Source organism: Rousettus aegyptiacus, unplaced genomic scaffold (assembly GCF_014176215.1).
Source record: "Rousettus aegyptiacus isolate mRouAeg1 unplaced genomic scaffold, mRouAeg1.p scaffold_m13_p_11, whole genome shotgun sequence".
Lineage (NCBI taxonomy): Eukaryota > Metazoa > Chordata > Mammalia > Chiroptera > Pteropodidae > Rousettus > Rousettus aegyptiacus.
Window position 1 is genome coordinate 3340351 of NW_023416286.1, and position 71355 is coordinate 3411705.

A 71355-nucleotide genomic window follows, 5' to 3' on the forward strand; every position below is an offset into this window, starting at 1 on the left:
AAGGAGTCCGTGAGTTCCTAGGGGCCGCCGAATCTGAGTACTGGGGTTCTCTGAAATTGCCAAGCCACCAACTACGGAAAGATCCCCTGGTTTAGGGCTCCAGACAAACAGCAGCTTTCAGAGATATGAAGGGACTCTTAACCAGTGTCCCATGATTAGGACCACCGGACGTAACACAGGACTTGAACCTCTTTGGGGGAGGGTCCCCACACAAACGGGCAGGCCAACACAATGCCCAATTGCAGATTTGTCCGAACGGCTGGATCTGGCAGCATGAGGACGGCTGCTGTGCCTCCGAGCCTTAGCGGCCATGGTAATCCTAATCCGGGAAGCGAACGGGCTTACGCTGAGACAGCGCCAGAAGAACTCGTCACCAGGGGCCGCTTTACGGAAGTCCACGTGTCTGCCTCGAAACTTCAAGTTCACTGACTCTTGCCACGGGAGGGCCTCCCACCTGCGATCGTGAGGAGGCCGTGGGCGCCGTTCACTCCAGCAGGCCAGACCAGACAGATGTTCCCCTCTAAGACCCACAGCAAGTGGAGTTCACAGATGGGGACAGCTTCACGAAGGACAGCGCAAAGCCGGCTACGCAGTACAACTGCCGAAGGGGTTGTCAGAGCTGAGGCTGGTCACAGGGCTGGTCGGCACAGCGGGCTGAGTGACGGGTGCTCATCCAGCCACCACGGCACGCTGGAAGGAAACGGGCCGATGTCTACACCAACTCAAGGTATGTCTTTTGTCACCTTGCATACACTTGGGGCCTTTCACCAAAAGGGGATTACGAATGGAGAGAGAAGAGCAGCTCCCCACGGCCTGAAGGCTGCAAAGTTTAGGGGAAGCTGAATGCAAGAACCGGACCCACAGAACCACAGCTAGCTTTCTCAGGAAATCTGAGAGCCCGCCCCAATAAAGGCAGAAAAGGGAAAAGCTCCATGCAACCCCAGGACGCAGGGACCAAGACCACACTCAGCAGGAAGTAGATAAGGGAGAAGAGACCTTCTGTCCCTCAACATCCATATAATAAAAAGGGGTTCATGGCACTTAGAAAAGAGTTAGATGGGAAAATTAGCTAAGGGGGTTTCCAGATCTACCTGCAAAGATACTAAGGTTGTCCGACCTTGGAAGGAGCCCGTGTAATTCCCTAGTGGTAAGAAAGTTAGAAAGAACCCCTAGATTAAGAGTTAACTTTGAAAATGTCCCAACACCTTCAGACCTCAGGGAGAATTCCCCGTCACATCATCAGGGAAACTTTAGAAAAAGCCCCAATCCTCTTTGGAAATTAGGTCCACCCCTTTCACCCAAGAGGTATGGGTTAGAGGTTGGAAGAAAAAGCCGCTCCAGTCGAGCCAGACAGGTCCCCATACTGTGACAGCAGCGACTCCCACTAACATTTGCAAGTAAACAAATGAGCATAGGGGAGAAATAGCGAGACAAATTCTTAGTAAAACTTAGTTTGTTTTTCCATCAACTTTTTCTTAATAAAACCCGCCACAGGCATGCTCTAAAAATAATTTTTAAGAATCCTATGCTATAAAAGATTGAAACCAAGAAAGAGTACTATAAATTTTAATCCAGTGTATTACCCTAAATTAAAGCAACCTGGAGTCAGGAACTGAAAATACTATGTAAACTATCTGCCAAAATGTGTTTTATAATTTGGTCTAGCTAAAGTGTTCATTGGCCCAACATAATAGGTGTTATTAGAATATAAGATTGCTGAATTATATAAAGAATTTGGCTCAATACAATACAGATTCTATGAGGCAACTGTTATTGAAATATGTACTGCTGTATTCAGTTTGAATACATTAATTTGCAAAACCAACCAAAACATTACTAATGCAATTAGATTCTCAGTTTTGCCTGGTTTGTCAGTGTAGCTAAGCTTCAGGACCAGCCACCCAGACTGTCCGGATATTCATCAACCCCCAGCTTCTGCGGAAATCCCTCCATGAACGGTGAAAACGGAGTTCACCAACCCTCGTAAGTAGAAAGACAACATGCCCTGTGCCAGTCACCAACCAAGGCCGGCTGGTCTACCCACGGCCGAAGCCTGAAAAATGTCATTGTGGGGCCCCTCCTAATTGGACACTGGGCGGGAGGGAAATTAGAGTAAAAGACTGTGAGCCTTGTATTCATGTCACCAAAGGAGGTAAGAGGATTTTCACTACCTTAATCTTTTACTACAGAAGGGGACCTGTACCTATGACCAGACTCAGTATTCAGTACGTGACCCAGGAAATAACCAACCTTATGTGTGTTATAACCCAACTGACCCTTTCCCTGAAACAGGTAGCTTTATCCAACTGCACTACACATATGTGCAATCCATTGCTTATCTAAAGGCACCTGAGCCAACAAATATAAGGCCTCTAGAATTCTGGTTGTAACTCGCTATCTTCATTAATAGAAATAGATTAAAATGAGAAGGAGGCATGTATTTGAAATACTAATGATAATTAGAATTGGTGACAAATGTAAAAACCAACTATTTAGATTTTAAAGGTATCTTCTAGGCAAACTGAATTCGCTCTCCAAAAAGAGCTCTACATAGGCTAGATATAAACTATTGGAAATGATTCTCTGTCCAGAATAGTAGTTCACAGAATCCTTTAGCTTCGTGATGTCACTGATGATCAATGTTTCAGATTAGCAAAAACAGAATTCAAGCGAGAATCTGAGAAGCCCACTCCATTAATTTGAGAAGCTATAAAGCGATTTCTTAGGAGGAAGTTTCTATGTCACAAAATATCAAACTCTTTTCAGGATATTTAAATCTAAGAATGAAAATACAGCATATTCTATCTTAGGAAAAACAGCATTTCCTAAGCAGAACTAACTACGACAATAATTAGAATCAGGGAAAAATTCACTTAATCAGCAGGATAGAGAGATGGACCCGGGTTAGTACAGACTAGAGTAAAAGGAAATCCCAGTCAGATACGAATTCTTATCCAGGGCAAATATACGGGCAATTCTTAATTCGTCTACTCGATAAAATTAATAACTTCTAGAGTTTTAACTAAATTGCAGTGCAGCGGGAGAAGGCTAACGGCGCAACTGTTCATGTGGGCATCCACCCCAGCAAGGGAGCTTCTTAGACTAACGCTGGACATAGACCGCAAAAAGGTCCTAGAACATAAAGCCAATTCTCGCCAAGTAGGAAAAGAAAGGGGCAAATATAAAGAAGAAACAACCAAGAAGATACAGGAATAAAGTACTGAATAGACTGTAAGTTGAAATGCAAATTTTCAGATGATCTTTTAAAATGAATTTGGAAACATCTTCAATCAGGTAAATACTTGTCAGAATTGGCGTTTGCATATAATTTGCCTGAGCAAACTTTGAAACATGAGGCGAAATAAGACTCATGGATTTCTCCTTCAGAAAAAATCATTAAGTGTGGGAGTGCAGGAGGAGAAAGTGGGAAAAGAATATATTAAGGCAGTCTTAGAGGTCATTACTAACGCAACTGGGGGAGCCCTGACCTTCCTTGCACATCAGCAGACTCAGATGAGAAATGTCACCTACCAAAACACAGTGACACTACAGTATCTACCAGCAACAGAAGGAGGCGTGTACAGAAAATTCAGTCTCGCCGACTGCTGTATACAGATAGATGACCAGCCGGGGCTGTTGAGAACCCTGTCGAACGAATGAGCAAACTAGCACAGGTGCCCACGCTGGTGTGGCACGGACAGGACCCCGATGACCTCTCTGAAGGTTAATTTTCTACCTTCAGAGGCGATGCGCGAGCGTGGAGGTAACAAAGGTATATTCCCCAGAGCCGCGCTGGACGAAGCAGGATTTCCCACTTGCTGGACGTGGCGGGTGACACCCGAATAGGGACTGGAGTCTGGGAAAATGAGTGAAGAAGGGAAAAGGCAAAGTGAGGAAACTCCCATGGGGAAAAAGCAAACACAACAGAGGAGGAGGAGAAAATACGGATTACAGCCTGGCGGGGTCCAAGAAAACACGTGTGTTCGATAAGCTTAAGGAACAGGCTGTCGTCATCAGGAGTAAAATATAAGACAGCAAGGGCCAAAGGGATGTTCCTTTATGCACAAATGTGTAAGGCCACAGAAAAAAGGAATACTGCAGTCAAGACCTTTACGTAATAGAATTATCAGTATCTAGTCCAGGGAAATCAAGAAGGGAATCCAAAAAGTGATGTCCTAAAAAGAATTTAAATGGGCTTCAGAAGGAGGGAAGGAAGAGGAAATTTGGGGAGTTTCATTAAAAATTAAATCAGCTTTCTGTTCTGCTGCTATAAATGTGCTTGCTTTCTGCAAAAGTGCTTGCTGCGTGCAAGAGCTCCCTTGCACTCTGCTCGATCCACGAATATAACTGTTTGTGCCCCGGGCAGCACCCGTCTCTTGTAGCACTTTGTACCCTGGCAGCTCCCACTTCCCGTAACAATCTGTAACACCTTGTACCCACCATAACCCACTGCAACTCCTGCCCTTCTGCCAGTGTTACTACTTGCAATCACAGCAACTCCCTCCACTTGTAATAATCTAAGTTTGAATCAACCAATCAGCTTGTGTAGAAACTCTGAATATGAGGAATGTTGCCACTGAGCACACCACCCAGATCCTCAGAGCACTAGCTCCTCTGGAACCATGCCTAATAGAGTTGAGTTCTCCTCCTCTCCGAGTTACTGCTTGGTTTTTCACTGGACTGGTTTTGGGATTTTTCCACAACAAAGTGATTAGACACAGGCCATCTACTCTTCCGGCCTCTTCCTGTTGACTTATTTCTACCAGACTGAACGAGTCTGGCAGATTTCTACCCTGATCTTACTATGTGTGCGTGTTCTCAACCTAGACAGAGAATAATTCAAAATTGTCAAATGAACGTCGTTCATTAAGGATAATAGTATTTTGTTAAACAAGCTATCTGGAAAACTATAAAATTTTGTTTTGTTTGTTTTGCATTAGCCACAGGAGTGGACTTGTTTAGAATATAAAAGTACTATTTAGAATGTGAAAATCAAATTCAGCAAAAATCAAACAATGTTGGAGCTGAAAAAAACGAAGGGTTTATGTGTTTGACCATATTAAAAGAAAAGTGAAAACAAACTTAAAAGTCTGGAATGAAGACATGCGTCTTTATGCAGTCATAATGTTCTTCCTCCGCTCCCTTTCAATAAGAAATGTGAGAACTCCAGGCAAAAAATTCTAAAGGCCAGAGAAACAACCTGGCAAACTGAGGCTGCTTTCTCCTCCAAGCTCAGTAAATGACGTAGCAGCTGGCAGAAGGGGGAGGGTGGGGGCGGCAGGCGCTCCAACCAGGACACAGTCTGACGGTGACAGCCGGGTTCCAGAGGCTTACCTCACATGTGCACGGTTTCACGCAAAACTACTCTTGCTAATGACAAATCATGAATCTGACACAAACTCGGCTTTGACGTTTAAAGTCGACATGTGCAAGGTCCCTCGTGTTCAGAGCAAAGACTAGAAAAACACAGAGACAACAATGCAGTGAGAGCCGTCCTCTGATCCTTCGTGAGCGAGCTCCCGCCAGCATCGTGACCGGGCCTTGCGCCCTGACCCCGGTGTGGGTGCGCGGCGGCAGTGCACCCGTAGTTGGCCGGGCACGTGGCCGGGCGACAGGCCCGCTGGGCTCTCTGTCAGCTTCTCTTATTTTTCGACTACATTTATACTCTGCTTTTAGATGGCTTTCTCATAAGTGAAAATCCAATGAAAAGTTCCAAACCTGTTTTTTTTTTTTTTAACTGCAGGAATTTCTTCACATTTTATAAACGAAAATATCAGAAATGAAAGAGCCGACAAATTCAAGCAGACCCGAACTCAACCATCCACTTCTCATACTTCTCCAGGTCCGCGGCGGAGACAGACTTGGCGATTTTCTTCAGGGCCAGCTCGAAGTCGCCGCTGGTCACCGGCATCTGCAGCTCCTCCCTGGACAGCGCGCGGATCTCCTCGGGGCTCAGGCCGCTGATGCGTCGTCGCATGGCCATCAAGGCCGCGTCCCTGGAAGGCACCAGAGCGGGTGAATGCCCACCCTGCACATGGCCTCGACACGTCCAGTGTAACGAGGCCGCGGACAAATCTGAAAGGTCACATGACAGGTGTTTACGATGCTGCCTGGAGCATTCTACATAGCCTGGGGGCTCGGGAGAGGCGGAGGACGCACAGGGCTCGGACATGACCGGTACCAGAACTGGACCCCGGAGGTGCAGGCGGGCTCAGAGGGCACTGAACTGTCCCCGCTGGCTCCTCAAAGGCAGCTAGGTTCAAGAAACTGAAGCAGAACTGTGAAGTGTGAATTGTACACGTGGCGGTGAACACACGGGTAAATGTTAAGGTAATTCACAACTCGGCCCGGTTCACCACGGTCACTTATGTCAATTTAGGTATACTTAGGAAAGTAGGAACTAAAAGAAAAAAAACCACTGAACAGTGTGAATTATCTAAAAATTAGGATACCATTAAATCAAAATGAAAATTTTAATATACATGTATCTTTTACAGCTTAAACTGGTCAATTCTGTTCATTTGCATATAGTAAAATAATCCAGCCTAAACTACAGTTATTATTTGATGTTGATGCGGCTGGGCCCTAATTTAGGGCCAAATTAACCTCAAGTTGCCACAGTCATTACTTGCAAGCTACGCACAACGATTTCTTGGAGAAGGTGACCATCTTGCTAGGTAACTATTCATCTAAGTGACCAGGGAAGTTATGTACGAAAAAGCAAGACAAATGGGAAGTCACGTCACAGAAACGGGCAGCCACGGCCACGCCAGGGGCTGACGGCCTCGCCGCCCCTCGGGCCCGTCCCGCTCAACGCGGCCGACGCCTCGGGCCGCGGACCCCACGAACCTGCACACGTTGGTTATGTCGGCGCCGGAGTAGCCCTCGATCTTCGCCGCGATGTGCGCCAGCTGAATGTCAGGGTCCAGCTCGACCTCGCGGAGGCTGATCCGTAGGAGCTCGGCCCTGCCTTCTGCTGTTGGGAGATGTCGTGCTGTCGTTAGATGTTTTCCTTTACACATCGGCCGATGAGAAATCACATGTGAGCATTCAGGAGAAGAGACTACTGCACACAAGAGTCTAAACTGTGAGTCTCTGGCGTCACCAAGTCACTGTGTGACTCAGGGAGCCGTTTAACCCCCCACGTGCCCTGGCTGCGGCAACTGAAAGTGGGAACGAACTCGGAGATCCCTTTGGAGATGGCGAAGATACCTGCTATGAGGACAAAGGGTCTGAGATCCTTAGTATTCAAGCCCCAGAAATGCTTTTAGTGAAAAAAGAAAAAAAAACAAACAACCCCCCCCCCCGCCCAAAAAAAAAACGGCCTCGGTTTTACACAGCCGGACTGCACGGAGTGTAACTCCCATGAGCCACTCTGCCCACCTCTCACAGGATAGCGGGAAAGAATCCCACAACTCGCTCAGTAGTTTTCTTTAACACCCAGTTTCCTTTCTGTAAATCATCGATTGGCACCAAATGCTCATTAACGTGTATTTCACTTGGAAAGCCAGCCACAGACGTGGGTGGCTCAGTGGGACTACAGCTTAGGCCAACCAAGAATTTTCAAAAAAAAAACACTGAGATAATCTATAATGAGTCCGGCTACGGCCTTCTACTACTTGCTGATATGCAAAAGAAAATTTGATTTCCTTCAACTTTCATTTTGAAATTTTTAAAATCTACAGGTAAAAAAATAAAATCAGTGAGCACTCGTTTACCTTTCGTGTGGATTCGCTGGCGGCCAACATTCTGCCACGCCCACGGCCTTCGGCTCTCCTCTCCCCCGCCTTTTACCTGAAAGCCAGCTGCGGGCCGCACTACGCTCCCCCCTGAATTCTTCAGCACGCACCTCCCGAGAACACGGGCACAATCCAGATTCAACGTCCCCATCTGTCCCGGGCCTTCATCTCTCTCTTAAGACCCATCACACGGCTGCACTTAGTCAGCATAACTCCTGTTCTTCTTTAATCTAAAACAGTTCCCAGTGGGTTTTTTTTTTTTTCTGTCTCTTAGACACTGACAATTCCCCTCAAATGCTCCTAGAGGTTCAGTGCATTCCAATGAAGATCCCGACAGGTCTGTCTGGAACCGGACAGGCAGATGCTAAAATGTTTATGGAAACAGAACCAAGAACTGCCGAGGCGCGGGCAGGACATCAGCAGGGTGGGCGGACCTGCGCCGTCAGGTTTTGAGACGGAGCAGGAAGATGCACGTCAGTGTGACACTCTGGCAGGGACAGACAAGCGCGTCAGTAACCCAGAGCGGCGCACTCGGATTTGCCGCGCGGTGGCCCGGGGGGCGGGGGAGGCGTGTCTTCTCAATAAGTGATGCCAGAGGGGCTGACCAGCCCCGGGGCCAAAGCGAGCGGGGTCCTGCCTCGTGCCATACACGAAAACCAGAGCCAGATACAGCGCCAACTGACACATGAGCTGCAAATATACATTTTAAGAAAATAAAACAGGAAAATATCTTAATGACCCCAGAGAAGTAGTCTTTATATAGTCAAAATATCAACTACAAAGAAGAAGACTGACGAGCTGACCACAGTAAAGCTAGGAATTCCTATTTTTCATATTTATCGAAAAATAGTATAAATATAGTGAAAACACACATGCAACAGTTCGAGAAGATGTTTGCGACAGATTCAAGGAACAAGATTTACATCCAGAACATTCACGAGACTCCTATGAAGCAATAAAGAAAAATCACGACCTTATAGAAAAACGGGCAAAAGACGTGAACAAATACATCGCACCATCCCTATGGCCAATAAAGGAAAGGACGTCCTAATAATGAAGGAGATGCAAATCCAACCACAGAAATTTATACCGAGACCCGGGCGTGAGCTGCAAAGTCTGCCGCGACCAGGTGCTGGGGACGTGGGACAGCAGGGGCAGCCGCGCGGCGCTGGCGGGAGGGACGAGGGGCCGGCCGGACGTGCGACCTGGGGTCCCAGCACCGCGCCAGGACCGGTGCCCCTCACGAAGGGCGATGGGAGCCTGCGGCGCGGCCCCACGCTGCGCCCCCAGCCCGGCCTCCAGCGCCCGGAACGCGGCTGTGTCTGGGGACGGCGCCCTGAGCAGGTGGCGAAGGGACCGTGCGGCTGTACGAGTGGCCCCCGTCCAACATGCCTGGCCTCAGACACAGACTCGCACAGGAGGAGCCCGCGCGAGGGCGCGGGGAGCAGGCGGCCGTGCGGCCACGGACAGGCTGCTAACAAGAAGGGCCTGCCAGCACCGCGGCCCGCACTGCGGCCCCGGGGGCCGAGGGGGCCAGGCGCCTGTCGTGTGAGGCCCCGGCCTGCGGCCCGGGCCACGGCGGCACCGCCGCAGAGGCAGGACCGACCAGCACGGGCCTCGGGAGCGCGCCGGGCAGAGGGGCCGGGCGCGGACGCGCACACGCCGGTGCGATGCCGCGCACGCGGGCGCCTCGGGCATCGCCACCAGGTGGCAAGATCGCGAGGAGGACGCGGCTTCGCGGGCTGCGCGGTGGAAAGCGGGCGCGGAAAGGCGGCCTGAGGGGACGGCTGGCGGCACGGGGAAGCGCCCCATGCCACAGGCAGGTGCTGGTACAACAGGAGCCGCCATCTGCCACCGCGCATCAGATTCCACGCTCGAGACCTGTGCGCTTCATGGCGTGTAAATTTTATCTCAATACAGAAAGAAAAGTTACTTGTAAAAATTTCAACGTTCGTCAACACGATGAAATTATCTTTCCAAGCAGCATATTTTTAAAAAGATCTCGGGAGAACTTCGTTTTAATCACTTCGGGTGTAAAAGCGAGAACTCAGCTGCCTGCCAGGGTGATCGACATGCACTCCGCTCTGAACTAAGGCTCCACTGAGCGCTGGCCGCCGGGCCACCACGAGTCGCTCTGTGACGCACCGACCTCCCAACGGAGTAAGGACTTAGAGGGACTTGAAAATGTAACAGAAAGCAAAAGAAAGGGCGAAACACAGCGGGAGGAGCGCGCCGTACCTGTTGGGAGAGGGATGTAAATCCTTTTCTCTAGTCGCCTGCGCAGGGCTTCGTCGATGTCCCACGGGAAGTTGGTGGCGGCCAGCACCATGACCATTTTGGAAGGGTCGTCGCTCTCTAACGCGCCTCCAACTCCTGCGCACAGCAAGGGGGAGAGAGCGTTTTCGCACAGGCCCAGGTTCTTCCGTCCACGCGACAGTGCTAAGCGTCGGCCACGGCCAGGAGGTGGCTCCGCAGGAACTGCCGCCGAGCCCGACCGTCGGCAGGTGACTATGGAACGAGGCGGAGTTCACATGCTCTACTCTATCACTGGACTCTAACCCCGTAAGAAAAACCAGGTTTTTCTGTAAGGAAAATGAGTGTATACTTCCTCTGAAAGGAGAAGGCATAGAGATTACGTTCTTTAGTTTTCTCTAATTTCTTTAAATCATGAAGATCCTCAAAATTTTTTTAGCTGTAAGTCTATTTGATCTCAAGAGAGAACAGAAAGGGGTTCACATTTACTTATTATACTGGCGTGCAATCATAATTTTGAAAAGCAGGTTATACGGTAATAGTCTTTTCCTTCGAACTTCTAAGTGGCTCAAAAAAGAAACAAGAAATTTAAAAACAAACCTAATAATCAGTTACTACTGAAAATACCATTTCTTTGTATACCCATCCAAATACACGTACATAGAGTCTCCTTTTTCAGAATTACAATTTGAGAAGAGAAAACTTAAGGTTACACAGGAACTCTGGAAAATATGCACTGAGGAAAAAAATATCAAAAACTCACAAACTGTACCAGAGTTTCTAGCCTGACAGTGAAGTAGTGGCTTTAAAGCGACCCAGTTCGATAAGGTATTTGCTTAATAGATTATTACTAAACTCCTATTTGCATCATTATCGCCATGAATCAAGCTGTCCAACTAGGAATCAGCAGTCAAAATGCGAAACTCCGTGAAATCCGGCTGATCCGAATCCAGTGATGTTTTCCAAACACGTGATGTGTTTTCCTCTCCATCCCTCCGCGCGAACACGACACGGCCGCCCCTGCCCCTCTCTCTCCGGAAGTTAAAATGGCACATCCTTAGGGGGCGGGCGGGGGGGCCGCAGTAACCCTCTCACGCCTCTCCCTGTGCTGGGCGCTGGACGCGACACCCGCGGTGGGGGGCGGCCACGGCTGTTTTAAAACGACACACTCGGGGCATTATTTAACGCCGTGTTTTCTCGAGTTTGCTTAAACGGCCTCCTCGTGCACCACACAACCACCGGAGTAACGTGTCTCCCAACACGGCTCTGGGCCCGCCGCGCTCTCCCGCCGGGGCTCGCCCAAGCCGCCTCCCGGAGTGACGTCCACGCGTGGGTCCGAGCGGCCTCGGCCAGCCCCGCCGCAGCCCCCGCCGTCCGGGTGGCATCTCCCCTGCTGCGCGCCGGTGCGTGCCCCGGGTCCAGGTCTGGCCCGGAAGCCACGCCGCACCGTCGCCACTTGAGTGCCGGCTGCCCGCCTGGGCGCGCGGCCCGCACACTCTCCGGCCTCGGGACCCCGGCACCGACTCTTAAAAGTCACCGCATTCTGAAGAGTTGGTGCGTGTGCAAGCTCCACAACACTTACCGCCAGAAATTAAAACGGAGAATTTTTTAAAATATCAACTCATTTTAAAGTGATAATAAAAGCCATTATGTTAATACATTAAATACAAATCATAAAAAAAAAAAAAAAAAAAAGGATTTTTTTACGTTTTTGCAAACCTCCTGAACGTCTAACTCAATGGAGAATCGCTGGATTCTCCGTCTGCTTCTGCTCCCCGTTTATTACATCCCACACGACCTCCGGCCTCTGAAAAGCCACTTGTAAGAGAACGGGACTGGATGCAAAGGCAAATAATGTCTGGATATCACTACGAAAACAGGTCAGCCCTGCAGGCCTTCCCTAAGGGTCTGTAGGCAAAACAACAACAAACAAGCAAAAAAGCGAAGGGTCTCAACGCCCCCTGGGACCGCCTCTGGAACCTCCGCTCCCAACAGAAATCCCTCGAAGGCCACGGCAGCCCTCTTCCCTGTGACCTCTGAACCTGACTCTTAACACACAGACGCACGAGCAAATTAAAAATGGATGAACAAAGACGCTCTGACGGCCTTCGAGGCCGTTCACGGAGAACGTTCTAGGCACGAAACTCCAGAAAAGGCCCGGAGGACACATAACAGGTCTGAGGCGGCGATCGGACGGCGATTACCATCCATCTGGATGAGCAGCTCGGACTTGACTCTGCGGCTGGCCTCGTGCTCGTCAGAGGTGCCCCGGCGGCTGCAGATGGAGTCGATCTCGTCGATGAAGATCGTGGTGGGGGCGTAGAACCTAGCCTTCGCGGAAACGTCGGAAAGAAACCATTCAGTGATCTGAATTTTCAGAAATGCCATTTCTCGAACCACGGTAAAGAAGAGCAGATGTTTCTCGGTGCTTTAATGTCACATTTGGTCACTGACTGAGGTTAAATCAATCATCCACATCCAAAAAGGAAAGTTCCAGAAACACAAGATAGGTTATAAGATTGGCAACGGACACATGGGGTTCACGGCACTATTCTTCTACTTTTGTGCTGGAAAATGTCCGTGATACAAGACATCTTTTTAAAGTTAAATCACCAAGCTCCGTCCTCGAATACGCACTCATCAGTAACCGCTGCCGCCCCTCTAGGAAAAGGGGCACACTGCAGGGGCAGATCGCCTTCTAACGGCTCTTTCAGAGACGTATTAAAAGGGACTTCCGCTCGCCCTGCCCACTGGGCCCGGGGACACCTCAAAGCCTCCCCGCCCTCCGGACAGGGTGCCAGGGGGCCCCGCTTCACCTCAGCAAGGAAGGGAGCCGAGGGCACATCACGCCCACACCCCCCCCCCACGCCGATCAGTGTCACAATTAAACCCCGGCCAGCCACCGGCCCCGCGTGGACGGCCCGGACCACAGCAACGTGGCTGCCTGCGCCAGCGCCACTCACCATTTCGAACAGCAGACGGACTAACTTCTCAGACTCTCCTCTGTACTTGGACGTCAGCGTGGACGAGGACACATTGAAGAAGGTCGTGCCGCACTCGGTGGCGACAGCTTTAGCGAGCATGGTCTTCCCAGTGCCGGGGGGTCCGACCATCAGCACGCCCTGAGGGCACAGGAGAGTTAGTTCAGCAAGTGGCTTATCGGGTTAAAACGCTTTCTCATAAAATGCTGTAGAAGGAAAATGTCCCAGCAGAAGATAAACTCAATCGTTTCAAGAAAATCGTGGTGAATTTGGCACGAGTCTCATTTTATAGACAGAAAAACGTGAAGAGTGAAGTCACAGAATGTCACAAATCAGAGGCGCGCGGACGTGGGCTGACAAGGGCCTGGACAACACGGAGCCTCCTGATGCGTCTGGACAGAAGCTGCCCACTTTCCCGAAAACTGGCAAGAGATGAACACGCAGTTTTGAGTTTCACTTCGGAGAGACCGCTCTGTGCAAACGAAATGGAAATAAAGCAAACCTGTCTTCCACAACAACTTACGACACAGCTTTTACAAAAACAAAGAGCCATTTCTTAGTTAATAAGGTAACTAAAACCTAGTGAGGATTCAGACAGAATCGAGTTAGCTAGCATTTCGCCAGCCAGAGAGTTAATCGTGTACCCAAACGAGCGCTACTGGTGAAAGCGCCACTAAACGCGACACGGACTGGAAACCGGATCTGAGTTACTTCTCACTTCTGAGAATAGACAAACAGAAAAGCATTCTATGATGCTTTCTTCCTCTGTAAAACTCCACGGCAGCTTCGCCCGCAGCTGTCCGCCCTCTGCCTGAGCTGCAGCCCCAGGTTCCAGCCGCCTCTGAGCGTTTACCCGACGCCTCGTCTGTCGGAAGCGGCCCGTTTGGCTTCCCAGCGCCGGTCCACTGCGCCCCGTGTCACACGCAACGCGCTGCCCCTCCCCCCCCCCCCCGCTCCCAATCCTTGGACTGTCCCGAGTGACAGGAGCATCTCCGCCTCCCTGAAATTTTATGGAGAATTTTATGCGGTGGCCCCCTAAGAGATGACTCTGCATGGGGTGGCAGCTGGCCCTGCTAGAAAAACCAGCCGTGTGACCGGAGGGCTGGGGCTCGGAGCCCTGTGCCATCGGCCCGGGGCACGGGGATGGGAGCTGAGGCTCATGGGCCACACCGCTCAGCCGTGGCCGTAATGAACGCCACTCAAAGCCGGACACCGACGCTCGCGAGCCTCCCTGCTGGCCACACTCTAGGTTCTGTCACACGTCCGCATGCCAGGAGGATGACGTGCCCTGACCTTGCCGGGAGGGGACTCGGGCCAGGCACCCCGCCCCGCCGGGAGGGGACACACGCAGGCCTCACCGTCAGCACCCCATCTTACCCCGAGCATTTCTCCCTTGGGCCGGCTCTGAGGTGTCTCCTCTGCTATAATAAACTGTAATCTTAACTATGATACTTTCCTACGTTCTGTGAGTCATTCTAGGGAATTACTGAAGTAGACGGGGGTGGTAAGAAAGCCCAAATTTATAGTCAGTTGGTCAAAAGTGAGGGTGACCTCAGGACCCACAAGTTTGCAGCTGGCATCTGAAACATGGGCAGTCTGGTGGGAAACAGCCCTTGACCCGTGAAGTCTGGCCCGATCTGGGGCGGCTGCCACCCCTCAGGTAGGCCTGGAACCCAGAGTCAGAAATCCTAGCAGTCACGATGTTACCACTTACAGCCGCTAAAAGCCTCTCACAAACCCGCCCGCCTTCTCCAGTCAGATAACAAAGGCCTTAACCATGGCAACAGCCTCCATCAGACTCACCATCCAGGCCCGCCCCTCCGGCCCACGGCCCACAGCCCAGGGCCCACATCCCACATCCCACAGCCCATGGCTCGCCCTCCACTCCCCTCAGCCCACCTTGCCACATCTGCACACCGCCTGCCGCTGACACCTGCTGGGCACGTCACCAACAGGAGCCCGGGAGCCACACCTACCACGCCAGCTGCTTTAAAGCTCCTCCAAATACCGGCTTTAAGACCTCAGTCTCTCTTTTCAACACTGTTTTAGAAGCTAAAATAAAGGGAGAATGTACGGCACACGACGTGGTCCCAGAATTAGGTAAATCTGTAACTGTCCACAGAGGTTTTTAAGGCATGAGAGGCACCCAAAATGCCAGGTGCCCCCAGCCGTTCGCGGCCACAGACAGGAGTCGGTCCCAAGAGGAGAGACAGCCCCCAGCGAGGCCAGGGGGGCCAAGTCGGGTGAGCTTTCCGCGCCGTCTCCCAGCCAGAGGAAAGGCAGAGCCCAGAGCGGCTGCCCAGAGTCCCACAGCACGTAACAGGGAAACACCGCACTCGGGGCAGCTGGGCTGGGCAGGCGCGGACGCAGGGAGCTGGAATCGCACGTTCCAGTGGGTCTGAGAATCACACCCAGTCCAGGTGAAGTGACCGAAACGGTGAATTAGCGAGAAGCACGCCCACTTTCAGAAATGTATTTATTTGGTTAAACACCTATTCTATAAGACTATGTGCCAGTAAAAGTTAACTTGCTTGTTAACATATTTACAGAAACAGACACCTAGGAAACTCCTAAAACCGCTCTCTGGGCCAGTGACCCTGAAGGAAGTGACTTAACATAAGGCTACGGTCCAGCCCTCCGAGCCCCTCCGTGCCGGGCGGAGGCCGCACGGCCCAACCACGAGTTCAAACCCGCACACGTGGGGTCTAGCAAACCTCCCCGACCCTCGCGGACGTGCGCGCAGGACGGCAGTGCGAAGCTGCCCTTCGTTACAACGCGGGCAGCGACTCTGCCCCCGAGTGGGTCCAGCGAGCACTCACCTTCCACGGCCTCCGAATCCCTTTGAAGAAGTCGGGCATCCACATCGGGAGGACCACCGCTTCCCTCAGCAGCTTCTTCGCCTCCTCCAGGTCCGCGATGTCGTCCCTGCGCGAGACCAGCACAGTTCCGCGCTCATTCAGGGACATCTGTGACCCAGGGCCAACACTAACCCTTTCAAGTGTCTTACTTATGAAATTATTCTCATTAAGTTAAGAACACTGTTTAATTCTTATCGCATAAAATGTGATCAGTTGATCGGATAACACTGCAGTTATTAATTAGGACGTGTCATTCAATTAGCGGCCTCTGCCAGTCACACCGACACCAAATGAACGTCCAGAGGTCTCGGTTCCGAGCTGCCGATCCACACCCTCGTGTCACTGATGGAGTCACGAACAGAAGACGCGTGGGTGGCGAGCGAGGACGCGTCCCGAGCTGGCGGCCCGGCCTGCTCTCCCCGCCGCCTCCGTGCGCCAGCCCGCAGACACTGACCAGTGAATGCCAGGGTTCCTGGACACGATGTCTCTCTCGAGGGCCTCCACCAAGTCCTTGTCGTACCCGGCGCCGTCGAATTTGGGGATTTCACCCTCGCTGGCACCATCTTGCCCATTCTTCCTTCCCTGGGGACAGACGTAAAAGCGGGACCGGTTGATAACGACACAATTCTCAGTGATATCTTTAAGCTGTAAAAATACTTACTGCAACCATTTTAAAAAAATAATTTTTCATTATTTTAAGACAGAGTTTTCTGATTACCCAAATGCCGCCCTCCCTTATTTAGTTCATCAGAAACAGATGGACGGGCCAACGTCACTATACGCACACGTCTTCAAATTTACGATCTGGCGGGGAGAGCCGCAGACAAGGCCGAAATGGCCGTTGCAAAACGCCCCTGGACTTCCAGGAGCAGGGACTGCCACCAGAGGGTATCTAGAATAGAGATGCGAAGGACGGACGTAGATTCATCTACAGAGAACCGCCCCCCACGTAAGAAACCTCACACGAATTTCCTCATTTCACACTCGCACTGGCCCTACGAGGAAGTCGTTAGGATTGCTTTTACGGGTAAGGAGCTGGGACTCCGAAAAGCTGAGCAGCTTACTCAAGTTCACGACAATGTCAGAGCATAGGTTTTACCACGCCCCGGCCTGGGCATCGGACCGTCCCATGCCCGGCTGAGTCGCTTAACGCTTAAGAGCAGGTCGTGCATGGCCGGACGCTGCCTCCGAGAGAGAGGCTGCGGACGAGGGAGCCCGGGACCCTGGCCCGCGTCTTACAGAGCCCTCTCCCCGCCACTGGCGGCAGGTAACCCCCAGGGTTCGGCTTCGCCTAGTCAGGGCCTTGGGCCACGTCATAATGTCACTGTAATGACGAAGGCAGGGGCCCTTCCCAAAAAGTATCATTAAGACCATTAAAGCAATACCCCTTTCCCCGAATTCTTTACCTAATAACACAGCGGCTTTTAAAGAATTATGTGCTACAGTTTCTAAAGGGTTCTGCCAAGATTCACTCGGCTCCGAAGAGCTTGAAATGAAACACGCTCCAGTGCCAGAGGCAGTTCAGCCGCTGGAGCGGCTTCAGCAGACACAGCCGCGCGCGCACCTGCCCACGGCGCTGGGCCCGCGGCTGCCGTCTAATGCAGAAATAAAAGGGGAACATGGTCCCAAAATGAGTCTGTTTCCTACGATTAAACCTGGAGAGCAAGGCCAGGAAGAACATCTCCTACCACACGGCATCGGAGACGGGCCCAGGGCTGGTCCTAAGCGCCCAGAGGGGCCTAACTGACTCCCTTTCGGCAAATGCTCTAAGTTTTTAAGCCTTTGGGAAAATGACCGAGCAGTATTTTGGTAACTTGATCAAAAAATGAGTGATTTACTGTTTCTGGGTAGCAAGGCGATAGTATTACACCCAATTTGCAGAAAGAGTCCTGTATTTCTGATGACAGATACCAATACCGACACTGTTAAAAGGAATCCCTTCTGGCATTCCCACACAACACACGGCAACGAATCTAAAATAACCTCAGCCTAGACTCACGTTTCATATGACACGCAGGCCAAGGCCACGAAGCCACACTCAAACGCTCCGCCGGGAACACGCTCGTCAGCATGTTAAAACCCCTCCAGAAATGAATCGACTCCCGACTGCAGCAGGGATTGCTATAGCTCACCCTGGCACTGCACACGACTCACGGAAGGACCGGTACCACGAAACGCACGCGGGCGGCCATGCTGGCCTGGCACTTCCCGGGCAGTCACGGGACTCCCAGGACTGTGAGAACCAGTATGTGCGCACCTGTGTCCGGCCCAGTCTGCTGAGCATCGGTGTTCCATCAGCGCGTGAGAACACATGACCTGCCCTCACTGAGCATCCGGGCTAGAGCGGGAAACGAGAAACTCGCCAACTCAGACACACGTAGTCATGAACGGTGGCGTGCCATGAGGACCGCGGCGGTCAGGGTGACGGAAAGGTACTGGGCTGGAGGAACAGGCTGGAGAGCCGGCAGCGCCAGCCCACCCGGGCCCTGCAGGCCGGGGGGGGGGGGGGGGGGGGCGGGGCGCTGGGCTCTACTTGGGTTCAGGGAACGACAGAATGGGACACGCTTTCACACGACCCTCTGGCCACGGAGTGGACAGGCAGTGCAGGCAGGAGTCCAAGCAGAGACACAAGCCGGTCTGTGCTCTAGGTCCGGGCTCTGCAACCACAGGAGAGGAAACCTGAGGACATGCCAGTCGGCTGACGGGCCCCAGAAGCCGACGTCCCTCAGGGGTAGATGCGTAAACATGCATTAAGTGCTCCAAGAGGATTCAAGGAACTTCTAATCAAAGTGGTGCCGCTGTTTAAAAAACGAATTTAGGAAAACCAAAAATAAACAATTTGCTTATACTGGGAAACCAAGAAAATGGGTGGCGATCATCTCCATAACCAACGCCAGGTAAACTGGTCGACAGGCTGGAACCAGCATGTCCGACACACCTGACTCCAGCTGCCGTTAGCCAGCCGGGTCACCACAAGGGCGAAAAGAAACTTGCTTCCAGCAATGAAGCTAAGCTCACCCAAGGTACTGTTAGCTGCACAGCTTATCCTAACGAGACTAGCTGCAAGGTCGCTGAGACCTCGGAATCCTTGCTTAGGCTTTCACATTAATGGGCGATGTCGGCCTTCAGCAAGAATGTAATACAGAGCGTGAAGGTTGATGTACTTTCCTTTCTCATTAAAGCAAAATATTTTAGCTTCTTTTTACTAACATCTAAATCACCCATATCAAGAAAGGTTTGTTAATGATGTTTTATTAGTATTGGCTAATCGTTCTATTTGAGAAAAATGAGGCTTCAGTTAGTGACTTATCCAATGTCATAGAGTCAATTAATGACACAGCTTGGCTGATAAATGCAAATAAAGGTTTTTGCATTTTATCATGTGCTTCTCCACTGGCAGATGAAGCAAAATGTAGCCAGTTATTAGCTCTAGGTCCAGCATTTCAAGGGAAATACTGACATGTGAATTACACCCAGACAAGGACGACCGGGATGATAAAGGCTTCAAGGCCATGTCACATGCAGGACGACCGAGGCCACCAGGGACATTCGGGTTGAAGAAGAAAATGTTAATGGAGCAACGCCACCAACTGACCTATTTACCTCCATTTATGCTATAGTCTTCAGAGAAAAGAACCAGGATCACATAGACTGACAGAGGAGGTAGATTTCAGGTCAACAAAAGACAGACCTTTCCAACAGAGTTTTCCGTCCATCAAGGGACTTGTGCATCGTTAGGTAGTGGCTCCCCGGCAGCCGCTTCCAAGCTAATGAGTAACAAACCACTGGCCTCGGCCACAGGGCGAGTCAGCGGCGTCACCGCCGACCCCGCGGCTCCTTCTGCAAAGTCACGGCCCCCCGCTTGCCCGCTTACTCGACCGTTTCCTGAGTTCAACAGCCCCACGCATGTGCAAAATGTCTTAGAAGTCTCGTGTCTCACTTAAATATTTAAATAAAAATTTAAAGTACTTTTTAAAAAGCCGTCTGCATTCTGCACCGCGTCTGTGATGGTCCCCACGGCCCCGCCGCCTCCCGGCCGGCACTCGTGGGCCGCTCACTCTGTGCCCGGCGCTGTTCTCGGCGCCTGCCACGGCCCCCGCAGAGGTGCTGCGAGGCAGGTGCGGCTCCCGTGTCTATCGCACAGAGAAGACGGAGACATGGAGAGGCCACGCGCACTGCCCGAGGCCAGGCCGTCTGGCCCTGGCGCTCCTCCACCGCACACCCCGCCGCACGCCTGAGCCGCCCTCCCCGGCCCCCATGCGAGAGGCGCGCCATGGAGAGCCAGATCCGACGAGGCCTCCGAGCCGCACCCCCCTCGGGGACTTGATCCCCTGACCACGAAACTCAGTGGACGACCCGGGCGGCTGGCCCCCGCCGGCTGTTGGCGTGTATGCCACAGTGAGCCCGCACCCTTCTGAACTCACCCACACACATGCTCCTCAGCGGCCTGTACCAACACCTCGCACCGGACACCGTGCCAGGGGCTGGGGATGGCTGTAAACCAGACAGACAAACAGGCCTACGCATTCGCGTCCGGACACACAACACACGAACGAGTAAACAGCCAGGGGCAGAACGGCGAGTGACGGCCAGGACCTAACGCAATGACGTAAAAAACAACAAAAAAAAGGAAAAGCAAAACCAATACTATAAATGAGCTGCCACCAGAGGAGAAAAACTTGTAATTTACTATCCAGAGGACGGAACAAGATGTATCTTAAAAACGACTCGCCAATAATATAAATGGCCAATAAGCACGTGAAACAACTTTCACCCTTAGACGTCATCAGGTAAATACACGATCGCGGTGGACAGGCTGGCAAACCACAGTAGGATGTGACCACGCCCACGAGAGCCGGGCAGTCGCGTGCCGGTGGGGTGCGGGGCACCCAGGGCTGGGAACCCGTACGGTCCCCTTACGGAACCATCTGGTGCCGCCCGCTGAGGGTTAACACTGCACCCCACGACCCACGCGTCCCACTCCTGGGCATACGCCCGCTGGAGACGCTCACACACACACCCCACAGGGAACCGTGACATCATCCAGAGCAACAGTACTAATGAGAGTTCCACACTGAAAGCGACCAAATCTGCATTAACGGGGAAAGATTTACCCGTGGCATGAAACTGTATAGCAACGAGAATAAACTTCACACACAGATGGCGGCGCAGAGGAGTCTCACCAAAGTCACGCGGAGCCAAGAAGAGCCAGAAGGAAAGAACGCTCTCCTGTGCCCCGGGTCGGAACAGGCGTGACAGGCTCGTGGATCCGGGATGCGGGCAGCGGTCCCCGGGGGGGAGGCGGCAGGGAGGGGACGGAGCAGCACTGGGGCCGGCGTCTGCGGAGCCAGACGCTCTGTCCGCGCTCCGTGCGACAGCCACGTGGGCTGCGTGGCCGCCGCGGGGCTGGCGTGCGCTGCTCCGCTGAAGCCGACAACTACCGGTTCGCGAGAGCCGGTCGTTACATTGTCAGGAATTCTGCGAGCCAGCTGCGAAACACGGCCATTAATGAAAATCCAATGACACTAACTCAGAATAAACTGTATTAAAAACAAAGGCAACAGAGACTCAAAACGCCCGCCTTCTCACTACTTAACTGTCACCCACGCACGTGGGGTGGCTTCGGCCCGCCGTCACGTGCCAGCAGACCCCACGGCACGGAACGCCGCTGCCCACCGCATTTCGACCGGGACCCGTGACGTCGACGGCAGCCTGGAGCCGGTCGCAGCGGGAGCACTTACGCCGCAGACAAACGCTGCGGACCAGGCTCGACTCACTGTCCTGTGACCTCCCTGACTCGAGTGAGAAGGAAAGCGTTAGCGGGGCAGGTGAAATTCCTGCAGCTGTTAACGGCACAGAAAAGTGAGGCTCTGCTCTTCCACGACCTGAACCCATCTCACTCGCCGAGGTGCCCGAGGGCTTGATGAACCAGGGAGGACCCTACGCGTCTGTGTGACTCCCGTCGCACTCGCGGAGGACAAACGCCTCCACCCGCCCTGCCGGCGCACCCCCATCTGCAGACTGCCCGGCGACGTGTGGCAGCCGGGCACAGCCGCCCAGCGCGGCCGCCGACCGAACGGCGCCGACCGCTGTGTGCCCACGGTCTGGAAATCACGCTTACACCACCTGTGTCAGTCGTGTGTGTGTGTGTGTGTCAGCTGAGCCGTGTGTCAGCCGGTGTGCCTGTGTGTGTCAGTCATGTGTGAGTCAGTCGTGTGTGAGTGTGTGTATGACCCAGGTACGACAGTCTCCGAGGGGAGTGTCAGACCTCCCTGGGCAGGCTTACTCTTGAGAAGGAACATATTCAAAAATGACCATTTACCATGAGCAATTCAATGAAATGAAGTCCCGTAAGAATAATAACATAACTCACTGCACTTTACTCTGCATTCCATTCAAAAGCACATACAGCTTTAATCATAAGATCACAGTAAAGGCACGGCTCATGTCGCTAAGAGGTAATTAACCAGAAAGCCACGGTCTCAGAAAAATACTTGAGAATCAGAGTTGAATGACTCAAATTTGTGTTTGGTAATAATTTTAAAAATTTCTTCTGCTACCTAATCTTTTATTTTTAGACTACTCTTCTTTTTAAATAAAAAATGCATTTGTTATTTCCATGTACATTTCTATACTGAATCTAGGCTTAAATACTATAATAATGATATATCCGATTTTTTCAGGTACATTCAAATAAGACCAAGAAATACAGCTGTTTAGGGTTTATTTATCCATCTGACTCCCTTTCGTCAACAAGAATATAATCGATTTGGGGCGAGGAGTCCCTCTTATTAGTTTGTGTTCCAAGAACCCAGAAGCGTGACTCACACGAAGTACACACGTATTAATACAGGCGTGTTAAGAGGACGGGGTACCAAACTGGCCTGCGGTGGCTCTGTGGACACCACGCGGTGAGACCGTAAGGACAGAAAAAGAGATCATCATACAAAGTGATTCTTACTGAAAAACAGCACCCTTAAGCTTGGACCTGACTTGAAGCCTGTCACCAGTTTGGAAAAACGAAACGATTTAACCACCCTCTGGAAATGAGCTGGTCCTCCTGTAAGAAATGTGTTCGTGATCAGTACGAAAAGACAGCGAGCCTCTGCAAATACGGGGCTGGGGAGCCTGTGATTAAAAGTCGGTCGGGTGTTGGGGTCCAAGTTCAAGGCCGCGTCCCGCCGCCCACTTCGGTCACGACTATGGGGCCTCAAGTCCCTTCACACACAGGACAGAAAAAATGATGCTACGTCACATCTACTTATAGACACTAAATAAGCCAACGTGCACGAAGCTGCCGGACAGGCCTGGTGCAGGGTGAGCGGCTCGAGGAAGGGCGCCGCCTGTCTGTGGCTCCGGCGCGCGGCCCACAGCGCCGACCGCATCCAAGGACGCCGAGACGCGTGGTGGGACGGCTGACTCCTCCCGGCCCCCCTCTGCTGTGCTCATGGTCAGGTGGCTGGAGTACAGCAGCGGCTTTCGGACCTTCCGGCCCCGACACAAAGGAGCAAATTCGTTCCAGATCATGCGCTGGTATAGACAAACACAGTTACAGACCTGAACTGTTACGGAGTCACCCAACTCGCGTCCCCCCGACAATGCTGTCCTTACCATGCGCAGGGCACTCTGGATTTTCTGATCTCTTCCGCGTCATGCTGTGAGCCGCCTGCACCGCACAAACCCGACTGGCAAAGCCGACGGCACCGGGGACTGCAGCGCCCCGAGGACCCTTCCCGTCCTCCTGGCGAGTCGCTGCAGTGGCCGTGGCTCTCTGTCCGTTTCGCCGTGACTGTCTCAAGCCCTGTCACAGCCCTCGGTGAGTTTTAGGGACTCTGATATGCTAACTGCCTACAATGATCTTAATGGAACCAAGTACACCTTTCAAATTCTAATGATGGTTCTGAGAATGTTCTTCAGCTGTGGTCCCTTTGTTTCTGGAGTGACTCGGAAAATCTTTTATCCTCAAACGACTGTAGAGTTTTGCTTAGTTTTTATAATAAAGGGCTTCCTTTCCCGTGACATTCTGAGTACTTAAAGGTCTATGAAAAATAGGTAAGATTTAGAAAATTATTTGGAACTTTTTAATAAAAAACAATTAACAATCTCCAGAAAATTTTATTTGACATTCAAACAAATGCTGCCTGTTTTGTTCTTTAAGAATCACATTTAAAAATCAACGTTTCCTTAATTGTCCTGGGACTCTTCAAATCCAAATCAGATTTTTAATCTAATTTGGTAGGGATACTACATAATGTGAAAAACCTTGAAATAGATAAAAAAAAGATCTGTGAATTCACAGATTTCCCTCCAAGCTCCAGTCCCTACTCTGTGAGCGTGGGCAACTTCCTTAGCTTTCTCTGCCTCAGTTTCTTCATCTATAAAATGGGGATAAGATGCCTCCCTGCTCCGAGGGCCTGTTTGTTGAATGACTGTCTGATCACTCTGCGGGCCTGCAGAGACACACCTGACAGGCCATAACCAGGGCTCTGCTCTCGTGTCACGTGAAAGAAGACGAAGCCTCAAAGTTCCGCGCCCAGTCCCACGAGCTCCCCTAAAAGCATCTCGCGGAGCGGGGGAGGGACTTCATCAGCCCCTGCTGCACACTAAGGTTAGCTGCACGAAAATGAAGAACACAGGAAAAAACAAAGGTGATGCCTAAGGTAGGGTTTTAGGTATCTACTTAGGTGGCTCTTGATAAGGGGGGAGAAACGGTTCAATTCTGTCAACAGGAAAAACGTATTCGTAACTCTCACTACCCAAAAGGCTCTGAGATGAAATCACTCAGTTTTATGGCACAAAGCTTCGACCAACGACAAGAAAAACACCTAATTCGTTGTCAGTGGCCTCACGAAGCAGAGAATCTATCTCGCGACGGGAGCTACTGCGGAAACAAGTTTTACTATCCCGGGGTCAAGCGCTGCGAGGCCTGGGAAGCCGGGCTGCATGGGGTCCTCAGCTGCTGACTGGAATCACACGCGGCAGAAACACCCGAACGTCGGCCCGAAGGGCAAGCACGTGTGACTGGCTACCCTTCCATGCGACTATCAGGGCACAAACGTGATGCCGCACCCCGAGCCCCTGCTGGTAAATAACACTTCTCTGTGGCCAGTCAATACCAGCATCCATTTTATGACATCGTAACGAAAACGGGAAATGTTATCGCGAAAAATTTATCTTTGTCTTCTCATTAAAGTCAGGGTCACGCGACGCGACGGGCCGCCCTGCTCACCCCTCTGTGAGAGCGCCTGCGGCCCATGTTTCTGACGCCCACATGATGAGCAGCGGAGAACTCGCGCCCGGAATTGTGTGTTCACCGGTCCCTTTCCCGGGACGCGTACATGCTGAAGCCGAGCCAGGGAGAACGGCCTCATTAAGGAAGGAAAGCAAATCTTGTCTACTCTAAAATTCAGAGTTAAATCACAGATTTTTTTTTAGCAGTAGTAAATGATAGCCATCATCTTATTCTGTGAATATACAGATCTGCTTCCCCACATCTTTCTCCTACAATTGTGTTTTCATCTATTATCCATTTAGATTCGAAATAATTAACGTGTATGGAAGTTTTAAAATTTCATTGTGACTATTTCTACAGAAGATCCGCTTTACTAAATGTTTGGATGTGTGCGTTTTTTTAATGTGTCTCTGAGTTTGTTGGGATTGCTGCGCAGCCTCGCAGTGCGAAGCCCGCCAGGGTTTCTAGCTCAGACTTTTTAAAGTCTCTTCCGTGTCACCAGCAGGGCACCCTGAAAAGCCCGTGACCGCTCTGCCCCGCGCCGAAAGCCGCGGGCTCCGATGCGTGAGCTGCAAAGAGGCCGCTCACCTTGTCCTCGCGGGCGCGCGCCCTGCACTCCCTGTCCCTGCCGGGCGCCGGCTTCTCGCTCCTGCCCGCGGGGTGTGCTCGGCCGGCGGGGCCCCGGGCTCCGGCCGCCGGCGTCTCTTTCCTCAGAGGTCTCACGTCCCGATTGGGGCGCCGTATCTGCGGTGGGGCTCTGACAAGTGAAAAAAAGGAGAGAAAGAAAAGTTAATCCAAGGGAAAAGTGTTTCCACACTGTCTTAGTCAATAAAACTATTAAGTCAAAATGACCGAAATCTCCCTTTTCCCTTTTGCCAATTTATGGTCAGTGCTTTCCTATAAAACATACCGGTTGATGCGATTATTAAATACATATAAATGACACATACAACAGCAATTACTTTGTCAAAAATAACTATTATTCACCAATAGAGGGCAATACAGACTATTCCCGCCTACCAAGCTTAATGGTGTAAGGGAAAGTCAATTACTTTATTCATTACTGTCTTAAACCATGAGTAACTTAAAAAAAAAAAAAAAAAGGCATTAAAAGCTGAAAGGAAAGGAAATCAAAATATGTCTATTTGCACAGTTTACAACCAAAGTGGTTTCCTCTGCTTGGAAAATGGTTTCCTCTGTATTGGAAAATCCAACACCTCATTCGTCAAATTACAAATGGCAGGACTTAACAAAGAAACCTTAAAAACAAAGCAATTTGAGTATAAAAATATTATTCATGATTTGAGGTTGTCAAAAAATCACAGGATCCTCCGGACTGCGCGGGCCTCCAAATGTGAATTTTAAATTCTGGGAACGGATGGCCGTGGAAGCCACAGACCCACCATGGTGAGCACTCTGCAATACTGATGGGATTCTGGATCGCGGCGCCAGGCGCCGGAAACCGACTGAGGCCGCATGTCGGTGACGCAGAGCGGCGCATTTTGCTCCCCGCGGCGTGAGGCGAGTCTCATCACACTCGCGGCGCTGCGGGCGCACAGACGGCGCCTCCGCGCCTGCCTCCCTGGGTGTCGGGGGCTCCGCCGCCCTCGCGGAGCTGCCTCCTCCGCCCGCCCCCAGCGGCCGCTGCCTGCCCCCCACTCCCCGCCGCTCCTGCCTGTCCTCGCGCCGCCCTCGGCCCCGCGCGTGGACGCCCCCGTCAGCCGCTGCCCAGCTTCGTGCTTTTAAATCGTCCAGCCCAGCATGGAGCTCTCCTCCTCGGGACAGGACGAAGGGGCGCGTGCACACAACTCAGTGAACCCAGAACTCAGGGCGGTGGGTGGGAAGCCAGGGAGCCCGCAAGCTCGCGGCCAAGAAAAGGTAAAACACGGCGAATGTCACACGGGTCCAACGCAGCGCCTGCGGCCTGCTGGAGCCGGCCACTCCGTCAAGCTGCTAAGGACAGGGAGGGCGGGCCCTGGGAGCCCACCCGCTAGGTTCCCACGCACCGACTCCTGGGCCCTCGGAGTTCAGCCACCGGAAGGACCTCGGAGGGGACAAAGGTGAGTGAGCAGCCTAGTGAAGGAATTCCAGAGAAAGCACTAGAAAATGGTAAACTGGCTATAATATTTGGCATTTTCAAATTTAAAGGCATTATCATTATACTATTGGTTGGGTGCATTACTCATCTTTTAAGCATTCTGCCAGTAAAAACGTGATGAGACTGGTAAAGAAAAAAACGGGAACCGCTACGTCGCTGTCCCCGCGAGGGCGGGTTACTTATCCGTATCTGCTCACGCCGGAGCGTCCTTCCTGAACTCGCAGGGCAGGCGCGGCCCCGGCGACGGGAGGGCGGCCCTTCCACACAGAACGCGCGCCACGGTCACCCTGTCGGCAGCGGCCCCGGCTGTTCAGAGTCCGTCACTGTTTAAGTGACACCGTGCAGCACAGCCGGCCTGAACCTATGCCCCCAACAGCGGCCGGTCCCGCGGCGCGCCCAGGCGCTGTCCACGGTCCGCTCCAGGCCTGGGTGCTCGTGGGTGAGCGGCCTGAGTGACCTGCTCGAAAGGCCAGCAGTGCGGTGCGGCCCAGCCCCGCCTCCCGGAACGTGCGCGATGCCCCAAGTCCTCAGTCCCGTCACTGCAGTGGGAGTCGCACTTGTAACCGACTCTGCCAGCTGCCCGAGGACAGCCCTGCGCTCCGAGCCAAGGACCCAGTGCCAGCTTCCAGGCCGTGTAAGAAATACACCTCGGGCTCCTCTCACTGGTCCTCTTAGGAGCCTTCGGCAGGGAGACGCAGCCTGTCCGCCTGCCCTGATGGCCGGAGACGCACACGGTGCCTCTAGCGGCCTTGCGAACACAGGGAGCAGCTGGAGGCGCCGCAGGGACAAGACGGGACTGTCCACACTGCGTGTCGTCCCCCCACGTGAGGTCATTTCCCTGTAAGAACGGGCAGACACGTGCCTTCTCCTCTCACATGCAAGCTAGCCTGCCTTCCTCCAGAATCCTGCCTCTTTCCCAGCTGTCGGTACTACACGCGAACGCCCTCACCAGCGTCGCCTGTATCAGCAGACGCCTGGAAACCCAAACGTCGGCATCGGCAGACACGCAGACCACTGGACGGTCGCGCTGGGACGCCGGCCGCCGAACGCAGAGGAGCGCTCCACGCGGCGACCAGAGACGGGCCGTGGCGAGTGACGGCCCGTTCCGAGAACGCAGGCAGCGCGGCTCCAAGGGAAACAGGACACCGCTCGGGGACACAGACGTGCGCACTGCAAGAGTAAGGGAGGCGACGGTGAGCCCCAGATTCAGGGCCGCGCCCCTCTCTGAGGGGGGGGGGGCTGGGGCGCGGAGGAGCCCACGCGACGGTGAGCCCCAGATTCAGGGCCGCGCCCCTCTCTGAGGGGGGGTGCTGGGGCGCGGAGGAGCCCACGCGACGGTGAGCCCCAGATTCAGGGCCGCGCCCCTCTCTGAGGGGGGGGAGGGGCTGGGGCGCGGAGGAGCCCACGCGACGGTGAGCCCCAGATTCAGGACCGCGCCCCTCTCTGAGGGGGGGTGCTGGGGCGCGGAGGAGCCCACGCGACGGTGAGCCCCAGATTCAGGGCCGCGCCCCTCTCTGAGGGGGGGGAGGGGCTGGGGCGCGGAGGAGCCCACGCGACGGTGAGCCCCAGATTCAGGACCGCGCCCCTCTCTGAGGGGGGGGGCTGGGGCGCGGAGGAGCCCACGCGACGGTGAGCCCCAGATTCAGGGCCGCGCCCCTCTCTGAGGGGGGGGGAGGGGCTGGGGCGCGGAGGAGCCCACGCGACGGTGAGCCCCAGATTCAGGACCGCGCCCCTCTCTGAGGGGGGGGAGGGGCTGGGGCGCGGAGGAGCCCACAGGCAGCTCCAGGTAGCAGCGCTGTCCACCACTATGAGCTCCGTGGTGAGCGCACGATGCTACCGTCTTGGGGTCCCTTATACTTTACGTAAACTTTAACTATTAACATGTTCTACTGAGGAATTAGCAAAACCTTAAATTTGATAAGACACCTGAGCCCCTAAGACTGAAATTACAGGGTTGCTACGAAGTTTCTGGCATATTCCGGAAACATGCGTGTTCCGTGACGTGGGCTCAGGGTGCAGCCTCCGCTGAGCCCCAGCAGCACTGCCTGGCAAACCTGCAGGGAAGGCCGTGCCACACAGGGGCCGCTGTCTCCCAGCAGCGCTGCTACTCTCCTTCCAGAACTTTCCCTTTGCACTCATGGCTTGGCCAACTCACGAGAGGCCTCACGTTCGGCCCAGCTCCGCACCCAGCCACCGTCCTCACCGAGCTCGGTCATGTCCAGCTTCTGCTTTAAGCAGGGCTCTTCCTCTCACGGGAACACAGAGGCCACTGCAGGTTGTTAGTGGCCTAATGTCACTGCTGTGGTGTCTCAGGGAACAGGGAGGCCGGAGGAGAGGGGGAGACGGGTACAGCCGGTGGGTGGAGCGGTCAGCGCACACGTTTATTAAGCTGTCGTTTACGTGGGTGTGGCTGGGGGGCCCCAAAGCAATGACAGTAGTGACATAGGAGATCACTGACCACAGGCCACCGTGACACATTGGTGACGATGGAAAAGTCTGCAACACTGGGAGAATCGCCAGATGTGACTGGGAGACACAAAGCAAGTGAATGCCGCTGGGGAAGTGGCACCCACAGACTCGATGCGGGGCTGCCACGCGCCTCAAATTCGTGAAAAACGCACGATCTGCAGAGCACAATGACGTGACGCACCAGCGAAGGGAGAGGCCTGCGCGCATGCCGGGTGCGGTCCCGCCACACGCGCCCCGCGGCGGCGTCCCCGGCGCCCCGCCTGCCCCTGCCCCTGCCCCGCCACACGCGCCCCGCGGCGGCGTCCCCGGCACCCCGCCTGCCCCGGCACCCCGCCTGCCCTCTGCTCCGCCACACGCGCCCCGCGGCGGCGTCCCCGGCACCCCGCCTGCCCCTGCCCCGCCACACGCGCCCCGCGGCGGCGTCCCCAGCACCCCGCCTGCCCCTGCCCCGCCACACGCGCCCCGCGGCGGCGTCCCCGGCACCCCGCCTGCCCTCTGCTCTCATGCTGTGTCTTGTGATGAAGAGACGTTCGTAACATTAGAATTCGGACTCACCAGCCTTTTCTCTCTAATGCTATTCGTCTGGTTTTTAATAAATCTTGGTCCACCCCTCCTCCCCACCAGCCAAGATCATGACGTGCTTGCATGTTGTCTCCCAGATTTATTTTATTACCTTCTATGTTTTAGATAATGAGCTATTTTGAATGAATTTTTCTATATGGTATGAAATGAGGGGGAGGTCAAGATTCCCTGCCCCCCCAACACACACACACACACACACACACACACACGGATAGTCGATTAACCCAGAAGCATCTACGGCTAAGACCCGCCTTTCCCAACCGAATGCAAGGCGCCTTCTCCATAAATCACATGACTTCAATTTTTAATAAGTTCCAGTTCCAAGCAGAACTTAAGAAGTTTGACTTGTTTGCTATCAGAAGTTTATACAGATTTTATTATATCTTCAGGAATCTGTTCAAAACATTTTTCCACAGCATCTGAACTTTTAGTGAATGCCGGGCAGTGCGCCACACGACACAAGAGGCTGTGTTCACTCTAACAAGCAAATCGGGCCCACTCAGAGACACTGAGCACGACAGGCCACGCTAGGCCGAGGTGCGGTGCGTCTTCCAGCTTTGTGCAGAAAATGCTCTTTAAAGCTCACTTGCATTTTTTAAATATTCAACTTATTAAAGTTAAAAATGCAAAAATTTGGTTATTCTTTAAAGCTTTCAAATTCAGCTTACAAATATTTTTCTATATTCAAGGGTAGCAGATTTTAGAAGTCGCTTTTAAGAGGCTTTTGGATAATGTTTGTTCCCATTTACAAACCTGGGAAATCAAGGGCCGCCAAAACGTTTTACCTATATTTATACATTTAATATGTTTTACTTCCTTTTTAGTTCTTCAATTATCTTACTTAATGAAGCATAATAACTCACGTATAATTTTATAAACGTAGTAAATTATACTTATAAATAAGGTAAGTGTATATTTCTCCTAAATCCTCCCCAACATAATTTTTTTATTAAAAAAATCGCCAATCTAATTATCCCATAATACATTTTAAATTGTAATCGCATGCTTATCACCTTCATTAGCCATATTTTCTTAAATCACAAGTACATAAAAATAACGAACATGAATCAATGCGCTTGTCATCACCAGGAAACCGCTGCTGCTACGCCTTGATTCTCTCAGGCACTTTCATTCTTAATCCTCGCTCTCCCTGAAGCCGGGAGGTGCTTCCCACCGCAGGGGACAGTCACGGCCCACGCTAACCGGAGCCGCCCCCGCGGGCGCCTCACAGGCCCGAGGTCTGCGCCGCAGACACGCTCCCCGCAGCGCCCCGCACGGCACCGTGCCACACGCCACGCCACCCCACGCCACGCCGCCCCACCCCACGCCACGCCGCCCCACCCCACGCCACGCCGCCCCACGCCACGCCGCCCCACCCCACGCCACGCCGCCCCACCCCACGCCACGCCGCCCGCCACGCCGCCCCACGCCACGCCGCCCCACGCCACGCCGCCCCACGCCACGCCACGCCGCCCCACGCCACGCCACGCCACGCCGCCCCACGCCACACCGCCCCACGCCACGCCCCACGCCACGCCGCCCCACGCCACGCCGCCCCACGCCACGCCCCACGCCACGCCGCCCCACGCCACGCCGCCCCACGCCACGCCACGCCACACCACACCGCCCCACGCCACGCCGCCCCACGCCACGCCGCCCCACGCCACGCCGCCCCGCCCCACGCCACGCCACGCCGCCCCACGCCACGTCGCCCCACGCCACGCCACGCCACCCCACGCCACGCCGCCCCACACCACGCCGCACGCCACGCCGCACCACACTGCACCTGCCCGCACCGCCCCGCCCCACAGCGCACCACACACGCTTCCCGTACGGCCAGCACCCGGCGCTGCCTTCCTGGCACCCTGGGGCCCCACACACGCTACTGCAGCCAGGGCAGGGACGGGGCTCCCGTCAGTGACGCGGACGGGCGCGGGCGACCGGCCTCCAGCAGCGGGGCTCTGAAAGAGCAGAAGGCCCCAGAACGTCAAGGAAATGAGTATAATCTCGACCCACCAATCGCATTAGGCAAATAACCTATTCTGCCGTCTAAAGAATGACCTTAACATTTCTGCCTTAAAATTCCTTACTTTCTGATGATTCTAAATAACTACCTCTAATCTCAATCTCTCTCAAACTCCGGTTCTCATTTCCAATTCCAATTCAACAGCTGGGTCCAGACGGTTCATTATCTATCCCAACTTTCTTCTCTTTCTCTGTAACTCATTCGTCACTGAGTCCAGCCCCTCGCACCTCACACTCACCTTACCAGACCGAACACCTGAGGGCGGGGCAGCGTCTCTGCGCCCCACCGCACCCGGCACCACGCTGCCCCAGCGCCTGGCACCCATCAGCACCCTGCACCCACCTCCAGCTTCCGGGATGTCTGGGCTATTTTTTCTCACCGGCTTCTTGAGGCCGAGGTGTCTGTGTGGGGCGTGGGGGCGGGGCTACCTTTATCATTTCCGCGGGGCCAGAGAGAACACCTAGCCGACAACGAGTGGTCATAAAGTACACGCCACATGGGCCAGTGACTTCCTAAGACTTCAGAACGAGTTTACAGAACAGCCTCAGCACAATGTACACTTGGAGGGCCGCTCGGTCACTGGAGCTGACAGAAACGCATGAACCGCACCCCCCCCCCCAATCCTAGGAGAGCCACTGGGCCAGAGCCCGGCTGAAGTACCTGTAAGGACGAGACGGGAGCCACTGTCCACCAGACTGGACCTTGGCCTTGACCGATCTTTTCCCACTGCAAATTGGGACTTGAAATGCTAGCAGTTACTTAATCTATGTGGGCACCCAAAGAAGCAGAAGGCACCAACTTTAACACCAACCCAGTAAGGACCTCCCAGAACAGCACGAATCTGGCAGGCATCAGTCTCCCCATCTGTGTGTCCGAGACACACACGGCGCCATTTTCCCTGCTCCCAGGTGAGCTAACGCAGAGTTCTAGTTTACCTGCGCGAACAAGCCAAATGATTAGCTTCAGGCTCGAGTATCCTTTTCTTAAAGCCATCTCTCCCAAAAGATATAATTTAAAAAGATCTAACATTTACTTTCTAAGTTAAATAAAAACTAGTTTATTGAATATACGCTGTGTCCAGTACTGCTACGAGCAACAGAGAAAATGTGAGCTTCACGACTCCGGGTCCCACGGGGGGGACCACTTTTAAAAGGGAATGCGCTTAACAAACTTAAGCATGCAAAATATTACAAACTAATTACTACAAGAAACCTTTTAACTTAGGACACTAAAAATGGACTGGAGGCTTCATCCCCTTGGAGTTTACTTCTCAAACTGGCATCGCAACCCACTTCTGTGGCTCACTTTCTTCACGTTGGAGGCAATGCGTCTAATTCATTTGAAAGGACTGTTCTGATCTGCCCAAGCGCCAGCTGGTGACTTAGAACAGGATCGGTGTTAAACACAGCACACACACGACACAAAAGGTGTAATTTCAAAACGCACGGCACGCCACCGCGGGAGGCCACGGGATGCAGGCCGCCTCGGTCAGCGGAGACAGGGAGACGGAGAAGTTTTGTGTTAAAAATCCATGAAGTGACAAGGACAGACCCCCAAGCAGAGTCGGCAAAGTTGTGGGTCAAGGCAAACACATCAGATGCATCCTGGAGACATTTGGCACGGAACAATGAGAAGTAAGTTCTATTTTCCTATGGACTTCCGCTGCAATGTCAGTGTGGTATTCCCATAGAGAATTTTTTTAAATTGCATTTAAAATATCAGTAGGTATCTCATTAGGCACTATATTGTTGCAGACCTTAGAAAAGAATCAACATCCAGTGTTTTTATAATGGGAATCATAAAATTATCTGTAACTCAGGGGAAAAAACCCTGAAGGGATAAATTAACCACTTTTCACAGTTCTTTGAGCGCTTTCAGGAAACTCTAAGAGATCAACAAGTTAAACCCAGGATCACAGCCACCGAGCAAAGCAACACTATTTTCTATGATGCAACGCGCTGGCCATGGCACTATTTCACAATCAAGGGGACCGAAAGCCAGGGAGACCTAAGCTCAGGCCCTGAGCCAGCCCTAACCCCCAGGTCAGGGTCGCGCAGACCTCGCCGCCACGTGTGGAACTAACATGGTTATTTATTCGCTGCTGGCTGAAGGCCCGCTGTGTGCCAAACCCTGTGTTAGCGATGCACGTTTGTTATTTTTGTTTTGAGTAAATAAAACCATGGCCCTTGTCCCTTGCAAAGCTCCTAGTCTCGTGAAGAGACAGAGAAATGCGACATGACGACTGCTCGGAACTGGTATGCCTGGGCTACTCCGACAAGGTGGCAAAGGGCAAACACATGAGCTGAGACCGGAAGAACGAACATGAGTCTCTTAGGCGGGGACCGCGGGCGTTCCCCGAAGAAAGAACAGAAGACAGGCGTTTAATGTAGCCGATGAGGCCACGTGACGGGAGTGTGACCTTTAACCTTTAAGGACAGTAAGGCCCTGGACGCTAAGACTCTGGAACCTGACTGGCCAAGCAGAAGAATCCAGTCTGTCCGCCATTTCACTGAAAGCTGTCAGAGCCTTTCAAAGAAGTTTTAAAGCAAAATAAGCCACCTAAGTTTCGACGCCGACCTTAGGAAATCTAAGAGCTCACTCGAATGACGACTTTTAGGACCAGCAGCTCTCTGCTGTTATGACTGCAGCAGTAAAACTTTCTAGAATAAAGCTAGACATATGACAAGTGACTGACTTCTGTTCTTTATCAAATACAAACTCTGTAAACCTGCAGGTGTGAAAATTATAAAAGATATGAGGCTTACAGGCCCCCCAAATAGACCTTTTCATCCTTTGTTCAAATCGAGCTTCGCTCTCCTCACTCTGAGTACCAGCTGGCTGCGGAAGCGCTCGGAGGAGGTGGGGTCCCCTTTACCTGTGTTCCGCGGGCACGGGGGGCGGCCAGACCGCAGGGTCCCGGAATGGCTCGTCCTGGCAGGACACGGGGAAGTCCGGGGGCTTGTCGATCTTAAAGCTCTCCAAAGTGCTGACGATGCTTTTAACTTGTTCATATTCTTCCAATAATTCCTGCCGAACCTTAAAAAATATACAACCTTTATGCTAGAAACTGTTTCAAGTTTATATAAATCTATATAAATTATAAATATATTGCTATAGCAGGTAAGTTTTCTTATCGCTGTTCGGGGTTTGCAAAATGAATCATGAACACACATTCAAAAGACAAAGAGCTAGCTAAGTAATATATCTAGAGGAGTAGGAATCTGGTTTGGAAAAAAGCCATAATTACACACTTTCACAGAGCCAGCAGCTGCATATCTTTCATAAGGGAACTTTATTTCCACCAAAAACTATGATGACCACGAACACAGTTTAAAACATGCGACCAAGTCAGTAACAAGTCAACCATTCCCAAAATCTACGTTATGCTGAAACCTTTTAACATATTTGTAAGTAGCTTCCAAAACTCTGAGCAGCAGCTCCCACCGCGTCACGAGCCACGGAGCGCCGGCCGGTCAAGCACGCCTGCAGCCCGTGCAGGTCCCCGGCCGGACCCCCAAACGCGCCCGGTCTCGCCTGCAGCCCATGCGGGTCCCCGGCCGGACCCCCAAACGCGCCCGGTCTCGCCTGCAGCCCATGCGGGTCCCCAGCCGGACCCCCAAACGCGCCCGGTCTCGCCTGCAGCCCATGCGGGTCCCCGGCCGGACCCCCAAACGCGCCCGGTCTCACCTGCAGCCCGCGCAAGTCCACGCCATGGATTGCCCACGCCCAGCTCTGATGTGAATTCTCTCTCCCTTACAGTCTGAATTCTTTTGCTCTCATTTAAATTCTCCTAAGTCCTGTGTAAAGTTTAATTTGAACTCAAAGGTAAGATTTTTCCTACAGTTAAAAAACTTCCCTGCATTCTCGTGTTTTCAAAATTTGAGCCCAACCTGATTTTCAAAGGCAAACAGATGATAGACTGAAAATTACATGTATAAATCTGTGTGAACGATTCTAACTCCTTTAACCAGGAAGCCCCACTTTACTGCAGAGCAGAGCACCACACTGCCCCTTGACTCCAGCTTCAAGGCACACCCAGAGGAGCTGCGCAACCAAAGGTGACCCCGGCAGGACCCAGCTGCTCAACGCTCGGTCACACAGCACGTCTGGAGAAACGGGGGTGCAGATCCCAACGGAAAGGAACACGGCGGAAATACCTCCTTAGCACAATTAACAACACGTCAAAAACGTTTCCGTGCCAGATTGCAAACCGCTCTCATCCGTGGCTGGTTTGCGGGACAGAAGGAAACAACCAAGAAGTTCAACTGGAGTTAGAGCAAGCATATTGTTCCCGCTCAACATAATCTGGTGATGCTTAAGTCGGAAAACATGCCACATTTACCCTGGAAGTTAGAAAAACATCGATTTCCAACTGGGGGAAAAATCAGAAGGAACACTTAAAAGGCATTAGTACATAAAACGGGAACTTCAAAGAAATGTTTGACTTTGTACTTTTAAAAGGATTTTAAGTTTTAAGAATAAGTGAAGAAATTATAATTCAAGTTTTTATTAACCGTGCTATTATACAATTAAGTTGTACAGTCAAAAAACAGCAAACATTAGTTTTATTAGATTACCGAATCCTTTGTATTTGTAAGGGGTCTTACAGAAGAGGAGGAAACTTTTTCAAAAACATGTCTGTTCAGTTACGGCCGACGTTCGGCATCACGTAGCGTCATGTGCACAGCATGGTGGTCAGACACCCTTGCCGCTTCTGCTGGGTCCAGCGCCCGCCGGGCACCACGCACGGCTCCCACCACATTACGGCCCCACACAACACTGCGACTGCGTTCCCTTCCCAGCCCCGAGCAGGAAGCTTTATTAAACTAAAAGCTTCATGAAATGAGCCAAAACTACACATAGAAATGAAACGAGAGAGGGGACTAGCAATACCTTCTTTCGAAAATTTGTACTTGCACACAACTAGGCAAAAATTAAAAGTAGGTTCAATGAGAATTAAATATCTTTGAAATACATCTCATGAAATATGTTATCGAAAATATATAAAATATGACAACACAACTGGGTTTTACATCCAGATAGTAACAAATACCATTTTGGCATTAAAAAACATATACATACATATATACACACATACATATATATGTGTGTGTGTATACATTTTTTATGTTATTTTTTATTTTTTAACTTTTTTTAAATAAAAGATTTTGCTTTTATTTAAAAGAGCATGCATTTACAGTCTCTGAACTATGGATCATTGGACGGCACTGGTAACCCGCCCCTCCCCGGCACGCCTTCGGGCTCCGTGCGCTAGGAACGTCTGACTAGCTCCAGTGCGGATTGGAGCAGCGCAAGAGGCTGGCACCCAGCCAGTCTGGGCATCGGAGTTAAGGACACTGTGGCGAACCACGACCATCACGAAGGCATCCTTAATCTAGCAGATGTTAAAACTGCTAACACACACACACACACACATCATACATGTAACGCTAACTGGGCGAGACAGAACTGCTCAGCACACGCAAGTGCGTCTCAGTGCCGGGATGACTGAGGACCACCGACGGCTTCTCGGGCTCCTGCGAGCACAGGGGACGCGGCCGACGGGGACGCGGCCTACCTGCTGCCAGCGGCCTCTGACGGCCGGGTCCCTGACCGCCTGGCAGTGCCTCTGGATCTGCTGAAGCACCCCCTGGTAATACACCATCGACGAGTCGTAGTTTCCTAGAAGGGCGTATTCTCTTCCTTTCTTTGCATTGTCGCAAATCTCGGCCAAGTTCATCTTCCTTCAGAGACCTAGACATAAAATACGACAACTGTGCATTACGTTTTCGGCCAACTTTAAAACATTTTTTGTTACTCTTTAAAACGTCTGCTTAAACCACTTTGCAAGCTGAAAGGGCTCCCTGCCTCACTGAGGCTATGTGGCCGCATCGTGGGCGCGGGACCGCTTCCGGCTGCCGCACACGAGGCGGTCACCGACGACGGCCGGGGGACAATCCGGAGTGACACCCGGGCTCGTCGTAATTGCCACAAGCGGCACCCGCGGCGACGACGAACTCGCGACACTTCGTTCCACGTATTCCCGACAGCTAGAAATGCATGAGTATCACGTTTATTCAATTAAGTAACTGACATATTTAACTTGTTATTTTGATTCAAAGTGCAGAAATTCGTTCTCACTGCGACGTCCTGGCCCCCAGAAACGGAAAGCCATACTGAGGGAACACATCTCGGGGCCGGCCGGTCGCTGTCCACGCGCCGTTCTCGTGCACCCAGCGTCCCCGGCAAGGGAACCCGAGGCGAGCCCTGCGCGGTGCCCGAGCCCTCACTGAGCCGTGCCCGGGGCCCTGTCGCCCTCCACGGCGCTGTCCGCACGGTCACCGCCGCGTCCCCTCACGGGAGCCCCTGGCTTCCTCCAGGGCCCCCAGCCCATCATCTGAGGGCTCTCCAAACGCCCCCCAGAATCACCCATGGCTTCCATGCAGAAGCCTTCCCCCCGGACCTGCGAAGAGCAGGCAGCCCGGAGCCCCGAGGAGGGGTGCCCCGGGAAGGAGCGCGCCTCGCCACCCCCCCCCCCCGCCCTTACTGCTCAGCGGCCAGCCGCGCTCCCTCCCGCGCACACCTGGCTCTGGGCTCGTGACCCCCGCACCGCGCGCTCTCGGAAGCAGAGCCCTTCCCCGTGAGTGCCGGCGTCTGCCTTGTCCCCCTCCCAGCACGGGGCCACGGAAGGCTGCGCCCACGTTCTGGGAGCTGGCCACGGTCGGAAACGCCGACTGCCAGCAGGGCCACGCGGGACGGCCGTGGACGCCTCCTCGCCCCACGAGGACACTAACACAAGCAGCGAGGTCTCACTGCGGCGAATGAGTGAATGAGCAACAGCCAAAAGCCCAGCAGAGGCCGAGCCATCCCACGCGCTACTTTCTTTTAGCGTCCCTGGGAAACAAAAGCGTTGATTCTGCGAGTGCGCCCCGGTACACAGGACGCGGGAGAAAACGCCCCGAGGCGCGGCAGAGATCGCAAACTCTGCCCTGGGAAGGACCAGAAAGCAAACATTTTAGGTTTCTGAGGACCAACAAGCACACTGAGGATGTGATTTTAGTGCATAATGAGTCAAAATTTCCCACTTTTATTGATGAAATTCAAAATGTCACGGTATAACGGTTGAGCACAACTTTTTGTAAAACGGGTCTACTAAGAACGGAACGCTTCTGAGGGGGCCCCGTTCCGCTCAGCTGGGCTCGGTTAGCGCCCCCCCCCCCCCCGCCCACATCACCGGCCAGGGTTCACATGCTAGGGCTGCTTTTAAGGAGCGTTTATGGACTTCGTGTTTGGACGTGCCTTGTACCCAGGCGGGTACTGTCACACACTGACATCGAGGCACAGGCTGCCGTTCCAGCGAGCAAACTCACGGGCTCCAGGGGCGTCAAGTCATCCAGTCACTCCCCCACGCTGTCTGCTCAGCGTCATCGCGTCACGGAGGAGTCGCTTCCACCTTGGAGGTCAGGTTGGAAAGCCTCGACTGCACAGTTAAATGTATTTTGTGATATGCATTTGCATCAAAGACTGAAAAATGCTGCCGAAACAGTAATTTGAGCTCAGAAAACACATCTACTGCAAATCTGGGGCCGGGAGAGGTGGGGTTTGGGGGGGGGGTGGTGGATCTCTCTTCTTTGCTCTAACTTTTGGCAGTATGGAAAGCTACATAAAACAGCTTGGCAATCACTCGTGACTGCCATCGAAACAACTTTTAGATTTGTATATACGTGGTGTTTTGTCTCATAATTTTAGGCTGCATTCCTTTGGGAAAAAAAAAAATTTAGCAAGTCTGCAGTGAAAAAAACTGATTTCCAAAGCCAGTCGGTTTTCAGTAACAGTGGCTGAGAGCCGCGTCTCTTACTCAGAAAAACTGCAGACCAGCCCTCAGCTCGGAAGACTGCAGCGTGACTCCACCGCGCGCGGCTCAGCCGCCGACTGCAACCTGCTGGAGCAGCTCGGGATGCTCAGCTTGTCCCCGACAAAAATGCGCGGAGCTGACAACGCTGAGTCCACAAGACTGACACGCGAGCCCTGAGCCCCTGCTGTTTTCAGGCCGCAGACAGATTCAAATGTTCTCGCGAAACACCTGCTAATAAATAAAACCATGAGCAAACACAGACTTTAACCATTTCGCATGTTCACACCTTTGTGAATTTGCTCTCCCCGGTCTCTTTCTGTTACCACCTAAGCTGTAGCTGTCTCAGCAGACCCCACTTCCGGTTGTACGGAATTGTTTTCCTCAACTTTTTGTAACTACTCTTATCTGTAATTATTCTACAAACACAATTCGTTAAAACTAATTCTACAGTAATTTCGAACTCAGCACTGACTTCCGGAATAAGAGGAAAGCCACTCAAAATCATGTGTCTTGTTTTTGAATTGATTATTGATGTCCTCAACTTTTCCAGCAATCGTTTGCAAAACGGTTAAGTCTTAAAGTTATTTTCTCCAAACACATTTCTTGGGCTGCCAAAATCACACCTGACCGAGTCGGTCACCATCAGGAAATGACCTCCTCGCTTGGCTGACAAATGAGACACTCAGAAACTTACTGAGTGCAGCCGGTGCGTGCATGTGTGCATGTGTGTGTGCATGTGTGCGCATGTGCATGTGTGTGCGGGTGCATGTGCGTGTATGTGTGCATGCATGTGTGCATGTGCACGCAGGTGTGTGTGCACGTGTGTCTGTGTGTGCGTGCATGTGTGTGCATGTGCACGTGTGTGCATGTGCATGCAGGTGTGTGTGCACGTGTGTGCGTGCATGTGCATGGGTGTGCGCGCATGTGTGTGTGCGTGCGTGTGTGCGCACAGGTGCATGTGTGCGTGCATGTGTGCGTGCATGTGTGTTAATTCTGTGAAGAGATTCTGCTGCGAAGATGCGCCTTGCACAGTCCTAGTGTTCTGACCGCTGCCCCCTGCGAGCTGGCGCCACCGTGGCGAGGGACGTGTCCAGGCACGTCCGCGCACACCGCGCCCCCAGCTCAGCGACCGCGCCCCTGCACAATGAGCACACGCTTTGCCGTCGGACTCCCCCATCCACACACCACTGTGCGATCACAACATGACGCGCCACGTCCGCGCACCTCCCGTCCCTGGCCCGACTCGACGAGGACGTGCTGCTAAGCACAGTGTCGCGGCAGTGTGCGCTGAGCGGCGGTGCGGAGTAACGACACCGCGGAGTCTGTCACACCCGCTCGGCCCTGCCGCTCGCTCTCAGGGGCAGCGGGACGGGCGGCAAGCGAACGAGCCGCCCGCACCGGCACCCGCGTCTGCGTTTCAGTTAATTTCTGTGCGTCACAAAACAGTATCCTTTCCAACATCGAAAAATGTGCAAACAAGCCTTACTTCAGGGGCCGCTCAAAGACAAGCACCAGGCTGGGCTCGCCCCCCAGACCCCAGTCTGCCACAGTCTCCCTGCTCACAGCTCCTCTCAAGAACCGTGGACAATAAAAGCAAACGAAACCCCAAAAGAAATGGAACAACACGATAAAGAGCAGAAATCAATAAAACAAAAACAGAAAAGCAACAGAAGATTTCAATACAGACGGGAGCCGGATCTTTGCAAAGATCATTAAAATGGGTAAAACTCTACTAATGCTCGCCAGGAAGGGGGAGGGAAAACATAAATCGCCAAAATCGGAAATGAAGGCGGGGCCACCACTGCAAACCCTGGGGCGCCGAGCCCCCGCGGAGGGGGGCGTACTGACCCCGGACAAATGCTGTGACAGTCACAACGCGCCAAGGCTTGTTCGAGAAGGAACAGAACAATTAGTCTGAAGAGCCCTACAGCAATCAATGAAATTCAATTTGTAATCTAAAATCCTCCCACTGCAAACAAAAAACTAACAAAATAATTCCATATCCAAATGGCTTCACTAGAGAATTCTCCCAAGCGTTTAAGGGAAAAATAAAATCAATTCTAAATAAACTCTCTCAAAGAAAGAAGAGGCAGAAAAACTTCCAACTCACATTTTAAGGCAAGCATTACCCTAACGCCAAAACTAGGTACGGTAAGAAATTTACATACCGCTATCTCTCAGGAACATAGACACAAAAATCTTTAAATCTGAGCTAATCGAATCCAATAATGTATCAAAAGAATAATTCATTATGACCAAGTGGGGTTTGCACCGAAGATTCGAGGTGTTTTATATTAAAAATGAATATGCTTCTGAGACTAGAAATGAAACGTGATCATCTGAACAGAGACAGGAAAAGCATTTGACAAAATTTAACGCCGTTCATAAGACCTCTGCAGACTAAGACTAGCATTTCCACAACCCAGCACAGAGCATCCATGAAACACGCAGAGCTAACATCACATTTACGGTGCAAGGCTGAACACTCTGCCCCAAGATCGAGAAAGAACAAGGCCACGCATGTGCTCTCAGCCTTCTGCTCAAAATTAGAACCAGACACCTAGGAAGACCAGGTGCTGGAGGCATAAAAAATAAATTAAAAAATAAGGGATTGTAAGCTGACAAGGTCCTTGCGATCTGTGAGGTCAACCAAGGGTTGCCTCGCCCAAAACAATAAATAAATAATGAGAACTAGAGGTTCTGGCAGAGCAACAAGGTAAGAAAAAAACTAAAAGACATACTGATTGAAAAAGAAGATTGGTTTTATTCACATGATCGTCAATGGAAAAAACCTGAGGGAATCTATAATAGCGAGTAGAACTAAGAAGTGAGTTTTCAAGGTTCTAGGATACAAGGTCAGTATCGAAAAATCAACTGTACTGCTACATACTAACAATAAATAATTGAAAACTAAAATCAAAATGATGAAGTCATTCAAAAATGTCATTCAATAAATCAAAGATAAATTTAACAAAATATATGTAAGATCTGAACACTGAAAACTACCAAAAACCACTAAGGGAAATTTAAAATGACCTAAATTAATGGATACACATGTCTGTGTGTGTACGTGGGAATTTATGGATTGAAACACTCAGTGTGGGTAAGATGTCAATTCTCTTGAAAGTGATCCAGTCTATGCAATCCCAATCGAAACCCCAACAGCCTTTTCTATAAAAATTGACAAGCTGATTCTAAAATTTATATGGCAACACAAAGGATGTAGAATAGCCAAACAGTTCAAAAAAAGAGTAAAGTACAAATCATACCACGTGATTCCAAGATTTACTATAAACTTACAGTAATTAGGACAGTGTGAGATTGGCGTAAAGATGGACACACAGACCAATGGAATGAATTATGAGTCCAAAAATGGTGCGTTCCTACACGCACCATTAATTTTCAGCAACGGTGTCATGGCAGGTCAATGAGGAAAGGACAAAAATTTTGCCAAAAAGGGTGTTGTAACTATTGAACATCCATGCTAAAAAAATTTTTAAAAACTCTGAACCTCAACTCTTGCCTCCAATGCACTACTGACCTCAATGGAAGTCCAAACCGCAAGCCTGCAGAAGACCGCGCGGCCCGAGGTTCTGTCCTGCGTCTTTCCCGTGGCTTTTTGTTTGTTTGTTCTGCACCGGTTCCCCAAGCCCCAGTCTCCACAGGGCCATGATGCCAGGCCGGGGACCACCTGCAAGCGCAGCGGGCTGCGTCCCAGAAGAGGAACCCCAAGTCGAGGGAACCCGCATCCACCGTGCTGAGCGGCGTGCGCGCCCGGCCCCGGCCCTGCAGGAAGCTGCCGTCTCTCTCTCCAGGCCTCAGCAAGCCCAGCATCTGCCCTCGAGGACGCCGCCGGGCGGCCCTCCGCCCCTCCGTGCTGAATCCCTTTTTGCCGATCGCATGTCTTTCTGTTCCTTGCTTTACTCCCTCGCCTCTGGTGCAAACACAGGTGGGAGACGGTGCAGGTCCGAAAACACCTTTCTTCCCCCCACACCCTTCAGTGACCATCTGGCTGGCCAAATTCTAGCCTGGGGGTCATTTTCCTTCAGAACCTGGAAGGCTGTGCTATTACCTCCCAGGTTTCCGTGCGAAGTTGAGAAGACAGAAGGCGTTCAAGCTCCTAATCCTCTACCTGTCACCTGCTTGTCGCCCTTTCTGAGGTGTGCGGGATCTCTGCCAGAGCCTTCTAGAACTGCTGATGATGTGCACTGAAAAGGATCCAGTTGGGACTCTTTCAACTTACAAATAAAGTCTTTCCATTTTAGGAAAATATCTGAATTACTTTATTGATGATTCCTTTCCAGTCTCATTCTGGAAGTTTTTAGTCAGATACTGGCTTTCCTAGCTCGGCCCTCTAATTTTCTTATCTTTTCTCTCCTATTTTCCATCTTTTTTTTTGGCTCTTGAAGCCTTCTCTAGAGTCCCTTCCTTTTGTTTCACCCACTGAAGCACATGCCACGCAGACTGCACAAGTCTCACGTCTGCAGCTCGGTGGATTTAAGCCTCGGGGCCACACGCGATGCCGCTGTCCCCACGCCCCGCGAGGCTCCCCCAGGTCCCCTCGGCCTGCCTCCAGGGCAATCACTATTCTGACTTCTGCCACCAACAGTGAGTTGTGCCTTTTAAAAATCAGCTTTATTGAGGCATCATCTTTACACAATAAAACTCACTAACCTTTGTGTACGATTTGATTTCTTTCAGAAACTGTATCCGATTGCACAGGCGCCAACGCAGCTGACATGGGGAAGACTCCGACCGCCCAGGGGATCCCCAGCTCGCCTCGTGTCTGTGGGCTTATCACTGCGGCTCTGTCTTTTCTAGAATGCGACCTGTTGTATTCTGCTGTGTGTCTCCTCTCGTTTACAACGCTTCTGAGATTCAAGCTTATTGCTGCGGTAACTCAAGGCTTTTTATTACTGAGTGGTACCTCATCACACGGATATCCTAAAACTTGTTTTTCATTCGCTTGTTATCTAAAATTTCAAGACACAAAAAATGCTATCCACCATAAAGGAGAGTTGAACAATACAAAATACACCAGAAAAATGGTGTTATCTCAAGTTCTTGATAATCTGTTAGTTACTCCAAAATAAGTACACTTAGAAACATACGGATGAGACATTTTAAAATGAACAGGCAGATATCGAAATGAATTTTAAAACTTCAAGCATTAAAAAAAATCACTGAAATTAAAAACTTGAAGGACTAAAGCAGCACCAATTAGATACAGGAGAGCAAGAAACCAGAAGACAGAGCTGTAGGAACTTCCCAGAATGCAGCCTAAAAAGTAAGCGAAGGTAAGAAACGCAGAGCAGGAAGAGATGGTCCGCCGCATGTCCGTCCTCAATTCCAGAAGGAAAAAGGAGAAGCCACATGCAAGCATACAGTGGCTAAAACATTTCCAAAATCTACAGACAACATTTAACTCTGTCTCAAAATCAATAAAAAATAAGTCCACGCCTAGAGACACCACGGTAAAACTGAAAGGATACTAAAAGAGAGAGAGCAACAGCATATCGTCTACAAAGGAAAGACAACATAGCGACAGCTGACTTTTCAAAAGGGTCACTGGTACCTGGAGACAGCGGGGTGTCTTCCAAGTGCTAAGGGAGGAGACTGGCGGGGCTCAGGACGGGGGCGGGGGATGCCAACCTAGAACTGTACACCAAACTAAACTATTCGAGCGTGGAGGCATTATGAAAAATTCAGACAGAAAAACGTGGATATAAATCCAGGCACCACAAATTTTTAGGTGTGTCCTCAGGCAAACCATGCAATTTCTCTGGGCCTCAGTTCTACCTCTATAAAATAGAGAAAATAATATTTAATATTGAAAGGTTATTGTAAAAATTAAATGTGACAATATGTTAACATCGTTCCTAGCATACAACAAGCAATAAGTCAATGTAACTATTATTTTATTCCATACTCAATGTTAATAAGAGGTTTGAAGAAGCTTAAATTATTCCTCAAAAATATCAAGAAATCAACTTGGTTTTCATTATAAATTCCTACATGTGATACCGTAAGTTCAATGACTTTTAACCATAATCTTGGAATACAGAGGGTTTTCAGGAGATCAGCCTCCATCTAACGATGGCAGGAAGGATGTTCGCGATGCCCGCTGTTTGACGACAGTCTTCTCGTGTTGAGTTCACCCTGTTCAGCATCTTCGCCAGCTCTGACCGCTGGGCTGGCCGGTGGTGCTGGGCAGAACGGCGCAGGTAACACCGCAGGGAGGGCCGTGCTCAGGACGGGGAGCGCGGTCCACGCTCACGCGCGCACCGTCCCAGGTAACCATGCTCCGCGGCTCAGCTGTCAACGCAGCCGGCACAGCTCGGGGCCGAGCCCTCTCCAGCTCCACCTCCGATCACACCCCTCTCTCCTTTACATCCAACCCCCCAACACACCCACCCCACACACTCACCCCACACACACTCTCCCCACATACACCCCATATATACTCCATACACACATACCCCACCTCCCCCCCACGCACACACCCACACTCACCCCACACACACACCCCACATACACACCTCAGACACACTCACCCCACACACACCCCACACACACTCCCCACATACACCCCGACTCACTCACCCCACACGCATCCCATACATACCCCCATACACACTCACCCCACACCTACACACCCTCCACACACACATCGCCCCCCCCCACACACACACCTGCCCTGAATCCCGGAGACACGACTTAACCACACCCAGAGGTGGCCGTGAAGCCCTCCATCTGTCTCCGCACCTGAGCTCACTTCTCAAATCCCTGAGCAACAGAAAAATGACTGTCCATTCAACACAAAGGATCGACACAGATAATTCTCAGAGCTTAAGTGCTTTTCAGAAGTAATCATCATGATTTCTGCCCATGTACTAAACTCCACCGGAACCACAGGGCATGTTTATGGGCCAGCACTGCCTCAAGACGGCAGCTTAAGCTACAAGTTTTAGGTGCACAAATGCTCCTTCTGGCAGGGAAATGACAGCGACAGCGCTCACTCCGCATCAGACGATGTGGTGAAAATGGCTCTCCGGGCATCACCTCGACGACTCAGCGCCACAGCCCCAGATAAAAGCAGGTACCCCACGCACAGGAAGGGGGGGCTGAGGCGTTAAGGAATTTAAGTCCGCACAGAGCCTGGGTGTGCACGGGACGCGTCTGGCTCCGCCTGCTCTGTCGGCTCATCAGACTCTAAAGCCCCGAATGCTTTGAAATACATCGACTCCTCCGAGTTATACAGCTTGTTGAAAAATTGAAAAAAAAAAAAAGCTAATTAGAGAGATGAAATAATGTACTTTGTTCCAGTTGCCTGTGTAATTAAATACTGTTGTTCCTTAATTTCATAGTGGTTCAAATAACATAAAACCTTTCAAAACCGTTGCTTCATTTGTCTTTATCAAGTAGCGTTCAGACGAGTAATTTACCATCTTATCCATTCACTCACACATCTGTCATCCGATCCACACGATGCGGTAGGCGCCTACGCCATCCAGAAAACACCCGCGCAAACGGAAGGTGCTGCCGGGCCGCGGGGCGTTACGGCGCACAGGCGGGGGGCGGGGGGATGAAGGGACCCACGTCCGCATCCCGCATCGAGAAGCTGCGTCAGACACCTCTCCACCCACGTTCTCCCAGAGGCGGGCAAGAAGAAAGCGCCGCCTGCTGATCCCTCATGCACTGTCTCTTCCTACCTCCTAATGCCCAAGAAAAATGAAAAGAAGGGAAAACCGTCAAAAAGGACACTCGGGTACAAAGACACACACGGAGGAATAAAAGAACGAGATGTGAAACACGACACACACGGTTACATTATTTGTCCCTGAACACGTGACAGTTACGAGGGTTAGAAAGAGGACACGCTACGTCCTTTGCAGGCCATCTCCGAGGACCCAGGGCGCGCGACCACCTGAGGGTCTGCCGAGCGGGCGGGCCCCATCCTGCCTGTGACCCAGCAGGTTTGGCAGAGGCCCGCACCGGCTCCTGACCCGAAACACACGAGCACGAACGTGCTCGGCGAGTGTCTGCATCGTTCTCACCCAAGCGTTCACGGCCGGTAGTCAGCCACTAAGCACAAACGCAAAACTAGGCAGATGTGATTATAAACTATAAGTGTTTACAAAACGATCTTTGTGCCAGAACCATTTTAAAACAATAAAAGTGTCAAACTAAAGCTCACTAAAAAGAGAGGCTTAACAGGAGCCTTTGATCGAAAACTACTAATGGACAATTACTAATGTAGAATTACAAAGTCAGATGGGGACCTCCAAGGTTATTAATTCCACCTCTATACCTTTAAATAGGACCACAGTCAAAGCACCCCTAGCAAAAGAAACATCTTTAAAGACAGCTAGTGGAGATTAAACAACTCGCCTTAAGAAACGAATCCACCTTTACCATTCTCACAAATCTTTGCCTTCAATCTATCTGGCAAATGCCTATACGGACCTGCCTCTTACTAAGGCATGCTTTCGCTAGGTCTACCATGTATGAGTATAGTTACCTAGGACAGAAATGTTTAAAATAATGCTGAGTACATCAAAATATATACATTTTCATTTCTAAATAGATGCTCAAATATCAGTGAAATCATGCATTTAAATCAGTCCAGAAATGAGAGAGAGTCAGAGAATCAAAGAATTTTACGGCTACTGGAATCTTAAATCATGTAGTAGAACTCCCTGTTTCTCTGAAGATGATACCAAGGCAAAGATGTCACTCCTACTGGTCTCTAAAGTGACATTCTGTAGCATCAAGGAAGCCTCGTTTAAAAGAATAACTGATGAACTCTTCCCCAGATGAAATCGATTCGTACTGTAACCGCTACCTGACCTACCGGCCTCATATGGTCAGGTGACGTCCCAGAACGTGGCCTTCTGTCAAACAGAAATGACGACCTGCCAGGTTTAGTGGGGAGGGGAGAAGGGACGGAGAAAGGTCCCCAGCCGCCGAGGTCCTCCACTGCTCTGTCTCATTCTCCCACCGGCCTTAGCAAACAGACAGTATCTGCCCCTTGTTGAGTAAGGGGACAGGTCTGTGCACTCGCCCGTGACCGCAGGGCCCCTGTCCGCCACGCCGCTCGGCGCCTGCCCCCAGGCACGTGCTCTGTGACACACCACTGCACGTGCCGAGAAGTAAAGTACACGGCCGCACGCCAAACGCCCCGCAAGGCCCTGCCTAGTTTTACTGTGACGGTGGCACAAAGCGGACAATCAGCATTTAAGTGAACAAACCCACGACCGGCACTAAGCCCTCAGCCCGACTCTCTTCTCCGTGACACATCAGGCTGCTGGCGTCCTCGACGCCTTAGGCTCGCGGTCAACCGGTCATCCGAGACCCAAGGAAACAATCACGCGGCCTCGTGGTTCGCTCTGATGACGGAATGCTAACCTCGGCTCAGCGACACAATCCTTACTCGTTCGTCCCGGCTCAGTCCCCCTTCCCGTGGCTATGCCGACCCCCCCCATCTCCTCGGCTGGCCTTACGCCCCTGCACCTCTGAGAACCGACACTTTGAACTGCCTCACCTCCTAGCACGCAACCTATGAATACCCCTCTGTTCTCACCTTTGTGCCTCCTTTTTCGGAGCCTCTCCCCTCCCGTCGGCACGAGCACACCCCTGGGAACCCAGCAGCACGTCACAAAACACACGACTCAGGTCCCGACAGCCCGGTGCCCTCACGCCGCCCTCCCCGGCACTTCCCGGGACCTGCGTGGGCCCCGGCCCCTCCATCTCCGACATCCTGACGCATCTCCTCTTTATTGGCTCTTACCTTAATAGTCTCTCAATCTTTAAAAAAAAAAAAAAAAAAACTACAAACCTTTTTTAATTACGACCTCATCTCTTCTCTTCATAGTCAACCTTCTTTTAAAAAAAAGTATGACTGGAAATTTTATATTAAGAAAGTAATGTCAGTTTTTTTTAATGAATATAACACTAGTTAGATTTATAAAAATAACCCTTAACTTACAAAGATACATATTTAAATGATTACAGAATAAAAGATATGATATCTGAGTTTAGCCTTAAAATAATCCAGCTGGGGACAAGGGTCACAGACGGAACGAAACTGGCCGGGCTCACGCTCCACAGAGGTCGCCCGCACACGGGCGCGCTGTTCTGTTTTCTTTCGATCTGTACTACTATGGGAAATTTTAAACTTTTCTTTTCCAAGCAGCCTATACTCAGACTCCTCTTCGTTTCTGCCAAGTTCGGAAACGACCCGCAGCCACCGAACCCGCTGGCCACGTCCCACGCTCGGCTCTCCCTGCTCCTGCCCTTCTCCTTTCTCGTTGACCATGCGAGCTCCCCGCTCCTCCTCGCTGCCTCCTCACTTCTCGGCATCCTGTGTGGGCTCTTCCCCCACTTCCTCTCAAAAGTGCCCCCCAAGACACAGACAGACGGACACACACACCTTGTAGCTGTGGCTGCTTCCACACTGTTCCATATTCCAGCTGCTTCATGTCTATACATTCCTCCTTTGGGAACTGGTCCCCACCCTCCCCCCCTGCTCTACCACCCCCCCCCCCCCCCCCCCCCCCGCCGCAACTTCACCACCTACCTCCATGCAAATGCGCCCCACCCTGGGCTCTCTCTCCAACTCCGCACCCAAAAGCATCCTTCCCTGCGAGAACCTTGAACGCTCAGAACTGAACTGACTTACCTTTACCTTTCACCTACACACCTGCCCTTCATTTCAATCAGTCATTTCCCAATCCCGTCACTCATCCTAGCCAGAAATTCAGGACGCAGCTGTCTTTGTGTTCCAAATCTTCCTAGCCCCTGACATCCGAACTCTTATCAAGCCCTATCAATTTTACCTCTTAAATATTTCTACGATCTGTCTCATTCTGTAACTCCAAGTCCAGAGTTCAGAGTCTCTTCACTTCTCTCCTGGACTTTTTTTCTTTTCTAAAACTGGTTTCCCTATCACCACTCATCTCTCCAAGGTCCATTCTGCACACCAGAGCTAAAGTTTCCTGTCTAAAATACAAACACTACTCCATTTGAAATTCGTCAGCGGTCACCCCAGTGGAAGAAAAATTATAAACTCTTTAACAAATTACAAAACACTTTTAGATCTGGCCTCTCACACTACACTGCAAGTACTCTGAGATTCGTCATCAGAATGGACTATGGTTCCCCAAATACAAAGGACTCACGCCTGTCCCAAGGGCAGGCTGTGCCATCTGCCCAGAACGCCTTTCCTCATCTTGTCTCCAGCGAAAGCTTCCTCAACCTTCTCAGCACAAGTCAAATGTCACATCACACAGGAGACTTGGCCTGCTCTCCTTACAGAGTTGGGGTCTTTCCACCAGCCTGCACAGAGAACCGCATCAGTGGTTGAGGCGGTGACTTAGATGAGTCGGACCCCCGAGCTGAAATCCCAGGTTCCCGCCATATCGGCTATGACTTGGGTCAAGGTCTCTAACCCTGTATCTTCATTGCTAAATGACAGCGGCTACGTCACAAGATTGTTGTGAAGATTCGAGAAAGGGCTGCATGCAAAATACGCTGCACGGTGCCTCTCACGAAGTAAGTATTCAATAAACGTTAGTGTCGCATTACTATCCATGCCCACTCTGGGCTCCTACAGCAATTTGCACGCAACTCCATCACACTATTGTGATGACGTGGCCGTTTGCCCACGCAGAGCTCACACTATCGTCTACCCTCTCCTCATTCCCATCACCTGGTCGAAGGCCTGCCACAAAACAGGCTCCTAACAAATTTTGAAGGAATAAATAAAATACTTCGAATCCCTGTACTGGATAAAAGAAGGCTTCGATTTTTTTTTTCTAATGGTCTTACTAAACCAACTTTCCATCTCTGTACAAAATTGCTACTTTAAGGAAAACTTAGAGGCCAGCATCATTTTAATTGAAAGAAAAGGAACTTTATAGTGGCCTTATGTTCTTTTCTTATTTAAACACGCGCACGCACACACGCAGGCCCACAAAACTACGAACAATTTTCCGGCATACTATATAAAATACCAAGTTTCTAAGAAGGTTATCACCTGTCAAAAAATGTTTAAAGGGACATCGAATCAAGGCAGGTTTTCTAAATCTGTGTCAGCTTCCTTATCACCAGACCATGGGCCAGCTCTAGGGACTAGGTGTATTCCTTGGCATTAAAATGAGAGAGAGAAAACATGCCATTTTTTCATTCTGAAAACGGCTCCTGAAAGACATTCAAATAATCAAAAGAAAATATTACTACCAAAGGCTTAAAAATAAAAAGACAAGCTTGTGCTTTAAGAATTACTAGTACTGTTATTTAAAGTTGAACTAATCTTCAGAATAGAACCAAAATGTGTGAAGGCGATGCTCAAGCTAGTGGCGCGGGGCCGGGCGGGGCACCCATTGCAATCCCGGGCCTCAATAAATAAAATGCAAAAATGCAAAACGGTGTGAACAGCAGACAGTACCACCGAAGAGCGCGGTTCCTTTTATCTACTACGCTCCACCTTTAGACATCGACGCCCTTTGGGTAATTACCGGTTAATGAGTTTAGTGTGCAAACGCCCCCGGGCCACTTCAGAATTAACTAGAAAGCGACGACTCGGGGACAGGAGGAAAGCTGACAGAGCGAGGTGCGGGATCCCCGCACGCGCACAGGCTCTGCACCCCGAGGCGCCACAGGCCCCGCGGCGCGGCGGCCGCGCATCCCCGAGACGCGCCGGGCGGGCCGGGTCTCACCTCCGCGTCCCTCTCCCGGCGCTCGGAGCCCAGGTCGGCGACCACCCCGGGGGCCCCTCGCCACGAAGAGGGAGAGGGTCCCTCCCTGGCTCCGCTCAAAGTGGGTGGTGCTCGCCGGCCGCCGGGGCCGCCGGGCTTTGTAGTCCCGCCGCCGGGGGCGCCCGCCCGGGCCGCGCGGGCCCCGGCGGCCGGCGAACTACGAGGCCCGCGATGCCCCGCGGCGCCCCCGCCCGCCCCCTCCGCACCGCCCGCCGCGCGGGGCTGCGTCGCACCCGGTGCCCGGGGCCCGCGGGTCGGCCGGCCGGCGGGGGGACGCGGTCCGCGCGCAGCGGGGTGGTGCCCAGGCCGCCGCGGGGTCCGTTAGTCGGCGACGTGCGTGGGGCGGCGGCTGCGGCGCGGCGCGCGGTTGCCATGGCAGCGCGGCGAGGCGGGGCGGGGGCGGAGCCTGGGGCCGCGCGGGGGCGGGGCGGCGCGGCGTGCGTGTGGGCGGGGCCAGGCGTGACATTGAGGAGGACGGTGACTCACTGGTCCCGCTGCCTGCGCGGCGCGGCGCCGGCGGCCAGGCCCCGTGGCCAGGCGCGTGCCCTGGGCCCCTGCCGAGCGCGGCGCTGCAGCCGGACGCGCACGGGGCGCCGGCGGCGTCAGAGGCCGGGGCCGCGGCCGGTCCCCCTGCCGCCCCCGGGCTCCGCCCCAGGCCTGCAGCCGCCTGCGCCACCGCGGCCCGAGGGCCTGTGCCGCCCGCCACCCGTCCTCCCTGCCCTTTTCCGAGCGGTGGGAGAAGGGCGTCCCTGAGTGACGCGCAGGGTGACTCAGGAGGTTTGAGAACCTGCGAGGAGCGTCAGTCTCCATTGCATTGTGATCCGTAATACTTAGGGGTGTCGGATGCAGACTCTCCGAACCTCTCAGACGCTGCGGGGGCCGGAGAAGCTTTCTCCCACCCCTGAGGTTCTTCCATCCGGTCTAATATTCAAACAGATGCGAGATTCACACGAGAAAATGACCCAGTTTAAAGATACGTATGTGTGGGAACCAAACATACTGAAGAGGCAGAGACCCTCCCTGCGCGCGAGCGCGCGCGGACACACACGGGCAGGGGCAGGAGAGGGTCAGAGACCGGAAAGGGCAAATGGTGGGGCTTCGAGGATCACTGCAGGAGACTAAGAGCCCACACTGCCAATGGAGGCGTGCCCTGCCCTATAGTGGGTCAACGTGGTCATCTCTCATGCTCTCCCATTCAGGCCGAGGCCCCTAATCCAAGCTTTTCTAGGTAGTTATGGGAGGGGCAGGAGGGTCTCTCCATCCCGCTGCTGGTGTTGCCTTTAGCTCCATCTGCCCCGGGCAGAAGCACGTCTTGGGGTGACTTGTCCCAACCCCCCTCAGTGCAGCACGGTGCCAGCGGAGGTTAACAGCCTGGGCATGGGCTTCTCCAGCCCACTTCCTCTGGTCCGCCCACTCCGTTGAGTAGCTGATGGCCACGGAGGGAGAGTGGCCTGCTTTGATGCTGGGCTTTTCATCTGCAGAACGGAGGTAATATCCACCTCAGCGCTGGTGAGAAAAGCAATGATACCTATTGTTAAGGGTGCAGAATGTTCAAATGGCCAACTTCTGCTTCCATTGTTTAATGTTAAACAGGGTGTAGTTCTAGGAGATATTCTGTGCAAAGATATGCTCATGTTAAGGGTGTAGTTATCCTGTGTAAAGATATGTTAATGGCCAGCTTCTGCTTCTGTAAACCTGCTTGCTTGCTAGAGGGGGTTTTGGGGCTTTTTAAGCTATTCCTTCTAGAGCCTCGGGGCTGATTCTCTAGTGGGAAGAGTCAGTCACCGGCCGGCTAATAAAGGCTCATAATTAATCTCAATTGACAGGCTCATAATTAATCTCAATTGACTCCGTGGGTCTTAAATTTGTTCGCACCACAACACTATGAGGCATTATGAAACATAGCCTGGCCTTTAACGTAACTTAAATATTAGTTATAATGTCCACCGTGGTGAGAGCCAGAAGCAAGGTAGCCCGTTGGTGGGGGAGAGCTTTGACTGAGAGGGAATTTTTCTGTCGAGACGGAAAAGCTCTGTATATCTCTCTCAGGGTTTGGGCTACAGAGGTGTGTGCGCCTTTGTCGAAACTCATGGAAATGATATGCTCAAGATTTGTACATTTCACTACATGTAAATTTATCTCAAAAAAGAACATGAAAATATTGGCTGTTTTTTTCTAAAGATCTACTCTTAGAAACTTTCAAACATACAGCATATTATTATTAAGTATAGTCACATTTCCAGGACCTATTTACCTTATAACCAGAAACTGGTACCTTTGACCACCTTCACCCCCATCCTTCCCCCTCCCACTCTAACACCCCCCAATTTGTTCTCTGCGTCTCTAAAATTATTGTTCGAACTGTAGATTCTAATGGAGACCCTAGAGCTATTTTAGGTCCAATCTCAGGATTTTGCCGATAAGAGAAATGAGGCCTAGAGATGTAAATAAACATTGGGGGTGGGGGAGGGGATTTCCTGAGCCTGTCATGTGCCAGTAACAACTGCCTCTGCTGTGTATGTCATCCAGTCCCAGTCGGGGTCACCTTGTCCGCAGAGATTTTGTCGAAATTGACTCAAGTCCCCTTGCCACCTCCTGGGAAGAAGCCGGAGTTCGCTGCGGGATCACGCTGAGCTCCTGCTTTCCCCGAACGCTAGACTCCCTTACCTCGCATCTCACCTCCTGCTGACTCCGTCTGGAAATCAAACCCTTGTCTTCGATCGTACAGCGGACTCTCCCGCAGGCTGGAGCAACCGAGGGGTTGTAAATGAAGGGCGTGAACAATCTCTATACTGAGAATTTCCTACTCTAAAAGCACGGGCATCCACGAGCCCCCTCCTCTTTCAGCATCGAGGGGAACCTCCCGCTCCCCGCCGCGCCCTCCTCCTTGCCCTTGTTACCCTTTTCATTATCTCTGTCTCCTAATTCTACCTTCAAGCCACCTTCCGTTCCGAAACTGCTCGTCAGAGTGTTTTCCCACGGGAAGAAAGTGCCTCCCCCACCGGGCACTCGGGTGCCAGCTGTTAACAGGCTTTCTTCGCGCCAGCGTGCATCATCCGCATATGCTATTGGATTCAGGCCGCAGTGTCTTTACTCGGGAACCAGTAGGGTGTTTATGCACGTGCCCTGCCCGGGCTGCCACAGAGTGGGTTCACCTTTGAGAACTGTTCGGTGTAAACGAGGAAGCAGTTGCCGGTCACTGGAATCTGATGCCTCAGAGAAAGAAAAGATGTCGGCACCCAGGCTGCAAAACTCGGAACAAAATCTGAGTGTCCAGCGATAAAACGGCATCCGTAGAGAAGCGACGCCCAGACCTGTCACCGCTAACGATCTGTTCACAGCCCCGCGTATCTAATAAGCACATAAACAGGTTCTCCTTTACTCCTGGAGAAGACGAGCGTAGTCTGCTCACAGCCGAACACGTGTTTTTTGTCGTGGGGACGATAGGCTCACCTGACCTGTCATCCCTCATCCGGGTTCCCGTGTGACCGGTCGCTCGCGTTCGCAAGCAAGGCAGCTGGCCAGGGGCGCTGTGAGTCCCCACATGCAAGGCCCCGACACATCCCCCCTCCCTGCTCGGTTGAAGTCGGACTCCCGAAGAGTCGGCTCGGCAGGACGAGCCACGTGGAGAGAATGCACAGCGGCCGCGTCGCGGCGGGCGGAAGGAGGCCGGTCCCTCGGAGGAAGGCCGGAAGAACCGCGCGTGGCTGGGGACAGCCGGGAACGGATGGGCACCGGCAGGGAACTTTGTTGTTTTCACCGGATGGTGTGGGCCGGCTCCCGTGACGGTCAAACGCACTGTGGAGATCGGAAACACAGCACTGAAGATGGAAACCGATCCACACGCCCAGATGACAACATGGTCAAGAGCCACTCTCCTCATCAACGAGATGGCGCATCCAGTCCGAAGCCAGGCTTTTCCTCGGGACCGTCCCCCTGCCGTCCGCGGCATCTCGCTGTGCCGACCGCCCTCCTTCGTGGCCGCGACCTCGGTTCTCAGCAAAGCGTGCGCCCTTCATCATGCCGGGAGCCAGCTCTTCGACCTGCTCCTCGGGCGAGGGACCACCTCCCAGCGTCCCGTCTGCACACCCCCCATTTCCAAGGTCGCACCTCTCACGCTGGTTGGCGCTCAGGTCCCCCTTTGCTAGTTCCGATGCCCGCGCCCCAGGACCGCACCGGGCACGCTGCGTGCGCCCCGCTCCGCTCTACGCTCCCGACAGCCTCCCCACCCGGAATGTCGCCTGTAACCTAAATCCTACCTCGTCCGCAAGAACTAGCTCGGGCTTTCACGCAAACACCCCCAGACCGCGCCTCCTCCCCCCTCGCAGTGTCCCCGCCTCGCCCACTCGAGGACCAGACGTCCTGCTCGGTGGCGGTCCGTGGGCCGTCTGCTCTTTGAACCCGCCTTTTCTCCTCACTGGACTTCGGGCTCCCCTGATGCACCTTTCCGGGTATTCCCCCAAAACGTCTCTAGACGAGGAAGGACGCGGGAACTATTTTCGATTGGCGGTTCCTCATCTTTCCTCCTTAGGAACCCCTCCTGTCTGGGAGTTCTTTCCTTTCTAGAATCACACAGGACATGTGAAGCCTCTCAATATAAATACCCTGAGGCCTCGGGAAAAGTGTGGGCCCCCAGCGGATGGCTACCCTGGGGGCAATTCCTTTAAGTCGCGTTTGGTATGCAAGGAGGTCAGGAAGTCGGGGCGCTGAATTCCAGTGCTCAGAGTCACGCTATCCTTGAGGATGTCCTAGAGCAGCTGTCGACTAGGTCAGGACATCGGTTTGATGGGTCCCACCCTGCTCCGATAGGGTAAGGTGAAGTAGGGTCGAGTGGAGCAGAAAGTGGTAGGAAGTTAAATGCAGAGGGTGGGCTAGTCGTGTATGGCTGACGGTCAGCGTCGGCCCTGCCCGCTGCCCGCTGCTCTGTGTTGGTGGAGCCGGAACTGGGCAAAGCACACGGCAGGTCCTGTGGCTCCCAGGGCCGCGGCCGGGGGAGGGGGCGGCGCCTCGCGCCCCTGGTTGCTTCCCCTCACCGCGCGTCCGCTTGCCCGCATCCCCTGGGCAATGGCCTGTTAGCCTGTGTCCATAACGTCTCCTGGGGCCACGAGACCAAAGAAAGAGGCCGACACAACTCCAGCGCGACATCGAGGTTCACTGAGGGAACCTGCGTCCGGGCCATGTCTCGGTTGGTGACCAGACGACTTGGATGTGCCCCGGGCCACCCGGCAGATGCTGAAGGAATAGCTATAGGACAGGGCACTGGAGGGCGACCTGCCCCGGGCCGGGGCAAGGTGCGTCACATGCTTGCCCGGAGCAGGGCAGCAGGCTGTCGCTGGGGTAGGGGGCTGGGCGATCGGACACCCTCTGAGGGGACTGTCCGGTGCCCTCCGCACCCAGAGGCCAGTGCTAATGCGCTGGCACCCTGCGCTTCAGGTCTGAGAGCAAAGACCCAGTATCGTGACAGCCGTCATCCCTGGCCGAACCTGGCCTATGAGGATGGCCGCCCACGAACCAACCGCGTCCCCCCGAGTCCGGCGGGAAACCCTCGCTTCATCGGGAAACGGACCTCTCCCGGGCACGTGGAGACTCAGCTTTCTCACGCACTGCCTGTCCGCCCCTTGTCGGCAAGTGGGAGGGAGCAAGAAGCTAAGGAGCCAAAGGCCAGGGAGTGACCCCAGAGGCCCATAAAACGAGGCGGGACTTGGGGAAAAGGGGCGGAGTAAAAGGAGGAGGGCGGAGACTGAGTCTCTGGCCGGTGCCGCGAGGAGACAGTGGACAGGGGACGGTGGAGAACCGCGCTTTCCGCCTCGTCCAGGCCGGGCGAGGCCGGCCTGGCCGGATCCTGCGGTCCTGAGGAAGAGAACTGCCCTCCCCGCCGCCCCTGCGCTCGAGGAATTCGCAGCGTGTCTTACCTGTGCGGGAACCGGCACCGAAGGCCCTGGCAGGAGCCGGCGGGGATCCTCCTGGCTCGCGATTCTGTATTTTTATGTGAACTTAGAAACAGAGCAGACAGCCTCGAGGCTGTGTGGGGGGTCTGCAGCCCTAGGGTGCTGTGGCACAGCAGGCAGGCCCCCCACCCTCCGTGCCAGGCAGAGCGGTGGAGGTCCCCTGGGGCGCTGCAGGAAGTCGCCCCAGGCGCTCGGCAGGTACGCAGAGCGACGCGCCTTCCCCGCCACCCTGACTCAGGATCCGCAGCTGGTGTGGGAAAACACGACCACAGGCGACGTGTGGGCCGCTCGGGAAACGGCCGGCGCGGGCCGCCTCGCTCGTGACATGCAGGGTCTCTTCTTCACCTGGCTTGAGAAGCACGTCAGTCGCCTTCTGATTCAGCCGCCGGAGCCTGTCACAGCGTAGGCGGCACACGCAGAGGAAACGCGGCGAGCGGCCGGCTTCTCTGTTCCCAGCAGGACGCGCTGGCTGCCCCGCACTCGGGGTCCCCACGGAAGGGGGAGCGGAGCAGCCGGCCCCCCAGGCCCCTGAACCCCTTGCCGAGAGGGCAGAGCCTCTCCAGAGGCCCCGCCCGACCCCGGAGTCCTGGCTTTTCCTACTTTTCTGCGTCCCGTGCCACTGCAGGGGTAGACAATTGCGAGCGACAGCTTCCGGGGGTCAGTCCCACGTCCCTTCTTCCCTCTCGTTGTCCCGCCAGCTTTGAGGTCTTCTCGGTGAATTCCGTGCGTGCAGGACACACGGTTGTGATGTCGGCATACGGGAGTCATTCCTAAGTGGCTGAGCATTCGCGCACACTGCCCAGGCCCCGTTCCGCCCGACATGTTCTTGTCATGTTTGCCGGGCCGCCTGGCTCCTTCCCCAAATTTCGCCTCACATGCCACGCTTCCCGAACCCTCACCGATGGCTGTAATAAGGCATTTGGGTGGCCCTCGCTCCGCTGCGTCTCCCCGGCCCGCCCCAGTACCTGTCCTCAGCGTCTGAAAGCGAATAGCACTGACAGCCATCATCTAAGTTCTGTAAAGTTTCTTCCTTCTGGATCTATGGCAGGATTTATGCCTTGATGACAGATAAACATCCCACTCTGTTTTTCTTTAACATTTAACACATACATGAACATTATAGAGTCGCAACAACAGCAACCAAGAATATTGATGTAGTCTGCCATCACAGACCCAAATAGTAGTGGGTCGAACAAGAGAGAGATCCCCTCTTCTCACCCGCGGAAGTCTGGGCAGGCAGTGTAGAGCCGGTGCGGCAGCTCCATCACCGTCAGGGACCCATGCCTCTTCCGTCTTGTCAATCCGCCATTCACAATACGCGACGCCTACCTCGCTGCACAAGATGGCTGCCCCGGCGTTGCCTCAGTGCTGCATTCCAACCACCCCGATCCCGTCTACATGCCGCGGCCAGAATAATTATGTTCAAGTGCAAATCTAGTCATGCCACCGCTCTGGGCAAAAAACCCTTCACGGCAGAGTCTCAAACATTTGTCACCACTGAATCCTAGACACACACATATGTACACACCCACACACACTCAAACACACATCTATGCGCGAAACATAAGTTTCACGAAACGAAACTCGCCCTTAGTACGCGCCGCGCACCCTGAGGCCCCTACTCTGTTCTACTTGCGTCTAATTCGGGGGCTGCTGATGAATGTGGAGGCGCTGGCCTGCAGGGGACGGTGCAGTGCTCAGTGACCTGGCCGTGCATGTCCCCTGCACCCCAGCCTCCCGGTGCCTCCGCCCGCCGTGCCTGCACACCTCCTCCTCCCGCCCAACCCGCCTTCCCAGCAAGCCCCTGCTCCTCGAGAATCAGCTCCCGCGATCCCTGGGGGACCCACTCCCAGGCCCCCTGGAAGTCTGTGCCTCCCTCCGCCTCCCCCCTTAGGCTCCCTCTTGTCACTTCTCCATGCTCCGCTCCTCCTTCCGTGGGGACCCCGAGTGCGGGGCGGCCAGCGCGTCCTGCTGGGAACGGACAAGCCAGCCGTTCGCCGCGTTTCCTCCGCGTGTGCCGCCTACGTTGTGACAGGCTCCGGCCGTTCCTTGAGGATGGGGACTGTCATTACCGTAGTGTGTCCCCAGCCCTTGCGGAAGACTTGACACGAAGTCAAAGCTTACTGCCGTTTCTGCTACGCACACATAAGCGAACGAATGTCCTACGGTAAAGTTGCTGGCAACGGTTATCGAAAATCTATTGTACGCAGAGCATTGTGCTGGAGAGAATTATGGGAACACAGTGGAACTTGACAGTGATAAATTTCAAACTGGCGTAGAGTGGGCTGACCTCGTACATGAAGATTGTCTCGACGTCTGCAGCTAAATACCGTCTGATGACTCACTCACAGTGGATCGAATGGTGGGCATGGGCTTGAAAGAACTCACCTTTGTCGTCCCTTCTCTTAACTGATTCAGGGAGGCCCAGTGTCATCGAGCTGAAGGGCAGAGCCACTCAGTGATTTTTAATTAAGTACCCTGCATGACTAACTCGGGGTCCCTCGAAACAGGCCCAGGGAGCCAGCGTGAGGCACCGAGACGTTCACAGAGGTCGAGGGTGGGCAAGGACGCCTACGCAGCTGCTTCAGATACCGCCTCATCAGCCAGAAGGCCCAGGAACGAGGCAGGAAGGGAAGGGCGAACCCAGCATCGATTCGGGGTCTCCCTTTCAGACACTTCTTCGACCCCCAGGAAGCCCGGTCCACTCAGGTCGATTCTGTAATCCTGGCTGGTAAATCGATGAATGTAAACCAGGCCCCAACTGGTACGCTGGAAAGAACAGAACATCGTCGGGTAACGACTCACCCTTTGGGGTTCGTTTAAAATCCCAGGCAGGAGGACGGCGTGATGAGTGGCCCCACCTCACCCACCCACTGCCTTCGCCCTCTAGTTAATAGTCATAGCGACGGCTCGAATCTGTCCTAAGTCTTACGGTCTCCAAGAAGCTTTACTTCATTCGACCCCAGAGCGGCCCTGTGAGGTAGGTCCAGGTAGGTGAGGATAGAGGGCGGGGAAGCACAGCCCACAGGTCACACGGCGCCTGAGTAACCGGCACCGAGCGGAGCCCTAATGCACGACGGCACCGACCCGCGTCGAGGGAATCGGCATCAGAAGCCTGGATTCTGACCCCGACGCTGCTCGCTCCGTGGCCGTGTGGCCCTGGACTTGACGTAACACCTTCCTGCCCCGCCTCACGGGTGCTTACGAGGACAATGGGCGGCTTTCTAGCTGGGAGGCCGACACACAGGGTCGGGGCTCAGCAATCTTTTCTAACAGAATAATGAGGGTGACACTCCTTATCACCTTTTTGCTTTCACGGTGGCCTTCTCTCAGCCGTTCAAGATGCCTCTACGACACCCAGTGGCCAGTGTGTGGGAGGAGGGCGTTCTCTCTGTCCAGGACGGCATCGGAGCGCGGGCACCCAGTCGTAGCCTGTGGGCATCGCCCGCAGAACTTTAACCCTGCGGCGTCCTGGCCCCACGGCGGCCACTTAAAATTCTAATGCGGCGGGGGGAGGAACTGGGCCTCGGTATTTTTTAAAGGCCCCCAAGCGATTCTAAGCGGCAGGCAAGGCTGTAGAGGCCACGATCCGTCGGCTGTTCCAGAGAGAAGGTGCACGAGCTGAGTGTGTCTCAGGTCCAGGAGCTGGACTCTACGGTCCCACCGCTGCCCGTGTAGCAGACCCCGTTCTGGACCACGGTGGGCGGAGGGAAGCGTAGGCCACGTGCAAACGCCCGGAAAGATGCTGGGCCCAGAGGAGGCTGAGCCTCCATCCCGGACACTTTTCCTTTACTAAGTTCTGCTTCTCGAAAACGGCCCACAGTGACTTCCCTTACGTCACAGGAATTCAAACATTGAATACCTTTATTAAAAAAAAAAAATGTCAGGAAATAAACAGGTGATCTACGAGGGGCCCACCCTATAACTTCCCCCAACAACGATAAGGAACTGAGCACGCATTAGTTAGTTAGTTTCTTCGTTCGGTTCCGTGCACTTGCCAGTGACCTTGTCCCGCATGTTTCATTCTAGGGTTCACCAAACGAGCATCAAAGTACTTCATAAACGCGATACATTTCGTGTCTATTAAAAGTATATCGTTTCTAGTAAAAACATAGGTCTAGCTGTTGGCCTCAAATTCCTTCAAGCCACCGTTGAAGGAAAAAACACCCAGCAAAAGCCCAGAGTAGGACTGTAATTGGCACGCTTCCTCAACTACCCGCGTCTGAGCACCCTTTGCACACCGGAAATGAACACACAAACTAAATAAAAGGGCGTGATTCTTCGGAGTCCCCCTTTAGTTTTGGGCACCCCCGGAAAGGAAAATTCCCTTAAAACGGTCCCATCGGGAGTTACCTCGAGATGAAGTGCATCGTCTCATTTGGTCACTTCTACAAGACTGCAGACGATCTGGGTGGCGTAACCGCCCTTTACTGGACCTGGAGATTTAAATAATGAAGAGGTTTATAGTCTCCACAGCATAGCCTGCAGACAAATACTTACACCTGGGGACCACACACAGGCAGTAATTAGGCAGCATTTTTTTCATCGCAGTCAGTGAGTGTGCAAAAGATGGAGTTGGGCTATTCTCAGGACTTAAGGAACAAAATGGACTTCCCCAGAGAGCCAACAGAGGAAATCTGGCGCCTAGAGAGCTTAGGACCCCCCACGGGAGAGTTTGCAACTATTGAAGTAGGAAAGATTCAGCACTGCAAAGTCCAAAAAGGAGATTTTAATAATAATAATAACAATAATAATAATAATAATAATAATAATAATAATAAAACTCAGCGAAATACATAGGCATCAGGTAGGGCATCTTAAACAGTAATTAAAATTATACGTATCACACACACAGGAATCAATAAGAGACTTTGTATTTCCTTTATAATGACATAAGAAAAAGGCTCTAAAAAACAGACTCTACTAACAATGAACTCTTCCCTCTCCAGAGCCCGTGAGAATACGACAGCCCCGTTAGATGGACGCAATGCGCCATCTTCCCACCTCTCAGGCATGAACTTGGATGCGGTCTTCGCGGTCTCTTTCTCAGGCCTCTAACTACAATTCTGCTACTTACCCCTCCACGTAACCCGCATTTCGTGTGCTCCTTACGTGACCGAGATGCGGTATGCGTGACAGCCAAGGCTGGGGCACCGGGCCCGGCCACCTAGCCTTGCGACGGCCTCTCCTCGTTGCCTTGCCTGTATCACGGGGTGATAACGGTACCAGCCTGGCTGGGTCGTCGTGAGAACCAAAGCAGTTACTCCACAGGACAGTACTTGAAAAAGGGCCCGACGCATGGAAAGAACTCGATAAATATTCACTCTTCCTATCGGGGCAATTTGCGTTTCCCTCAGTGCCTATGAAAATGTTCGGCGCATTTTTAAAGTACAAAACAAGACACAGGTATAACGAAGGACTGCTTCCAGATTCCTATATTTATTTATGTGGGATGTCTCCGTGAGCCATGGAGGTACACATTTGGGGCATCGTTTTTTGTTTGTTTGTTTGTTTGTTTGTTTTAATTACATACAATCCTAAACTCCAGGAAGTATTCCATGATGGGGACCCCGATCTCGACCCATTTTGTACCACACTTGAGAAGAAGTGGAATTATGAGCTCATCAGAAATCAATTCAAAATGCAGAGCAGTTCGCGACTGTGCGCAAAGTACATAGTTCAGCCAGACGAGCTACAGAAATGTGGACGAGAACAAATTCTGCGGGAATCAAGTCTTCACTGCGCACACCAGCTTGACGTAGAGCTGCACGTAGACCACGTCACACAGGTCAGGAAAACGTGGAGGTGTTTGGTGGGAGGGGAGGCGGGAAGCTAAGACAGGTAAGGAGAACCCTGGTGCCAGGTGAGCGAGACTGGCAAAGCGAAGCCACCTCGGGCACAGGCTGCGTGGCTGTGGGCTTTCAATGCCAGGCTCAGGGGTCCGGTTTCGCCCCGCAAGCCCCAGAGGTTTTGTGAGGTGCACAATGGCAGGAACACAGCATGTGCACAGGACGGTTCACGCGGGGAGACATCGGAAGCAAGAGAAAAGTCGGGTGGCTGTTAATCGACATTGGGGCGCAAGGCGATGAGGTCCTGGACCGAGGTGGGGACACCGGGAACAAAAGAGAAGGGACGGCCATGAAGCTGTGACAAAGACGTGTCCCCTCCACTCCGTTCTCATGGCCAAATTGCTCCCCAGCCTAAGCCTGGGTTATCTGAGCAGAGCGGGCCAACCCCAAGGTTCCCGGGGGTGCGTGGGCTCCGGGCTGTAGGTGCGAGAGGACAGAGGCCCCCCCGGGCCTCCAGGGAACTGCTCCAACATCCCCCGGGCCGTCACATCCTGATCCTGACATGTCCCTCATGCCTTTCCGTAACGTGAGCGTCCGGTGGATTCCAGACGGCAGGCCGTGTCTCCCCACCCTGAAGCTCACCGAGCACTTCACGACTGTGCAGGGTTTTAGAAGCCATTTTTTAGTTATATCGCATTAGTTTAAATGGACACCATTAGAAAGTTTAGGCCAGGATGCAGTTTACACTAATACAGTTTATTGTACCGAAATCGTTCCTAAAATTAATCTAAACAAACAAACGAACAAACAAAAACAACCCAGGTTGGATGATTAAGGATACGGAGAAGTAACGAGCACAGCTTGAAGCTCAAATACAAAAGCCTCCCTGACCCTGACCAGCGAGTCCCCAAGCGTTAGCCCTGCTGGTTCGGAAGGCTGTGTCGTTGGTGACGTGTGACGTTTCTCGTACCGCGTCATGGGATGGTTCCTCGGGCGAGATGAACGGCAGGGAGCAGCCAGAGCAAGCGGCTTCTGTCCGCATGAGCGCCCGGATGTGAAACTACAGTCGCCCGCTCGCTTTTAGCCAAAAGTGGCAGCAAGTCTGGATGACCGCTTACAACGCCTTTCAACTCAGCAAGTGAGGGACGGATTCGTGCCCCCGCGACGACTTTAATGACGGAGACCGCGGCGCGCAGAACGGAGCTCCTCAGAGTGGTGCCCGGGTGGGTCAACGCCAGCAGCACCTGCAGGCTTGTCTCAGAAACGGATTAGAAACGCAGGTGCTCGGCCCCACCTGACGGCATCTGCCTCCGGGCGGCGGAGGGGTGGGAATCCAGCGGTCTCGGTTAGTACCAGGAGTGGGAAGCTGTGTGTGTGCATGCGTGTGCATGTGTGTAGGGGGCGGGGGTCCACGCACCGGCTGGGAAGAAGAAACAACAAAAAGCCATATGGCTACAAATGAAACGAATGAAGCGATTTTATAGATACGTTTTATACAGTTACAGGAAAATACATCGGCACATGTTTTGTGGCGACACATCTCTGCAGAGACAGAATACTCCTCTCATTATTTTTGAACACGGGAACTCACTGTTTCCAGTAGGGTCCCAGCACACGGCCGCACGCGCAGAGGCTGGGAGAATTAGTGTTTCTCATACGCATCAAATATGAGAAAGAGGGAAACATGACAAGAGCTAAATTTCTCTTTTCCAGGGAGCCTCTGAGATGGTCTCAGCATCGTTTTATGGTTCTTCAACCCAAAACAGACCCACAGCTGCAACGGGCATCTCATTCCAGATGTGCACGAGCGGACTGGCCCCCGTCACTGTGTTATAATGTCCTGCAACGTTGTGTGTGCCGAGGACATGGCCAGTGGTCGGTATTTTTTTTTTTTTTTACTCTTTTGGAGTGAAGGCCATGATAAGTTTGAGCCTCCTGGAAATGAATCCGGAACAGTAAAACAGGCTGGATGTGTTTCCCCAGTAGGAAGGAAGGAAGGAAGGAAGGAAGGAAGGAAGGAAGGAAGGAAGGAAGGAAGGAAGGAAGGAAGGAGAGAGAGAAAGAGAGAGAGAGAAGAAGAAGAAAGAAAGAAAGAAAGAAAGAAAGAAAGAAAGAAAGAAAGAAAGCAAGCAAGCAAGCAAGCAAACCTACTACAGGTAAATTGAAATCTTCAAACAGACCCATAACACCTCGCTGAGACATTCTCGAGATAATGGCTTGGGGTAGAGGAGGCCACAAATCTTCACATTCCAGCATTCGCCTGGCAGGGCTAATGAGATTTTATGGCGGGCAAGCTGTTTCTCTCTTGGGGGACCTCGGCAGCAGCAACTATATCTTTATCAATCAAGGGTTTTCCGCACTGCGGCGCCCCCCGACACACACACACACACACACACACACACACACACACGCCGCCCCAGCCTAGATCACAACACTTGGACACAGAAGAACCTGTCGTGTGGGTCTGATCATTCTTCCTTTAAGTCACATGGCTCCACGAGGCGGGCTGGCGGGAGAAATGGACGGAGGGGAAGGAGAGGAAAAGCACGATACGGGGCCGACAGTGCCACCCCGGGACGTCCCCCCGTGCCCGCCGGCCGTTAGGAAGAGGGCCGCAGACCGGCTGCTACCCGAGGGACCGCCGTGGCCGGCCAGGGAGAAGGGGCCCTGCTGCCATCCAGGGGGCTAGGGCTGAGGGCACGGGGACCGCCACTCGGAAGGCCCCCCACCCCTTAGTGCCCACCGTAGCCACAACGTCTCAGTCTGCCTCCGAATCAGCATTCGCACACGCACAGACCTACGCGCTCACGTCCTCGACAGCGGCCACTGTAAACTCCTACGGTGACAAGCCCACTCTACTTTTGTAACTGGGAAAGTGTCCCCAGTTCTCAGCCCGGAGGGGTGTTGGAGGCGCAGGCCAGCAGAGGCCGTGAACGGGTGCCAGGTCCCGCTGGGTGCTCCCAGCTGTTCCTCCCGGCGACTGCAGCTCTCCCACCTGGACAGGTGCGGGCAGCGGCTCTCCGAGGACTCAGAAACGCAGAGCACAGGTCGCTTGGAGGAGAAGACGAGAAGTCAAGGTAGCATCCAACTGGCCGTGGATTTACCGTCTCGCGGCATCCCCCAGACAGGCCACAAGGCACCGAAACCCAGGCGTGGGCATCCGTGGAGACGGAGGGAGCTCCAGCAGGAACCTGGTTCAGACTCGAGGTGGGAGAAAGGGGTCTTCTGCGGTGACGGAGGCAGCCTGGAGGGCCCGCAGCATGGAAAGCAGCAAGGAAGGGGAGCCTCCCTGTCCAACGCGAGGCGGGGTGGCCTGAGAGCAGGCTGTGTCCCCCGCTCGGTGCTCCCACGACTCAGCCAGTCTTGGGAACTGCCCAGAAGAGCAGAGTGAACCCAAAACCCCAGCTTTCTGGGGGGATGAACAAAAATGTGGTGCCCCCAGGAAACTGACACGTACCAGGGGGAGGACGGGGAGGACGGAGCGCGGAAAACCAGCCCGCGCAGCGATCCGCTAACTTCGGGGCTCACCCCCAACGTGGCACACACTCGGGGTTAATCACAAAAGCGTCAGGAAGAAGACTTAGAGACCCGAGCTAACAGAGTCATTGCCATCCGGGCCCCCCACCCGGCCAGAACACGGGACGGTGGGCACGCAGGAGAAGTCCACAGGGCACCCCAAAGACTTAGCAGTCGGACCTGACCCGGGAGTGGGGGGCAGCCGCGGGTCTGCAAGGGCCCTCGGCGAGGCCACCCCACGCTGCAGTTCTGCATTGCTCCAAAGCTGTGTTTGTGTGGCACAGCCCCCCTGGGCAGGAGTCGCACGGCACTCGGTTCTATGTCTCCAGAGGCTCACGCGGTGACAGACAGGCGGAGATGCGACATGAACATAGGTGGCCGAGCGGCAAACGGAGGCACACGTGACCGAGCAAATGAACCGCGTGACTGACGGGCACAGGCAAAGCCCCGCGAACACAGCCGACGGCCACGCGCCCCTGTCCAGCCATGTCTCCTGTCCCCGGAGGCCGGGGGTGGTGGTGAGCCAGTGGCCCGCGAGAGACCGGGGTGCCGACAGAGGAAGCCCGCCCGGCGGCAGGAGGGCAGGGGCATTGGGCCAGAGCGGGGGCCCTGGGACCTTCCCCACGGGCGGATGCAGGCGTCCATCGCTATGCCGCGCGGGAGGAGGATAAAGAACAGGTAGTGAGCGGCCCAGCGCGACATGCCGTGTCGATGTGCGGACCACGCACCCTCTAAAGCATCTCCCCTCCCCCGAATGCTCCTTCAAGAGCGCCCTTCAAACACGGTAAAGAAACACTACACACCGAGTCCCCTTCGGAAGGACAGGCGAGGCGCGTTTGCTGGATGAACGCCTCTGGAAATCCCCCACGGTAAAGAAATATGTTTGACGCTTCGAAAGATTTAATTGAGGGATGATTAGCATGTGCACAGATGCCAAGTGTTCAGTTCCGTGAGTTTGGGGAGCTGAGAACGTCACCCACCACGCCGCCCAGACAAGATCCATCAACCCAGAGAGTGTCCCGTGCCCGTCGGCACCCTACCCTGCCCTGCCCACGGCAGCCACCGTCTGCCTGCCCATCACCATCATCGGCTTTTGCCGCTGCTTAGACTTAGCAATCATGCTGCATGGATTCGGGCAGGGGCGGGGTCTAGCTGTTTCGCTCAGTGAGTTTCTGAGTGTCAGAAGTCTGGTCTTCTTCTTAGTTCATGGCCGCACTGTACTCCATGGTGCATGTATATCGTGATTTGTTTATCCATTCTCCTTTTGATGGGCACGTGAGTTGCTTCGACGTTTTGACTATTACAAATAAGGCAGGCGTGCACAGCCTTGTGCAAGCCTTTCTGTGGACATGTGTTTTCATTTTTCTTGGGTAAATACCCAAGAGAACTTGTCAGGCCGTGCGTGGGGTTGAACTTCACAAAAACAGCCGAACTGTTCTCCAAAGTGGTGGCACCTCCCTAGCTTTTTAAACTTGGCATTTCCTGCACTCATTAGACCACAGAGTCCCACGCATCTGTGAAACGGGCAGGCGGGACCAGAGAGCGTTTCAGATTCCTCCCAGCTGCACGCCATGAGAAAACAGCCAAGGCATTCAGAAGCCGAGTGGTTTTGTCTTCTCGTGGGCAAAAGCAAACGAGGTGAAGCCTAGGATGACCAGAGAGAGTTAGGAAGGTTGGAGGAGAGGGGAATGGAGGAGAAGACAGCCCCGAGGCCAGGGAGTCGGAACAGGTGCCAGCAGTGTCATTTGGACGGAGGCAGGAAGGTGTTTTTAAGCCACAGGGAATCTGAGATCCCAAAGTCAGAACTGATTAAAGCAGCGACGATGGTGTGCAGAGGTCCTGCGGTGTTTCAGACACTTCTCTGGTCCACGGGCATCGATCATGACAAGGTATTAAGAAAATTCTTCACGTACGGCCACGCCTCCCTGAACAAGCCTGGTCCCGTCTGATCTTGGAAGCTAAGCGGGGTTGGGCCTGGTTAGTACTTGGATGGGAGACCACCCAGGAAGACCAGGTGCTGTAGGAGTAAAAAATAAATAAAATAAAAAATAAGGGATCATAAGCTGACAAGATCTTTGCAATCTGTGAGGTCAACCAAGGGTTGTCTTGCCTAAAAAAAAAAAAAAAAAGCATTAAAAAAATATTTTTCATTAAAAATAAATAAATAAGTTTTAAAAATTAAAAAATTTAGGAAAAGAATATTCTTCAACATGACTTTTTTTAAAGGGGGGAGTGGAATAAGCAATTTGGGGTAAAAGTAAAACGAAGGCACGGTACAATTTTATTCATTCTAACTTTGTGTATTCAGCATTTCTAGTTAGAGAGAGGTAAGTCACGGGGATGGAATGCACGGCATGAGGAACGTGTTCAGTAGCACCGCGGTCGGCTTGCATGGTGACAGATACCGTCACACAGAGGAGAGACTCAGCCCGAGCCACTAAACCAGTGTGGCCCAGGGCCCGGGCCTCTCATGCTTCTTGGCTCCGATGGTCGGCGGGCTCCCTGTCCCCACAGGAGGCTTGTTTCCTCTGTGGTCTCTGAAAGGGACAGGACAGTGTCTGCCCACAGGGCAGACCGTTGGGGAACCCTTAAACGAACCTCTAGTGGAAAAAGGGAGCCCTCGCGCGCTGCTGGTGGGATCGGAAATCAATACAACCACTGCGGAAAACGGTACGGAGGTTCCTCAAAGCCTGAAAATAGAACCTCCACGTGGCCCAGCAATCCCACTTCTGAGTATATGTCTGAAGAAACCCAAAATGCTAACTCGAAAAGCCCCATGCACCCCTGTCTTCACCGCAGCATTATTTATGAGAGCCAAGATATGGATGCAGCCCTGGGGTCCATCGGTAGACGATTGAATAAAGAGGGTGTGGTCCATATATACAACGGAATATTACTTGGCCATAAAAAAGAATAAACTCTTACCATCTACAACAACATGGATGGACCTGTAGGGTATCACGCCGAGTGAAATAAGTCAGACAGAGAAAGAAAAATGCCACATGATTTCGCTTATATGTGGAATCTAAAAAAGAAATAAATAAATGCACAGACGAACACAACGGAAACAAACTGATAGATACAGATTGCTGGACAGGAGGAGGGTTAGGGGGGCCAGGTGAAAAGATGAAGGGATCAAGAAACACAAATCGGCAGCTATAAAAACAGTCACAGGGAAATGAAGTATAGCACAGGGAATGCAGTCAATAATACTGTGATAATTGTGTCTGGTGTCGGGTGGGTACTAGGTT

General features: G+C 52.9%; 1 protein-coding gene and 1 pseudogene across 2 annotated transcripts; one reads left to right on the forward strand and one right to left on the reverse strand.

Moving 5' to 3' along the window:
• Nucleotides 1-5025: 5025 nt before the first annotated feature.
• On the reverse strand, nucleotides 5026-52946 carry KATNAL1 (katanin catalytic subunit A1 like 1). Of its 2 annotated transcripts, none has more exons than XM_016151881.2 (11): nucleotides 52813-52946; nucleotides 37817-37992; nucleotides 35114-35274; nucleotides 25652-25820; nucleotides 16286-16413; nucleotides 15793-15898; nucleotides 12956-13114; nucleotides 12197-12323; nucleotides 9978-10112; nucleotides 6850-6976; nucleotides 5026-5996 (listed from the first exon to the last, which is right to left on the reverse strand). In XM_016151881.2, the coding sequence occupies exons 2-11, from the start codon at nucleotides 37976-37978 to the stop codon at nucleotides 5798-5800; spliced, it is 1473 nt and encodes a 490-aa protein (XP_016007367.2). In that variant the 5' UTR covers nucleotides 37979-37992; nucleotides 52813-52946; the 3' UTR covers nucleotides 5026-5797. The 2 variants fall into 2 exon arrangements, with proteins under 2 accessions (XP_016007367.2, XP_036084300.1); XM_036228407.1 differs by lacking the exon at nucleotides 52813-52946 and adding an exon at nucleotides 52612-52751.
• A 17065-nt stretch (nucleotides 52947-70011) lies between these two features.
• Nucleotides 70012-70130, forward strand: LOC118609577 (annotated as a pseudogene).
• Nucleotides 70131-71355: the final 1225 nt, after the last annotated feature.

Bases quoted from the DNA above. Each gene is read 5' to 3' on its own strand.
- KATNAL1 (XM_016151881.2), bottom strand. From the start codon at position 37,978: ATGAACTTGGCCGAGATTTGCGACAATGCAAAGAAAGGAAGAGAATAC. The intron at 25,821-35,113 runs GTAAAGGGGACC...TTCACTTGTCAG, and splicing joins CCCGTGCCCGCGGAACACAG to AGCCCCACCGCAGATACGGC. The intron at 15,899-16,285 runs GTCAGTGTCTGC...GGTCTCGCGCAG, and splicing joins AGGAACCCTGGCATTCACTG to GGACGACATCGCGGACCTGG.